General features: G+C 40.3%; 1 protein-coding gene across 2 annotated transcripts; it reads left to right on the top strand.

The window, feature by feature from the left end:
• The first annotated feature begins 30,085 nt into the window (after positions 1–30,085).
• On the top strand, positions 30,086–60,766 carry CBLN4 (cerebellin 4 precursor). Of its 2 annotated transcripts, XM_087720486.1 has the most exons (4): positions 30,086–30,242; positions 30,820–31,026; positions 42,349–42,465; positions 59,157–60,766. In XM_087720486.1, exons 1-4 carry the CDS (start codon positions 30,204–30,206, stop codon positions 59,352–59,354), a joined length of 561 nt encoding a protein of 186 aa, XP_087576612.1. In that variant the 5' UTR covers positions 30,086–30,203; the 3' UTR covers positions 59,355–60,766. The 2 variants fall into 2 exon arrangements, with proteins under 2 accessions (XP_087576612.1, XP_013924976.1); XM_014069501.2 differs by lacking the exon at positions 30,086–30,242 and having other exon boundaries at positions 30,610–31,026.
• Positions 60,767–72,089: the final 11,323 nt, after the last annotated feature.

The raw sequence follows: 72,089 nt of genomic DNA, 5'->3' as shown, positions 1-72,089 counted from the left end.
AATAAACGCAACTCAACTCAACTCAACTCAACTCAACTGTTATGCATCTGGGGCTGATCTTGAAATGTTAGGGACACTGAGACCAAACCCCTTGAAGAAATCCATGGCAAACCACTTCTCTATTCTAGTTAACTCAGTTCATATGTTCACTAGGATCAAGGGAGACTTAACCGAGGAAGAAAGTAGTGTGAACATTGGCAAACCAGCATGGAAAACTGAGATTTGCAACTTTACAAAGACTTGCTTGAGAAGGCTGAGGTCCCCCCAACAAAGAGCCACAAAGGTCCTGCTCTAACCTAGGCTTCCCAAGAGCATGAAACAAACTCCTTGTCCTGACAAAACCCCTTTTACTAATTTACTGTGAAGTCTGCTCATTCACATCCAGCAAAGTCTTTCAAGGGAGGATTAAGAGCCACAGACCTTATCTGGCGTGGAGAGCTGCCAGGCCGATATCTGCAAAACTCAGCAAGGAGTCTTGGAGAGTTATGAACTAATTGCCTCCTGCAAACTCCACTCCACTTTTGTATCTTTTTAATTTCCTATGGGAGTGGCCATTCATTGTCCACCTGTGGCCTTACTCCCAAGTTGACCCCTGTTCTTTAGCTGTTCCCTTTGTCTGACAACTCTGCATATGTGCACACTGGGAACAGGCTCCAGCTGTTCATCTGCCTCACTGATGTCTAACTCTGAAGGCAGCTGATAATTTGCATATGGCTCAGGACCCTCTTTTCCTCCAACACAGAGCCCTCATCAGAGCCTTCCCCAGACTCCAGGACTGGCCCATGTTCCTACCCAACATCATCACTGTTTGAACCACAACAGGTCCTAACTGGAAGCCCCTTGTTCAATTCTGGAGCTGACCAGAAGTCCGGTTACCCCACCATAGAGTTTCCTTCTAGCATGTCATCCTTTTTCCTCTACCTGTCCTAACTGAAAACCCTATCAATTGTGGAGCTGGCCAGGGACAGGGAGCTGCAGCGGAAGGATGAAAGAGCCACATGCGGCTCCAGAGTGATGGGTTGTTGATCCCTGGACTATGGTCTCATTAACTTTCTCAGTAGGAATAGAAGAAGGGGGATAGATGACCACAGAGGTCCAACATTGGAACATTCTTATCTGGAGAACTGAAAATGTCATCCACACATATTTACTTGGTGATTAGGGTTCTTGGGGGCTAAAAAGGTATAAGCTGGAGATAAGTTGTGGATTTCAAAGCATTTTCCTCCCGTCAAAGAATTTCCAACAAGATTAGTGTGGGTGGGGAATAATGCTGGGCCGATCTGGTAACTATTATATATATTTATCAACTTTGCATTCTGTCTCAGTCATAAGACTAACTGTGGGTGGCTTGCAAGTTGATACTACTTTACCAAACTCAGAGAACATCAAGGACTCCACAGTTAAATCCTGAGCTACAGATATTCTCTTCTATCGGAACTTCAAAATGCTTGAAGCTGCTTTAGTCAGCATGAAACAAAGCCCGAACTCTACCTCATTCTCTGCCTACCAAATCCCTAACCACTTCCTAATTTCTAACCTAGCTCCCCTCCTCCTCTCCTCAGCTACCTGAAACATCTTTGGAAAAGACAGGGTTCACTGGAATTCTGTTGGAGGCTGGTAAGGGTGATTGACAGGGTCAGGACCACCACCCAATTAGCAGAAGTTGGCAATAGTCTGTATTAGTTAAGTAAGACCAGAGGGCAGGTGTTGTGGCCCATCAGTGACCAGTGGAGCTGGCAGCAGATTCAGACAGTGTGGAGGTTGGGGAGGAACATGGGCCAGTCCTGGAGTCTGGGGAAGGCTCTGACGAGGGCTCTGCATCAAAGACAAAGATGGGACCAGGGCCATCTGATAGTTATCAATTGCCTTTGGAGTCAGACATCATTGAGGCAGATGGACAGCTGGAGCTTGTTCCCAGTGTGCACATGCACAGAGTTGCCAGATGAAGGGAACAGCTGAGGAACAAGGGTCAACTTAGGAGTAAAGTCACAGGTGGATAATGAATGGTCCCTCCCATAGGGAATAAAAGAGGAGTGAAAGGGGCGGGCTGTTTGCAGGAGACAATTAGTTCAATCCTGCATTCTTGTCAAGTATTACAATGTCTGAAAGTTATCCACCTGGCTGCTCTCCAATCCTGATAAAGGTTGGCAATTGTGAGCTATCTTGAAAGACTGTTGGCTTGGACTTTGCTGGAGAGGAATTCACTGTAAATTAAATAAAAGGGGTTTATTGGGATGAGGACTCAGTTTCTTGCTGCTGGGGAAGCCTAGGTCAGAATAGCAGGCTGGCCTAAGGACACTTTAGAAAGACAGAGCAAGAGAGAAAATGCACTTGCAACTTTGGCACTCTACCCTTATTTTTGCAGTAGTAAAAGTTTTGGCTGGTACGTGTAAGGTTAACGTAGCATCCATTGCCCTCATTGTTAAGTAATGGAAAGCTGCTCCACTTGTGCAGAAGTCTATAGTTAGGTTAACCCTGAACCCATATTTGGAATGTTGAGAGCTGAATTAAATTTTCAGATGTATTGAAAGAAACCAACACGGAGGTGTAATTTTCATTAGTGCAAGAGGGAGTAAAGTGAGTACTCCTGACTGGCTACATTAAAGAAGGTGAGAGCTAGGAAAGTGAATGAAGCCTAAAGTGTTATTAGCCTTGCCACCCCAAAATAGCTCTGATAGACAGAGTTTAATGTGGTGATAAATCTCATTGGCTGGTAGGTCATGTCAAAGTCAGACAGCCGGTTGCACCACACAACCCATCCCATACAGAGAAATGAAGTTGCAACATGTCACATGCTAGAAGTAACACACCCAAAACATGAAGAATAGAATAGAATTGAATTGAATAACAGAATTGGAAGGACCTTGGAGGTCTTCTGGTCCAAACCCCTGCTTAGGCAGGAAACCCAATACCATTTCAGACAAATGGTATGAATCTCTTCTCAAAAATGTCCAGTGCTGGAGCATTTACAACTTATGGAGGCAAGTTGTTCCACTGATTCATTGTGCTAACTGTCAAGAAAAGTCTCCTTAGTTCTAAGTTGCTTCTCTCCTTGATTAGTTTCCACCCATTGCTTCTTGTCCTGCCCTAAAGTACTTTGGGGAATAGCTTGATTCTCTCTTCTTTGTGGCAACTCCCGAGATATTGGAACACTGTTATAGCAATAGCAATAGCAATAGCAGTAGACTTATATACCGCTTCATAGGCCTTTCAGGCCTCTCTAAGCGGTTTACAGAGAGTCAGCATATTGCCCCCAACAATCTGGGTCCTCATTTTACCCACCTCGGAAGGATGGAAGGCTGAGTCAACCCTGAGCCGGTGAGATTTGAACCGCTGACCTGCTGATCTAGCAGTAGCCTGCAGTGCTGCATTTAACCACTGCGCCACCTTGGCTCTATCATGTCACCCCTAGTCTTTCTTTTCATTAAACTAGCCATACCCAATTCCAGCAACCTTTCTTTATATATTTTAGTCTCCAGTCCCCTAATCATCTTTGTTGCTCTTCTCTGAACTCTTTCTAGAGTCTCCACATCTTTTTTACATTGTGGCAACCAAAACGGGATGCAGTATTCCGAGTGTGGCCTTACCAAGGTATTATAAAATGGTATTAACACTTCACGTGATCTTGATTCTATCCCTCTGTTTATGCAGCCTAGAACTGTGTTGGCTTTTTTGGCAGCTGTTGCACACTGCTGGCTCATATTTAAATGGCTGTCCACTAGGACTCCAAGACAGCTCTCACAGTTACTACTATTGAGGGAGGTATCACATATACTGTATGTGTGCATTTTGTTCTCTTGGTTAAATGTAGAACCTTACTTTTTTCATCCTTAAATTTCACTTTGTTAGATAGCGCCCAAAGTCTGCCAAGGTCCTTCTGTATCTTAAGCCTGGAGTGTTGGCTATTTTTGCTTGCTTGGGAAGCCCCTAAATTGATTAAGCACCCCAAAGCCTTTAATGTTAATTCACACCTGATTTGTCCTTTCAAAATGATTCCTGCTTCACTTCATAAATCTGCCTTAAAGGGAAGATATGACAAAAATTCCCTGAACTCAATCACCAGTTTGAATAGTTGCACAGCTCCATTTTGTGTGTGTGTTTGTTTTTCCACATTCTACTTCCCCACCCCCACTAGTGACATCTAATCCTATTGAGGGGCAATGGGGAGCCTACTTGGAGAAGTTAAGTTGAAATATCCAGCCATTTCCTATTGCTTAGAGAATCAGGAGAGCTTTGTAATTTTATTTAGAAAATAAGATGCTCCTTTGTAGTTGTAATCCTTCACAAGTAAGTATACATTTCAATGAAGGGACATGGTGGCTCAGTGGCTAAGACTCTGAGCTTGTCGATCAGAAAGGTTGACAGTTCAACGGTTCAAATCCCTAGTGCCACATAACAGAGTGAGCTCCTGTTACTCGTCCCAGCTTCCGCCAACCTAGCAGTTTGAAAGCATGTAAAAATGCAAGTAGAAAAATAGGAACCATCTTTGGTGGGAAGGTAACAGCGTTCCACGCACCTTTGGTGTTAGTCATGCTGGCCACATGACCACAGAGATGTCTTCAGACAGCGCTGGCTCTTCGGCTTTGAACCAGAGATAAGCACTGTCCCCTAGAGTCAGGAACAACTAGCACATGTGTGCTAGGGGAACCTTTACCTTTTAATACATTTCAATGATTACCTTGCCTACATTTATGTTCCCAAGACTAAGTCTTTTTTTATTTTTCAGCGTCCTTTCTTGGTTTCATTACTCTACTTAGAGCTAGATAGCACCTGTAACCAAAGTTAAGCTGATTTAGATGAAAGCTATTTTTTCTTAGGCCTGTTAAGTTCTACATGGTAAACATCTCTTCATTTTCATCTGAATTGTGTAAAACAACACTGAACCCAACTGGTATTTCTATGATATCATAACCCTCAAATCCTCTAGTGCTACAGGCCAGGGGTGGGGAAGAATGGCTCTTTTATGACTTGGGGATCAACTCCCAGAATTCTTGCGCTAGCACAGCTGGCTCAGGAATTCTGGGAGATGAAGTGCACAAATTGTAAAACGGCCATGGTTCCCCACCCCTAATATGGGGCCTGCCTTCCTTCCTTCCTTCCTTCCTTCCTTCCTTCCTTCCTTCCTTCCTTCCTTCCTTCCTTCCTTCCTTCCTTCCTTCCTTCCTTCCTTCCTTCCCTCCCTCCCTCCCTCCCTCCCTCCCTCCCTCCCCCTCCCTCCCTCCCTCCCTCCTTCCTTCCTTCCCTCCCTCCTTCCCTCCCTCCCAGGGGTGGGTTTCGACCAGTTCGCACCAGTCCCTGCGATCCGGTTGGTCGCCGAACCCAGAAGTAAGTAACTTCCGGGAACGGCGAAGCCCCCCCCCCGCGCCCACGTGTGCCCGCACACCCGCGCCCGCTCCTTACCCGGTTTTTACGAATTCTGCGCTTCTACACATGCGCATAACGCATACAGCGCCTGCGCGATCCTCCAGGAGCAGCTGGAGCATCGCGCAGACGCTAGTATGCATGCGCACAGTGCGTGCGTGCATGCGCGCGCGTGCACACGCGCGCCACATGCATGCGCGAGGACGCCGCCGGCCTCGTTCCAACCGAACCAGTTGGAACGGGGCGAGAAACCCACCTCTGCTCCCTCCCCCTCCCTCCCTCCCTCCCTCCCTCCTTCCTTCCTTCCTTCCTATAAATAAGCAGGGATTAATAGAGAAAAAATAATGATAATGGTTGTTTGCAGAAAATTTCATTACTCAATTAAAAGTCTGTAGTGATTCTCAGTCATCCAGGTTATGGTTGTCCCAAAGGTGCTTTTTTAGGAGGCAATTGAACTTTCTTGATTTTTCTTTGAAAACGTTTCACTTTTAATCCAAGAAGTTTCTTGAGCCCTGACAGGATAGTGGAGAATGGAAGGTCTGCAACAGGGGTGGGTTGTTCCCGGCATTACTGCCAGTTTGGTGCGCGCAAAAAAAAATGTGTGTCTGCACATTTGCACAAAAATAAGTCTGTGCATGCGCAAAATGTTAAAAAAAGAAAAAATACATTTGTGCAATTACAATTGTTCTGTGCATGCGCAAAACTGAAAATCAAGATGGTTGCCTTGTAGGAGAACTGGTTTGGGGGTGTGGCAGGCCTGAGTCACTGCCGGTTCCAGCGACCCAAGCCACCAAATCACTACCGGTTTGCCCGAACCAGTCATAACCAGTAGGAACCCACCTCTGGTCTGCAAGGAATATAAATCCTTCTATTCCCCACTATCCTGTCAGAGCTGAAGTAGCATCTTGGATGAGAAGCAAAACATCTTCAAAGGAAAATCAAAGTCCAGGTGCTTCCTAAAAAAAGCATCTTTGGGACATTATTCAACTAGTGAACATTATTAGTGTTATTTTCCTTCCTTCCCAGCCAGCGGTCATAAAGTATTTCACTCAAAGAAAGAGAATGAGTAAAAATCTATATGCTTGCATAAACATATTGTGCAATAGCAAGAAGAATTTGCAAAAGGACATAAAACCAAACGAAACCAGATAGCACCGCTCAAAATTCCCTTTTTCCTGCCTGCCAAAGAATTCATCTCTCCCTCTCCAAACAGCCAGAGCCATACAACTCATGCAGCATCAGGTCACAAACTCTTCTGAGAATCCCCGAGAAAGCCACATGTCACCAACATCCATGCTGCGTGCAAGGTTTCCTGCAGTTTAAGGTGTGTCATTTCAGCTATGACACGCAAATGTTTCTTCTTCCCAGGAGGCAGTCAAGGGTCAACCAGAAGTTTCCCAATACAGCTCACAGATTAAAAATGGATGCCAACAGCAGAGTGAAAGGAGGAGGGAGAAAAGGAAGGGAGGGGGGAAGCAGGAGGAGGGAAAACAACACATCCAACATCTGGAGAAACCGAAGGTCCACTTTGACAGATATGAGGATTGCTTATTCATTGTTTGCTGCCTTGTCTTCCAGAAAGGATGCCACACAAAGCGAACATTCATTTATCTAGGGAAAAAAAACAAAAACAAAAGGGGAAGGAAAAAAAAGCATTTCATTGGGAATGTAATCAAGACAGTGTTATTATCAGATCTTCAGTCTCCAGTGCAATCTATTATAAACCCTCTTTGTTTTAAAAATGATTTTAAAGAAGCTTTTCCATTAGAATATGTCTGGGTTGTGCCCAGAACATATTAAAGCTGCATCCACTGATTAGGAGAGGAGGAATAGCATCCCCCACACTAGCCCTATCCATGGTAGAGATGATCCATGGGTCATATCTTCTATTGGCTATCCATGAAAGCATTAATGGTAAAACTGGACCTCTTTGAAATATTAAGCTGTAAGCATTTAAGACTATTTGACAAGTAGAGTCGTGTGATAGCCTAGAGGTGCAGCTCTTGCCTCACAACAAGGAGGCTGTGAGTTCGATCCTAGGTAGAGGCAGATTGTTTCTCTCTCTGGACACAATGAGAATATATCTGCTGAACAAAACTCCACATTGGCAATAGGAAGGGCACCTGGATATTGAACCCTCTGCCAGTTCCATTCAGTTGCCCAGACTCTACCCCATAAAGGATTATGGCAGTGATGCAATTCATTTATTTTACTACCGGTTCTGTGGGCGTGGCGTGGTGGGCATGGCTTGGCGAATGTAGCAGGGGAAGGATACTGGAAGATCTCCATTCCTTCCCCACTCCTGGAGGAAGGATATTGCAAAATCTCCGCTCTCATCCCACTCTGGGGCCAGCTGGAACTCAGGAGGCAGAGAATAGATGGGGGCGGGGCCAGCCAGAGGTGGTATTTGCTGGTTCTCCAAACTACTCAAAATTTCCGCTACCAGTTCTCCGGAACCTGTCAGAACCTACTGAATTTCACTCCTGGATTCTGGGGTCATTAAAAGATGATGATGATCCTGATGATGATTTAAGACTATTTGACAGGCTGGGGGATCTTGGTCTATTTTTATTGCAAGAAAGACTGCTTTGTTGACCTATTTGCTGGACTAAGTTTCTTCAGGCTGGTTCCTTCGCAATGTGTTGGAGCTGCAACTCTTAGAATTCCAAAGAAGCATGGAGGGGGTGTGAGATACCTTTTGGATGGTAGAGCAATGTACACCAACTTGGGAAAACACCAGACTTCAACTCCAGATTATTTTAGTGAAAGCAATGTTGATTTGGGAATGATCAGAAATGAAGGCCACAGAGCCGGAGTCAAGTGGCACAATTTGGTATTCAAAGTTTAGGCTCATATCAAGGAAACGTGGTCTGAAAAATGGGATGTACTCAGGGGTGAAATCCAGCAGGTTCTGACAGGTTCTGGAGAACCGGTAGCAGACATTTGGCATAGTTCAGAGAACTGGCAAATGCCACCTCTGGCTGGCCCCAGAGGGGGGTAGGAATGGAGATTTTGCAATATCCTTCCCCCCCATGGAGGGGGAAGGGAGGGTATGGGGATTTTACAGTATCCTTCCCCTGCTACACCCGCCAAGCCATGCCCACCAAGCCACACCCACAGAACCTGTAGTAAAAAAATGAATTTCACCACTGGATGTACTACATTTTGGGTGCCTTTGAATCCTTTGGAATCCTGAACAGAAAGATAAGGAGAAGGAGAGGCGCAGACTCCTCATTGTCAATTAAATAACAAATGACAGAGGCTGAGCTGGCATTTAGGAGCAACAGCTGAAAGCCACACCCTCCAAAGTTCTGTTGACTGGGTACAGGGGCAGAGACTGGGATTGAGACTGCACTGGAACACAAAAGTGGTACAGGACATCAGCCTCACATTCTTTGAGAATAACCCACTTCCTGTCCCCTGGTTTTTAAGAAGATGTTGGATAACCATTTGTCTGAAGTGGTGTAGGGTCTACTGCCTAAGCAAGGGGTTGGACTAGAAGACCTCCAAGGTCCCTTCCAACTCTGTTATTCTATATTCCTCATGGTGAAATCTGTGGGCGTGGCTTGGTGGGCTCATGTGACTGGGTGGGTATGGCTATGTAGTCATGTAACTGGGGGATCAAAAGACAGAAACTCACTTTAACAATATCCTGCTGGAGCAGGATTGGACTAGATGACCTTCAGGTCCCTTCCAGCCCTGGATTATCCTTTGAAGCTGCGTCTAATGCCAGGTTTGTAGTCCTTTATTCCTCTCCTCTTTCCCTCCCTCCCTCCCTTTCTTTTTCTGTATTTCTCTTTCTTTCTCCTTTCTTTCTCTTTCCTGCCTCCCGTGACCCGTCAAAAGCGCAGAGGACAAAATCGCACTTGACGAAGCGCGCATGTGACGTCATCACAGCGCAACGAAAAAAATTAAAAATTGAAATAAAATTAAAATTAAAGCAAGCCGATTCACATAAAGGTAAGGGTTAAGTTTAGGGTTAGGGTTAGGGTTAGGTTAAGGGTTAGGGTTAGGTTTAGAGCGTTAGCGTTAGGTTTAGCGTTAGGTTAAGGGTTAACGTTAGGTTTAGCATTACGTTAACGGTTAGGTTTAAGGTTAGATTTAGGGTTAGGTTAAGGGTTAGGTTTAGAGTTAGGTTTAGGGTTAGGTTTGGGGGGGTTAGGGTAAGGTTTTAGCTTTATTTTTACATTTTTCGATCACAGCGCGATGTTTTCGTCGCGCTGTGATGACGTCAAATGCATGCTTTCGTCGAGCGCGATTTTGTCCTCCGCGATTTTGTGGTGGAACCCCTCCCTCCCCCCTTTCTTTCTTTCTTTCTTTCTTTCTTTCTTTCTTTCTTTTTTCTTTCTTTCTCAGCACTTCCACCCCCCAAGTTTGGCCTAGCAGGCTTCAGGGGAGCATGCTGGGAGCAAAAATGTACCCCTCCACCTCTGCGTTTCCAGATAACCTATAGTAAAAAAAAATGCTTAAAAAGTTTTTTTTAAAAAAAAAATTTCTGAAGATCAGCTGTGCAACATGCGATCGTCAGAACGTTTTTTTAAAAAAAACCTTTTTTTAGTATTTTTTACTACTGGTTTGTGTGAACCAGCCCGAACTGGTAGAATTTCACCCCTGATCCCCATCTCCTCCCACAATCTAAACTCTCCAACTCTTTGGTGATGACCTCCTGCTATTCTCAACATCATCCATCCCAGGGAGTGGAAGCCAGGCACTTTAGCTTCATCAGCTAAAAATTCCCCTGTTTTGGTTAGGTTTTAACAAAGTTTTAAACTTACACATTTTACAAGCTTCCCTGAATACTTTTAGGAGGGGTATAAATGCTGAAAAGCAAACCAGAAAGCAAACCTACTAATGTGAGACAAAGCCTGGAGGACATAGCAAGCTATTGCAGGAACATAACCATGTACCTTTATTACTTTGAGTGTATCCAATTTGCTTCTTGTCCATGGGACCAAAATACTCTGCAGCTAGAAGGGAAATGCAAAGCAACAGGAATTTTAAACCAGGAATTTTATCCTTGAAGTTACCTAAAAGGTTCCTAGAGACATTACAGCTAAGGTCCTGATCATCCTTGCTTTGAAATGAGATTCAGTCTCTTTCAATAGGAATTATTTTCTAAACAAGTTTCAGATTGAAAGCTATAGCTTGGGAATGCAAACAGCGCTGTATTTATTATGTACAATAATATTCAATCATGGAAAAGATAGTGATGGATTAAAGTATCATTGGTAAGGCAATATTTAGGAGATGCCCAGAGACTCAAATCAAAACATGGTTGGTGCCTTCAAAAGGACACTGGGCTTTCATATTTCTGTTTCTAATCATTTTTGGAAACTGCTTGTTTCCAGCTATTAGGAACTTTAGATGGAGAAACTAGAGCCATGGTGGCGCAGTGGTTAGAGTGCAGTACTGCAGGCTACTTCTGCTGCCTGCCGGCTGCCTGCAATTTGGCAGTTTGAAGCTCACTGGCTCAAGGTTGACTCAGCCTTCCATCCTTCTGAGGTAGGTAAAATGAGGACCCAAATTGTTGGGGGCAATTATGCAGGGGGTAAACTGTTTAGAGAGGGCTATAAAGCACTGTAAAGCAGTATATAAATCTAAGTGCTATTGCTTTTGTTAGAGGTAAATTTCCTTTAATTCTTAGTGAAAGAAGTTTTAAATACAAGTTCAAAAACTTATTTTTTTCTTGGAATAAAGAGCAAAATATTGATTTTATAAATTTACAAATAGACCAAGTTTCAGATAAATCTGAAATAAAATTTTGGAATTACTGTAACTGTAAAGAATACTTCCCATGAGAAAAATGCATTTGTTTTGAATAATTTACAAAAAATAAGATTAGACTTTAAATAATTATTACCATTTTAAAGATTACAATTAAAAGAGGAGAACACTCAAACTTGACTTACTAAATTAAGCAAAATATTTTAAAATTGGACATATTGAAATATATTTTTGAACAATGAGCTCAGAAATTAATTTTAAGAGTGTCTGCTTCTAGAGATAGACTGTGTTTAAAAGGTTGCTGTGGAAGAGGTACAAGTATTACCTTATATGGATTGAAATTGATTTAAAAGTGAATTTAAAAATACAAGAATGATATGGAAAAGGATGTTACAATGGACATTCAAAAGACACCAGCTCATGTGTTACTAATTAAAAGGGACCTCCAGATAACAGAAGAAAAGAGTAACCTGGATAATTTTCCTATATTGGATCTGTAAAAGAGACTAAATTTGAAGAATTTTGTGAATGGAAAAAAAACATAAAGTTGATTTATTTGATCAAGCTTAAAATAGATGTGTTGTTATCTCTGTTAAGCCTGGAAGGGCTTTGGCTGACATCGGGACTGAAATGATGATGCCTTCTGGATTTGTTTATAGATAAGACATAGAAAATGGAGATCATTTGCTGCATTTGACAGAATGATAAATTACTAAAATTGTTTATACTTGTTGTGAAGGAGGAAGTCATTCTATTATATATTTATTTTCTTTTTCTTCACTATATTCTTTTTTTTCTTTTTTTCTGCCCATTCTTTTTTCTTTTTACTTTGCATTAGTTTTTATTGTTGCAAATTGTAATCTTTACTGAAATTTCTATGAAGAAGAGAAAAAAAACCTAATATTTGTTTCATGCTGGTGCTTTCTTAAGAGTGGAAACAAAAGATATTAACATGAAGAGAGAGAGAAAAATGCACAAATGCTCCTGCCTACTATAATTGCCTGATTCTTGAATTTTTGAACAGCTCTTTAATGCTATTCATATGGATGAAAAGCGCATATATGCATATATTATTTCCTTGGCACTAAATGCTTTAACCACGAAAAACCCTGGCATTTTATTAATATTCAGCATCAGAAATATACCAATCTTTAATGGCTGTCAGGGATTAGTGCATTTTGGAAAATCTTGCACCATATTTCACCAAAATGAGTCACTTTCTTCCTGATTCATGTCCCTAGCTATTTTCCTATTCCATAAACCTAAAATTATAATACTATTATTAGACAGAAATTATCATTGAAAACAATAAGAGGTAAAGTTTAGCTTAGCAGTTTGTGAATACTAAAAGGCACCTTCCTGATCTTTGTAAACTGCTGAGTACATCTTAGACACCTTAGGGGAAATGGGTTCTCTGCATTTATTGGGCGTAGCCTGCTGATTATGTCAAAAAGAAAGAAAAAAAACCACAGTCTTATTGCTCCTTTAGATTAAACTTTATATTAATTCAGCTGCAGTCACTTGCACGATAACAGCAGGCCCTGATGGGGCTATGGATCTCCATCTGCATCAGAGACTTCAGCAAATTGGTTTAATAATGATAACCTGAGTGTAATAAACTGACTGCAGAGTTGCCTTGCAGATTGACATTTATTGTCATAATGGATGAATAGAGGAAAGTGTCCTGATTGCACGAAATACAACATTAAACACATGCTACAATGCGAGTGTGGCTCAGTGGCTAAGACACTGAGCTGGTCGATCAGAAAAGTCGGCAGTTCGGCAGTCTGAATCCCTAGTGCTGCGTAACGGAGCGAGCTCCTGTTACTTGTCCCAGCTTCTGCCAACCTAGCAGTTTGAAAGCATGTAAAAATGCAAGTAGAAAAATAGGGACCACCTTTGGTAGGAAGGTAACAGCGTTCAGTGTGCCTTCGGTGTTTAGTCATGTTGGCCACATGACCACGGAGTCATCTTCAGACAGCGCTAGCTCTTCAGTTTTGAAACGGAGATGAGCACCGCCCCCTAGAGTTGGGAATGATTAGCACATATGTGAGAGGGGAACCTTTACCTTACAATGCAAGTTGTTTATTGCTTGGTCAAACTCCTAGTGTCTCTGGCCATCTTTACTATCAATTTAGATAGAGAGTCTTTCATGTCCCATGTATTCCTATTGGCACACTGACATTCTGGTAGGGAGGGGACCTGGGTGCATTTTTTAGTTCATAGCCTTTTTCCTGGTACCTATCTATTCTGTACTTTGATTTACCTTCATGGGAATGTAAGTGGGGGAGGGCCATCTGTTTTCTCCCAGCTCCAGAGCCTCCAGCAAGTGACGCCCACTCTACATGGGGCTGCCCTTGAAGAGTGTTCGAAGACTCCAATTAGTCCAGAATGTAGCCGCGTGAGCGATTGTGGGTGCACCCAGGTACACCCATGTTACACCTATCCTCCGCGAGCTGCACTGGCTACCTATTAGTCTCCGAATCCGCTTCAAGGTGCTGGTCGCTACCTATAAAGCCCTACATGGCATCGGACCTGGGTACCTGAGAGACCGCCTCCTGCCGATTACCTCTCTCAGACCAATTAGATCGCACAGGTTAGGTCTCCTCCAGATTCCATCTGCCAGCCAATGTCGGCTGGCGACTCCCTGGGGGAGAGCCTTCTCTGTTGCAGCTCCGGCCCTCTGGAACGAGCTCCCTGTTGAGATCCGGACCCTTACTACCCTCCCGGCCTTCTGCAAAGCCACCAAGTCCTGGCTGTTCCAGCAGGCTGGGGGGAGCTGAGAAGCATCTACCTCCACGGAAATTGTGAATGTTGGTTTTGTTTTTAATATGTTGTCTTTGTCTTGTTCCCCCCTTTCCCTTGTCTTTTTGTGAGCCACCTGGAGTCCTCCGGGAGTGGGCGGCATACAAGACAAATAAATAAATAAATAAATAAATAAATAAATAAATAAATAAATAAATAAATAAATAAATAAATAAATAAATAAATAAATAAATAAATAAATAAATAAATAAACAAACAAACAAACAAACAAACAAACAAACAAACAAACAAACAAACAAACAAACAACTTCTCACCTTCTCAGCCCATGATTCTGAAAACAACTTCGTGCCTGTGGATTGGTCTATTCAACACTGGACTGAGGGGAGGGGTTTCTAATTGCTTTAATCTTAGGGAATTGCGTGGGAATCCTCAGATCCTGCTTTCTTGGACTTGCTTTCTTTCAATAAAAGTTATCTCCTATCCCACTTTTGAAATGCTAAGTGCTTCGAGAATTCTACTTTCCTGAGTGGAGGAGAGAGGCAAGTCCTTACAGATTCTCTACTTTACTTGTTGTCAGCATCCACGGCAAATTGCAGTGATGGCAAAAAAGATAACAATTGCATAATGACATAAAACACATATCAGAGATGGTATTCTGCCAGTTCGGATTGGTTCACCCGAACCGGTAATGGCAATCACAAGAGGCCCCGCTCACCTGCCCCGGCTCTACGGCATCCCATTTAGGCCCTTTTTTTAAAGCCAAAACGAATGCTCAGAAGGCTGAGAGCATCACATTTGCCAATCGGTAGGGAAGGTAAGTGAATACCACCCCTGACACATATGCTACAATTGTCCCAAAGGTGCTTTTTCCAAAGGCAACTGGACTTTCTTGTTTTCTCTTGGTTCATCCAAAAAGCTTCATTGTCAAAGAAAAAAAACAAGAAAGTCCACTTGCTTTTTCAAAAAAGCACCTTTGAGACAACCATGTCCTGGATGGTTGAGAATTTCCATAGACAATGGAGTTTGTCTGTGCCTCAATTACATACTTTGTTAAAATGTTGATAAATGCACACATGTGTATGATTATATGATCATGCACATGTCATAATTTACCTGTTTTAGATCTTCTGAAGGCAAAAGATGAACACTGCAATTGATCTATGTTTTAATTTACAAAAAGATTGATTGATATTACAATAACAAGAGCGATAGCAGTTAGATTTACATATCTCTTCATAACATTTTCAGCCCTCTCTCAGCATATTCCCCCCAACAATCTGGGTCCCCATTTTACTGACCTCGGAAGGATGGAAGCTGAGTCAAGCTTGAGCCAGTCAGGATCAAACTACTGGCTGTGGGCAGAGTTAGGCTGCAATACTACATTCTAACCATGAGGCCACCACAGCTTCATGTTAAATGATATATGGACTATATGTGGATATATGATGGACAGATGGACCAACTTTATTTTAAGGTAGCATTATTTGAAAAAGTTGCTTAAATCATTGCTTATGAAAAATATATTAATAATGTAATGATGTTGACAGTAATGCTAATAACCTAATATTAGCAATTATATAATGCAAATTAATTTAACTTAATAAAATATAATAGAAATAAAGGTAATAGAAATAAAATGGTACTTATGAAAACGTGCCTTAAAGAAGGTGATTCCCTCAGAGAAAGTGTCATGCACTCAAACAAGATGCATAGATGAATAGGCCGACAATGAAAATAAAGGATAAAGAGGAATCAGAGTACTTCAAGACATGGGGAAGATTTTATGATTGGCTAGAGAAAGCAAGCTAGAAAAGAAAGTAGGGAGAAGATAAAGTACCCAGACGACGCACTATTAAATGGAAAAGTGGGGGGGGGAGAAGGGGAAAACAGAAAAGAAAATATTAAATATATAAGTATATATTCAAGAGCAAGATATAAGGGGGGGGCATAACTAGGGTAGACTAGCGAAGGTAAGGGAATAAGAAATGATACTAAATTATATTTGGGTTGGCGGAAGTACCATCCCAAGGAAGCATAAACTGAGTTTTGAAATATACACCAACAATAGAAAAAGAAAGGGAGAGAGGAGGAGAGAATGAAAGGAAGACGGGGAAAAGAAGAAAGAGGTAAGGCGTGGAGGATGGAAGGGAGAGAAAGAGAAGGAAAGAGGGTAGGAAGGGGAAGAGGAAGAGTAGGAGAAAGGTAAGGGAAGAAGGAAGGGGAAGGAGAAGAGGAAGGAAGTAGAGAAGGGAGGGAGGGAAAAAAGAAAGGGAAAACAAGAAGGTGTTACAAAAGAAGGAAGGGATGGTAAATAAAGCAACCCAAAATGTACATTATAACCTATTAAATGAAATAATAATTGTATAAGAATGATAAATGTAAAGAAGAATAACAATCATGTGAATGTATACTTAAAATGGTATGTAAGAGAATAAAATAACGAATTCTTTGAAAAAAAATATGCATTTATTGGATATTGGAAGCTCTTTATTCCTGTACCTTCTCAGTACCTTCTTTCCAATGTCAATTCTTCCTGATCAATTCAGCCTTCTCTTGTAAACTGTATTATTTTGCAGTGTGCTCGTGTGTGCATTTGTCTGTCTTCTCAGCAACTGTGAAATAAAACAGATTAAATACCATAATTTAGCTCTTGAATCTAAAGTTGTCTTAGACATCAATTTGAATAAGTGGCAGGTTTTATAACCCTCGCACAGGATAGATCATTGGAAAACATATTCAGACCTTCTCTTGACAGGAAACTTAAACCTCTAGATGTGAATTCATTAGGTTTCCATATGGTAGCTTGCAAGAGAAGTAATTGACAAGCTTACTGAGTTTCTTACCCTTCCAGAATGGAAATCTTGAAAAGAAACAAAAAATTGGATACCTAAGACATCCAGCAGCTCAATTGTTGCACGTAATTCTGATGATGATGATGATGATGATGATGATGATGAAGATGATGATGATGTGACAAATATCTTCTTCACCATCTCAGTTCACATGAGATCATCATGTGTACAAGATCTTGAAATTTGACGTTCTCGTTCAAGAATTCCAGCACTTTGCTAAGGCCATCTAAAATCTCAAGCACTGTCGACATTTTTACCTAGTTGCAAAAATGCTGAAATCTCACAAGATGAAATGTTGGTCCTCTTTAATTTTGTAAACCATGTTTTTTTTATTGTTAAATGTCTGTAGATGCCATTTTGTAGTTCAGTGTCTGTCCCGTTGGGTTGGGTATGAGCTTCTCCATAATTCCTTAGCATATCGTCTTCCAGGGACCGTTTCTCAAATTTCTCTCTCACACTCGCTTCCTTCAAATTTCTTCTCACATTACTCCTTTCTTTTCTGTCTTTTAAAGCAGAGATTTTCACTTCATTCCAATTCTTCCCTTCAAGCATCACTAGTTAAATATGTGTCACTATGGTATCCTTGAGTGTGGTTTGCTTGCAGACATTTCATTATCCAAGTAGCAACATCATCAGGTAATTTGGGAAATCTTATTATGATGTTAACTAGATGGAGAATGAAAGATCTGCAAAGAAGCAACTATACTTAGAAAGTACCAAGGATCCAGAGGTGGTATTCAGCAGGTTCTGACCAGTTCTGGAGAACCGGTAAATACCGCCTCTGACTGGCCCTGCCCCCATCTATTCTCTGCCTCTTAAGTCCCAGTTGATCGGGAGGAAATGGGGATTTTGCAGTAACCTTCCCCTGGAGTGTGATGGGAATGGAGATTTTACAGTATCCTTCCTCTGCCACACCCACCAAGCCAGGCCCATCAAACCATGCTCACAGAACTCGTAGTAAAAAAGTTTGAATCCCACCACTGCAAGGACCCCACAGTTCAACCCTGAGCAACAAATATTATCTTCTCTTGGAATATGTAACTATCTCTGCTTATAACTAAATGATTATGGAGATTCTCAGTCATCGAGGTCATGGTTGTCCTAAAGGTGCTTTTGGGAAAGGCAACTGGATTTTGTTTTTCCTTGAAGATGTGTTGAAGATGTGTTGCTTCTCATTCAAGAAGCTGAAGAAGCTTCTAGGATTAGAAGCAACGTGTCTTCAAGGAGCAATAAAGTCCAGTTGCCTTTACAAAAAGCACCTTTGGGGTATCTCTCTTTATGTTAATCTCTTACAGTCTTTCTCTCCATTTTTGAGAAAGGTTAAAATATAAATGCCTTGGGCCTGAGACCTAAGGCATTTATATTTTATATTTATACTTTATATTTATATTTAACCCTGTAATCTAACTTACATAATGGATTCTTGCCATGCACATGACAATAGAAGAGTAGGATTGCCCAGGGGTGGGCTTCCAAAATTTTAGCAAGGGGTTCTCTGCCCGGTTGCTGGGTGGGCATGACCATGATGGGCATGGCCTAGTCAGCCTCCTGCATCATGGCAAGGGGCGTTTCAAACTTTCAAACTTTAATGGTATTTGTATGCTGCCCACTCCCTAGGGACTCTGGGCAGCTCACAACAAATAAAAACAACAAATAAAAACATTTATAACATTTAAAATTACAAAATTAAAATCAACACAGCATCCATTTCATCAAATGGGGCTGGAATACTCAACAGCCCCAGGCCTGCCAGAACAGCCAGGTCTTAGTTGCTTTACAGAAGGCCGGGAGAGTGGTGAGGGTCCAGATCTCAGCAGGAAGCTTGTTCCACAAGGCCGGTGCATCTACAGAGAAGGCCCTCCCTTGGGGAGCCGCCAACCGGCATTGTCCGGTCGACGGCACCCGGAGGAGGCCCAACCTGTGTGATCTTATTGGTTGTTGGGAGGTAAATGGCAGGAGGCGGTCTCTCAGGTAGCCAGGTCCAATACCATGTAGGGCTTTAAAAGTAACAACTAGCACCTTGAAGTGGGTCCGGAGACCGATAGGAAGCCAGTGCAGCTTGCGGAGAATGGGTGTAACATGGGTGTACCTCGGTACACCCATTATCGCTCGCGCGGCTGCATTCTGGACCAACTGTAGTCTTCGGACACTCTTCAGGGACAGCCCCATATAGAGCATGTTACAGTAATCCAGTCTTGAGGTGACGAGGGCGTGAGTGACCATTCAAAGTGCCTCCCGGTCCAGATAGGGCCGCAACTGGTGCACCAGGCAAACCTGGGCAAAGGCCCCCCTGGTCACAGCTGACAACTGGTGTTCTAATGGCAGATGTGGGTCCAGGAGGACACCCAGATTGTGAGCCCTCTCCGAGGGGTGGATAATTTCACCCCCCCAAGCTAAGAGGTGGAATATCAGGACCATCCTTGGGAGGCAACATCAATAGCCACTCGGTCTTGTCTTGATTGAGTGCAAGCTTGTTCGCTCCCATCCAGACCCTGACAGCCTCCAGGCACTGGCACATCACTTCAACTGCTTCACTGAGTTGGCACGGGGCGGACAGATACAGTTGTGTATCGTCCACATATTGATGATATTTAATCCCGTGCCGGCGTATGATCTCCCAGCGGCTTCATGTAGATATTGAACAGGAGGGGGGACAGGACCGAACCCTGTGGCACCCCATATTTGAGGGGCCTAGGGGTCGATCTCTGTCCCCCAACCAACACCGACTGCGACCTGTCCGAGAGGTAGGAGGAAAACCACCGTAGGACGGTGCCTCCCACTCCCACCTCCCGTAACCATCGCAGAAGGATACCATGGTCGATGGTATCGAAGACCGCTGAGAGGTCAAGAAGCACTAGGATAGAGGAATGACCTCTATCCCTGGCCCACCAGAGATCATCGGTCAGTGCGACCAAAGCAGTTTCGGTGCCGTAACCAGGCCTGAAACCCGACTGAAAGGGATAGAGCCCTTCCTGGGCTCCGGAGCCTTTCCTCAAGTCTCCAGGAGGTGCCTCCTGCAAAAGTGTCTCCCCATGGTCTGGAGGCCCTCTGGATGCCAGAAATGGGCCCATTTCTGGCCTTCCTGAAGTTCTGGTAGGCCCATTTTTCACCCTCCTCAAGCCTCCATGCGCACTGTGCACTTACCTGCATCCAAAACAGGCCACATGGGGACTCCTGGGTCGGGCGGGGTAGGCAGAGCCATTCAGGAGTGGGATTTGGGGATTCTCCAAACAGCACAGAATCTTAGCTAGAGGTTCTCCCAAACCCCTGCGAACACCCAGCAACCCACCTCTGGTACCTGCAATTTTAAAGGCATTAGCTATTTGTATAGAAATGACAATAAGGATTAAGAATTTGATATGGATTTTTTTGCGCACGGTCAAAACGCCTTCTCTCAGCGAACACACCACTGTTTTATATTCTTAATTAGCCTTCCTTCAGAAATGCAGAAGCAATGGTCTTTATTTCCAAATTAACCACAGAAAAAAATATTTGCTTTATTCAAATATCACTACAGCAAATAGAGTTGGGAAGTGAGTTAGTACCATGAGGCATGCTTTATACATTTGAATCACAATTCTTTGATAATATACAGCCACGATGAGGCTAGATGATCATTTATAGGGTTGATTACTGCTTTAAAAAACACTTTAAAACAACACGGTGAAGATGATGAGCAATTAAGAAAGGTTTAATGTGATTGCCATTTGATTCAGCTTCTCATTGCATCAGCGTGCATATTTCTCTTTTTGGGATATTTATGCATAAAAATACTACAGGGAAAAACTGAACTGGAAAACAGTAACTGTAAAATTTAGTTTCTTAATTGGTTTGCAACTTGCTCCCCAAAAGAAAATATATAATTAGGAATTTAAACACATTAGCACACTTCTATTGATCTTACGGTTTCTGTGTAATGAAAATGGGAAATTCAGAATGGATCACATAAACTGATTAAGTTTGTTGTCTCTTTAATCCAAAATCATTATTCAATTCTTCCAATCGAGCAGTTGATTGGAAGAATTTTTCTTTTCTGGTCTAAAGCTTGTACGTTATTTCTTAAACTTGATAAATGCATTGTCTCAAATAGACATTGGATTTTTCTCATAGCTGATGCATCTGCTTTTGCCTTTGCAATTCTATACATTAGTATGGGTGCATAGATATGCATTTCTTATTTTTTTCTCACTTGCCTTTTAGATACATTCAGCTGTATCTATTTGACTAGAAAGGTGATGTAGAAATTAAATAAATAAAATTTAATTTAAATGCTCTGTCAAATCTTCTCTCATTGGGGTTACTTATAAAGTAATAAAGACAGGATAAAAATCAAATAAAAAAATAAATTAGTTCTGTTTGCCTTCCAGGTCAGTACTTATATATCTTGCAAACAGGCATTCATTATTTTATTCTCTAGAAGTAGAAACTATAAACAAACCCTAAGCTAGAATTGTAGTAAGATTTGAAAAGTTCACTAGGGGCCACATTAAAAACATAATTTGGGTGCAGTTAACATGCTGATATTTTTTTTAATCAACTTTTCTTTTCTCTTCATCCTACAGCAAGGGATAAATTTATTTTATGGAATTACTGACACACAGGACACTTGAGAGGGAATCAATGCACTTTTTGAATGTAATAAAATAATAACATTGCTTTTTCCTTTGAAAAATGGAGCTTGGGGCATGCTAAAATCCACAATCCTGTGAATTTTAAACTGAAAATATTGTTTATGATGATGATCTCATCTCCAAAGTTCAAGAATAAAAGGCTATGCTAGCTAATTGGCCTGCATTCTATATAAGCAGTTAAATTGATAGAGAATTCACACTTTCATGGACATACATCTCAGACAGTTTTAATTATTTGAATTAAGCCAGGGTGGGAGAATAAAGGAAGAGCTGCAGTGACAACTGATGTCATTTCAGAGAAGAGAAGACAAGGGGACAAGGAGGATTGCCAATGACATGATCATAGTATATCAGGGATGCTAAGGTCCTTGGTAATCTGCTAAAGTCACCTCCCATCATGGCATAGAGTAACTGTAATGGACTAATATTCAACTCTGCAAATAAAAAGAGGTATTTCAAGTAACTACCTATAGAAGAAGGATAATTAGAAGGTGGAAGGAGAATGAACTAAAATCAATTTGATCTGTATCCACACAACATATCCCACCTGGTTATTGACTTGGCTTATTTTCTGGTTTTGCCCAATGGGTTGATTGAGTTAACCAAGTGAGATGAATTAACATAGTCCTTCTCACCAAAATAACCAAACAAAGAATTTTAATGTGTAGGGCAAATGCAAATGAGAGATGTTTACCTGGTATGTTGCATGGATATACCTAGCATATAAGAGGAAAAGGAAATCTCGACTTATAACTGGCTGCTTGGTGACTGTTTGACATTATAATGCCCAGGCCCTTCTTGCATAATTGTCTTTTGGGTGCTGAGCAACTGACCTACATTTATGGTCATTCGCAATACCCCGTAGTTACATTAATTTAATCTGTGACGTTTAATCAGAAATAGATATTTACTTCCAGTTTCCAACAAAAGCTCCCTGTAGTAAACAATGGATTTGCTTAAAAACCATGGTGTTCACTTAAAGACCACGGCATTTGCTTTATAACCATTGCAAAAAAGGCTGGTAAAATTGGTCACAGTTGTGTGGTAACCCATTTTACAACTCTTATGGTTTATGACCAAAATTGCAGACTCAGTTATGGTCATCAGTCCAGGGCTACCTGTATTTAAGGTGAGTTAAGTCCGAACTTAATTTTTTAAAATGAGAGTTTCAGTGATCCAGGTTGAAGGAGAAGGAGAAGGAGAAGGAGGAGGAGGAGGAGGAGGAGGAGGAGGAGGAGGAGGAGGAGGAGGAGAAGAAGAAGAAGAAGAAGAAGAACAACAACAACAACAACAACAACAACAACAACAAGAACCAGGTCAGAGAGATTAGACTTCCACCGAGAAAACAGCTGCTTCCAAAACTGAACTGGTTAGATAGTCATCCCAAGAACAGCAAGCCAATGTGCACAGCAGCCAGAAAGCACTGAACATTAAACCAGGCTTAAATGTAGAGTTAAGAGCCAATAAAGCCAGTATCACAATGCCATTTCATGTAAAAAAAGACTGATCCGATCCGACCCATAATTCTGCACTGCAGACATTGAGCGTACCTATATGGAGAGTCACTTTGTTTGTCCTTTACTCCTTCCAAACTACAAGAATCACACTGCATGTTGAATAATGGACAGTTTGAAAATGTTTTATTGCTAGAGATAAAGAGATAACTATGTCACTCCACTGTAATTATAATACACTGGCACCTTTATTGAAGCAGAAGTAGAATACGGGCTACTCTAGCAAACTGGTCTTTTTTTTAAAAAAAAGAAAGCTCCCTATGCCTCCCAATTCCCACTCAAATGATTGGGTCTAGAAGTACTAGGGAGGACAGTCAACATTGCTTTGCTCCTTTTGTATTTGCGTTGTGATGTCATATGCACACAGAAAAGGAGTGGAGCTTGTGTCATGACATTGGGATGTTGCTTTCAGTTTGACGAAAGCTTCAGGTCCTGCGGAGGTCAGGGTTAGGGTTAGGGTTGCTATAATTGTCTGGATAAGGTTATATTTCAAGATGCCCATTTCAGCCCTTTTCCAAATGTGCAAGAATTATATACCATCAATGAGAGTGGTGATTGGTTGGCAAATGTAAATATATACTGAAAGGAAATGTGAAAAAGATTGTTGTTGGAATGAAGGATATTGTGGATGAGAAAAACCGTCTCGAGACCTGGGGGCTGGATTCAGCCCATGGGGTGCTTAAAGCTGCCCTGGAAACCACAAAGATCCAGCCCATGGTGCCTCTGCCAGCAAAAACAGAGCTCAGGGAAGCTCTGTTTTTGCTGGTAGATGGCTGCAGGAAGCCGTCCCAGTCCTCCAGCTCGCAAGGCAGAGGTGGGTTCCTATCGATTTGGCCTGGTTCGGCTGAGTAGGTAATAACTCGGTAGTTGGTAAGCCTATGCTTGACGCCCCAGATTGATTTTCTGGTTTGCACATGAGCAGAACAATCTTCATTGAAAAAATGTAATTTTTCCCTTTTCTAATGTTGTGCGCATGCACAGACCTTTTTAGGTGCAAATGTGCATGTGCGCAGAGTGCATCAAACTGGTAGTAATGCCGGCAGGACCCACCGCATTGCAAGGGCTACTTCTGAGTTCCATTTTCTCTGACAGAGAGTTGCAGGAGGCGGTCCTAGCCCAAAACTGGGTTTGGGAGCCCATTTTTTGCTCACAGAGCTCTCTGGCCACAGGCGCCCCTAACTTGACTGATGTCAAGCTGGCCACACCCACCCTGTCTATGCCCATCCTGGCCCCCTGAGGTCAAACACAACCCTGATGCGACCCTCAATGAAATCAGGTTTGACACCCCTGGTCTAAAGGAATGAAGATAAGAGAAAGATCTTATGTAGAGAGAAAAAAAACCATACAACTAGTCCTCAATTTAAAACCATAACAGGGACCAGAAATATTGTTGTTAAGAAGCATAGTTCTTAAGTGAGTTGTCTCATGATAGCATCCAATTTTATGCCCATTTTTGCCATGCTTCATTAAATGAATCAGTATGGTTGTTAAGTGAGACCTCACTTGACTGCAACGTATGATCTTCCCTGCTGGGTTCCCCATAGACTTTGCTTGTCAGAAGCCAGCTAGGAAAGTCACAAATAGTCATCACATGACCATAGTACTGCAATGCTCTCTACATGGGGCAGCCCTTGAAGAGTGTTCAGAGACTCCAGCTGGTCCAGAATGCAGCCGCGAGAGCGATTGTGGGTGCACCCACATTACACCTATCCTCCGCGAGCTGCACTGGCTACCTATTGGTCTCCGGATACGCTTCAGGGTGCTAGTTATTACTTATAAAGCCCTACATGGTATTGGACCTGGGTACTTGAGAGACCGCCTTCTGCCGATTACCTCCCACAGACCCATTCGATCCCACAGATTAGGCCTCCTCCGTCTTCCATCTGCCGGCCAATGTCGGCTGGCGACTACTCGGAGGAGGGCCTTCTCTGTGGCTGCTCCGGCCCTTTGGAATGAACTCCCCGTGGAGATTCGGACCCTCTCCACCCTTTGGGCCTTCCGGACAGCCGTGAAGACCTGGCTGTCCCAGCAAGCCTGGGGTTGAGTTCCCCCCGCTACTCGAATTTGCTGTGTCTGTTGTGCTTTTAAATTGTTCGTATTGTCTGATTGTTTGTCTTACTTTTTGTAATTTCCCCTCCCTTGGCTTTTGTTCAGCCGCCCTGAGTCCCTTCGAGGAATAGGGCAGCCTACAAATTGAATAAACTCCAACTCCAACTCCATAGGACTCTGCTATGGTTGTAAGTACGAGAAAGGTGTTAAGTCACTTTTTGGTAGTGCCATCATAATTTTGAACAGTTACTAAATGAATGTTGGTAAGTCAAGGACTACCTGTAGTCACTAAAATGTAGTCAAAGAGCAAGAAATGCTTATGGTTTATAGTGGCAGAGAAATATCGTTATTTTGAAAGTTGGTGAAAAGGGCTAAACAAGGAGCCTCCATCTGAATTGATTGAATTAAAAGAGGTAAAGTTATTTGGGATGAAAGTGAAATTTGGGAATGATAGAATGAGCAAATCAAAGGTTTATATGGGAATTATAGAAACACCAAAAACGTAGAATAAAAATGAAACAATAAATATTAGGTCACCTTTAAAGAAAAAGGAAAAGAAAATCATAAATGCTATAAGGACATTGAAAAATAGAAAACTTCAGATGTAGATAGTGTAATTGGAGAAACATGTAGATGTGGGTGTAGTTTCCTCAGAGTGTCTATCATTTATTTAACAGAGAGTGCAGAGCACAGCTGTGACTAATGATGGGAAGAATGCTACTATTTCCTCCTTTACATAAAGGGAAAAGTGAATGTAAAATGTGAATTTAAAAACCATGAAGTGGTTAATTTGTTAAGTTACCCAGAAAGAATTTGGCAGAATTTCATTTGAAAGGATATGTCAGACTTGCAAGATAGTTCGGACAGGAAGCACACTTAAATGAACTAATTCAAAGTTATTATAAGGTTACATTAACAGAACCTTGCAATCTTGTATTTTCCCCATAACCTTCACAGACCAAGAAACTAGAAAGGACCCATTCAAGGGGGGAAATTCAGCAGGTTCTGACAGGTTCTGGAGAACTTATAGCAGAAATGTTGAGTAGTTTGGAGAACCAGCAAATACCATCTTTGGCTGGCCCCAGAGTGGGGTGGAAATGGGGATTTTGCAGTATCCTTTCCCTGCCATGCCCACCAAGCTACACCGACAGAACTGGTAGTAAAAAAAATGAATTTCACCACTGGTCCATTCTCAGACATCTGCTATGCCCACATTCCTTCTGCAGGCTTAGCTACCATTCCCCTGGCTGCAACTCTTTCCCCTATCTCCCAAGGTCATTCTCATATATCATTACAGGATAGGGGAGGGAACAGTGAGCAAAATTTGAAAAAAATAAAATAAAATGGCTTTATGTCAAATCTGTAGAAGCACAAAGATGTCCTTTGAGAAGTTAGGCAGAGGAAGTGATGGCACATAAAGAGGATTAAATTTTAAGCCTAAGCAATAGTGAAAAAGCAAATGATAAAGTGAATGGGATTGAATTATGGGAAGTTTTCAGTTAATAGAAAGATGAGAATTGGTTGTTGCATGCTGTAAAATAGTACATAATGGAAGCAAACCATGCCCCAAATTAAACAGATTCTTTAAAATATGGTTCAATGTGAAATAGCACAGATGTGTGCTACAAGTTGTGGTGACAAATAAATGATGAACTTTGCATCGTCGCAATGGAAACCTTGACACAAGTGCATCATTAAGGGGTTTGTGTTATCATGTCAAGTTGCATGTTTCATCCCTTTCCTACTTGGCCCACTCCTATGGATAACAATGTTGATCAGGGAATAAGGAACAGATGGGTACTGTTGTTTAATGGACTTATGGTAAAACCTATGTATAAAAGAATAACAATTGGCTGTGCTGACAGTTAGTGCACTGGTTTTGGATGTCAATATTTGCATCCTTTTTGCATGCAATGAATTATTTTTAGTGAGTCTTGGATGGTGTTGGAGAAGGAGCAGGACTCCATAATGCAAGCAGAGATGGTTTGCAAGAACAGGAAGGAATGGGGAGAGAGAATTGATGGGGTGATGTAAATGAGATTTAGATATTATTTTTATTTCACGCTTTCAGCAATTTTCATTGACTGTTTACTTATTTTCTGAGCTTTATATAACACAAACAGGAGCAGAATAAGTCGAGTATGTTTATCATGCATGAATGTCCAGAGGTCACAAGCAGGCTAGAAAATTTCCATAAAACATCTTCAGAAACTTAATTGTTATAAGAAACTGATAGTCAATGTTGAATAACAACAATTACCTCACATGGCTTTGTGTACATGATTGATTTAGCCTTATGTGTTGCTTTCCCTAAGGAGGTATTTCCTCCAGTGGACTGTTGGAAAATGACTGGCAATGATCAGGAAGCACATTTTGGCAGGAAGCAGAGTCACTGCAAAATATAGTTGGAAATCTATCACTTACTGCTTTTAAAAATAGGGTGATGGAAATCAGTAGTGGCTCAATCCAGGTGAGAGACATGGTGACAAAATGGGAGGGGGGATACTTATATATCCTCTTTCTGCTCCTAATTCCCATGGGAGGCTACAGTGGGTGGTTGAAGACAACATAGATTACCTATATACAGTATCTTGCTGAATAGTAGTAACTGTGAGAGAGTTTTTGGAGCTCTGGTGGACAATCACTTAAATATGAGCCAGCAGTGTGGTGCAGCTGCCAAAAATACCCAACACAGTTCTAAGCTGCATAAACAGAGAGATAGAGTCAAGATCACATGAAGAGTTAATACCACTTTATAATGCCTTGATAAGGCCACACTTGGAATACTGCATTCAGTTTTGGTCACCACGATGTAAGAAAAGATGTTGAGAGTGCAGAGAAGAACAACAAAGATGATTAGGGGACTCCAGGCTAAAACATATAAAGAATGGTTGCTGGAACTGGGTATGTCTAGTTTGATGAAAAGAAGGACTAGGGGAGACATGATATCAGTGTTCCAATATCTCAGGGGCTGCCAAAAAGAAGAGGGAGTCATGCTATTCTCCAAAGCACTTGAGGGTAGGACAAGAAGCCATGGATGGAAACTAATCTAGGAGAGAAGCAACTTAGAACTAAGGAGAAATTTCCTGACAGTGAGAACAATTAATCAGTCTCCAGAAGTTGTAAATGCTCCTGAAATGGTATATAGGGTTTCCTGTCTAATCAGGGGGTTGGACTAGAAGACCTCCAAGTCCCTTTCAACTCACTTATTCTATATTCTACTTGGGAACACAACAATACAATAATTACTCAGTCTTGCAGGACTCAGTAACTTAGTGTTTCCATGAGAGTGATATGTAAGTAATAAACCAATGCTCTCTCAATATTTAATTAGTAAACATGTTTTTCATACCCAGCCTAAGTCCTTCTGCCTAGATATTATGAATAATAATGCTGACAATGGGAAGAAAGGCAGGAAAGCTGGCAGGTAGGAAGGCTGGCTGGCTGGCAGGCAGGCAGGAAATTTTGTCTCATTTTGGTTTATTAAATAATATTGCACAGTCTAACTTTAATTATTACTGGATGTTGAGCATTACTAGTTTAGAATAGCTTGGAATGAATGTTATAACAGCAACAATATAAAACATTACCCTCACCTTTAAACTTTTTATCAATTTTTTCAATAAACTGAATTAAGAACTTGCCAAAAAGCATGTTGCCATACAAGTGAAAGCTACACGATCTCAACTTGACATTATTACATCATTTGCTTCCAAATGTATACTCAGTCCTGCCATGATCAAAACTGATAGTGGTAGCAATGAGAAGCAAGGATTTCTAATGGCGAAACGTCACCTTTGGAAAATTTGTTTTATGTAAGCTGATTGTCATTAAGCTATTGCATAAAATGTCCTTTCATTTGCTGTTACTGGCTCCCTATGGACTTTTTGTGTAAGAAGGAAAATGATTTTGTAGTTTTGATTATTAGAAAGAGAAGGTTATAGAAAGAAGGAAAATATAATGAAATCTTAGAGTGAAGGGTTTGATTAAAATTGTGTGCATAACTGTTGAGAAGAAAATTGAAGTATTATATTTTTGTTGTATTATTCAAAATATGTTCAGGGACGTATTAGTTATTGATGTTTTAGTAAATAAATACCACTTGCTACCTCATTCAAAGTCTTTAACAAATATGAACTCTATTTGTGTCCCTCATTGGAAGGAAATTGCAAAAAATGAATAACCTAAGTAAGACAGAGAAAACAGTCTTGAAATACTACTGTATAATACTACAATTATATTCCTATTGTTATTTTTCTCCAAGGTATCCTGCCTTCTGCATAAAAAATTAACAGAAACATTTTCAAAAAGAACCACTAGGCAGTGCACTAGAATACAAACCCACTAATCTCAACATGAAAGTGGGACAAACTATCACTTTTGTTTCGGTTTAAACACTGCTGTGTTGCTTCTTCAAGAAACTGAGGCATTTAATACATACAACGACCTTTAGCCACATCATGAATATTAAAAGGGTTTTTAATCAAAGGTTTTATGCACAGGTATTGAAAATATTCTACTCTTAGGTGCAGAGTACCTTATCCCACAATTTTGATTGTTGGTAGGTTTCTCTGACTTTTATACCGAAACCTGCAGGTTGATACTTCCATAAACATTTTAAATGAAACTCAAAACTTCAGATCGGTTAAAAAAAGTTGCCACCCGATTCCTTAAACTTCTGCTCAGAAGCAAACCTCGTCGTTTCACTGGATTTTGCTTCCTCACAATCAGGTTGAGGGTTGTCGTCTAAATACCGCATTGCAATAAGCGTTTTGACTGACGATTGCTCAATAGTTAAACCTGCAAAGCGAGCGGAAGGGCCAACCGCTAATTTTTAACACGGGGGTGTGGGGGGAGGCATTTGCTCTAACACACAAGCCTTAAAACTACTGACAAAGTTATGCTTGGAATGGTAGCCTCGGAGAATGCAATTTGCCTGCAATGCTGCTAGACGCTCCGTTTAAAGACAATTGTAGTGAATGAGCTGGAGAGAGAGAGAGAGAGAGAGAGAGAGAGAGAGAGAGAGAGAGAGAGAGAGAGAGAGAGAGAGAGAGAGAGAGAGAGAGAGAGAGAGAGAGAGAGAGAGAGAGAGAGAGAGAGAGGGCAAGCGAGAGCGAGCGAACGAGGGTTGGGCGTGCTTTTGTATGCCATGACGCTGGGGGGAATCGTGGTAAAGAGCGAGGGAACTTCGCTTTTTTCAAAGCACCCTGGCAAACGAGCTCAACCACACTATCCGAGCCAGTTTGGAAGGAAAGTCTCTGCTATCAATAGTTGAGCGTGTCGGCTCAATCCCTGCAGGACAAGAATGGGGGGCAAGACGAGACGACTCATTGCTACGTCAAATGTTTTTATTTCTTCCTGATCTCGCTCTCGCTTTCTTTCGTCAATAATTCACCTTAGGGCTCCCCCCCCTCTCCCGCTATAGCTTTCTCCTCCTGGATTCTGGGAGCGGGGGGGTTTCAATGACAAAGAAAGGGGCACCGGGAAGTGCTGATTTGGTCCAGGAGGTGTTGGGAAGCACATTTCCAATTGCTTTTTAAAGGATCCTTCCCTCCAAAACCAAACAGACTTTTTTTCCCGCTGGAAATGTTGAACATTTTCAGAAGAAGCTTCTTCTGCTGCTGCTGCTGCTGTGCTGGTAGCAAGCGGTGTGTGTGTGCCCGTGTGCCTCTGTCTGTGTAAGAGTGGTGATTTTTTTCCTTCCCCCTCCGCTGCTGGTAGGGCTGTTAGAGCTGGCTTTGTGGCGTGGTCTGTGTAAGCGTGGAGAGAGGTGGAAGGAGAGGAACGTTGGGGCGCTCCGCGCAAGGCTTCGCTGTCCGCCGCTCTTGGTGCTGAACATGGGCGCTTTAAGCAGGGCGCTGTCCATGGTGCCTACCATCATCCTAACGCTTGCTCTCTCCGCTTTCCCCGTCTGGGCGCAGAATGACACGGAACCCATCGTGCTGGAAGGGAAATGCTTGGTAGTTTGTGATTCCAACCCAGCGACCGATTCTAAGGGATCTTCTTCTTCTCCTCTGGGGATCTCTGTACGGGCTGCTAATTCTAAGGTCGCTTTCTCGGCAGTCAGGAGTACCAACCATGAGCCTTCGGAGATGAGCAACAAAACCAGGATAATCTATTTTGATCAGGTAAAAAGAACAGAAATGGGCATCTTTTGTCGGTAGGAAACAATTGGAATGTCTTTCTACTTATGGCGTTTTTGGAGTGGGGAGTTGGTTTTGCCTGAGTTTTGTTTAAGACAGGAAGGTTTTGGGTTTTTAAAAAAAGTGATTTCACCCCTGGGAAAGGAACTAGGTTAAAACTGGAGGGGGCAGGCGTCTGCTTACAGTACTGAGATGACATAGGATAAGGGCAGTAGGTGGGAATCAACAGGTGGAGTTGATTTGCAAACTCTTTAATCCTCCTTTGAAAGGAGTGGGCTAAAACTTAGGAATTGGAGATAGAAGCTTTTGGATCATTCGGTTGCTCTGTTCAGTTCATAGGTTTCGTTTTTCCTCTTAAGATGGATAGCAATTTTACTCATGCTTTCCTCTGAGAATGTTTTATTTTTTCTATTACGTATTGATTTCAGTTTCTACATTTCCACTTTACATTTAAAGGCACATGGAAGGTTAAATAAGTTCTGTCAGTTAGGACTTCACATACACAAAAAAAATCTGTCTCACATTATGATATAAGTAACAATTTTATTATTCTTGATGTGCTGGAATAAATGAGGTAATACCAGACAATACAGGAATGATTTAATGCTTCAAAGAGGTTCATACTGAGGGAAGACTGTAAAAATCAACTTACTTATATATCCTTGTACTTTATTCTTGAGAATGTTTACTTAGAAAGAGCAATGCATAAGATTTTGGAATTTTAGCTTAACTTTGATAACCTGGAAAAAAACACCTGGAAATTTGTTAAAGACTTCGAAGTGGAGGGAGGAGAGATAAAGTGAAAATATATAAAGAAAACCTCCAAATCTCCAGAAGTTCTTCAGTTGATTAAGCAATCAGATTTACCAGCAGCTTAAATCTTTTGTGAGTTTTCAAAATCATTCAAATCTTTCAATCTTAAATCTTTCAAATCTTCTATGAGGTTTCTGCCCCCTACAGAATCTCCTACACCGGACTTACTCTGTAGTTAAATCAGCATGTATTTGGCATGGATATAGATAATGTAGCAATGAAACTGAGCCAGATCTCACTAGTAAAATATGGAGGCAGTCCTTTGGAAAATTCACTGCACCTTAGTAGCACTACTGCAGAATTTTGCAACCTTGGAAGGACTTTCTGCACTCCTCCCTTCTTCCAAATCCATTCCTGAAATAGATAATGATAATAATTCCTTCACCCATATTTTTTTGAAAAATAAAAAAAATCTATTCCTCTTACTTTCCAAAATAACATATTGCATTTCCAATTTTGATCTAATGTGTCTTAATATAATCAATCTGTTTCAATAGGAAAATTAAACCAATGTGTCAGTTTTCCTGCTGAAAGTGATGCCATTTACAGGATGCAATTTTTGGACTGGCAAAGATCCATGTTTTGAAGGAGAGGACAGAAAGGCATTGGATTTTATATGATATAAAATGCATGTACCATATCTAATATCCTACCATCAGCTGTTTATGCCGTGTGTGCTTATAGAGATGTAGATACAGCAGATTCTTGCAAATATTAGCTGGAGGGTTTAATTAAGCCCACAAGTTATTTTTTTTAGTTTTTTCAAGGTATAGTTTTTTGACAGGCTGAAATATCTGCATTTTTCCCGAGTGTTAAAGAGTCCTAGGAATCTTGTAACCAACTCAGTCACATTGTCATTAACCTTTTCAAGGGATCAGAAGTCAGGTGCATGTGTAGTGTAAGTTACATGGAGATGGTGGAACAATATGACAGCTACCTGTTTCTCAGGGGAAGGAATAGAAGGCAAAAGATCAGTATTTTTCCACTTCTATCTAGACACAAGATGTATAAGAGATGACTTTTAAAAGTATATGCTTCGATTATATTCCTTCTCCCCTCTGCTAGCTGTGTGCCACTTAAAAATGCCCCACTCTTTCTGCAAAGTTTTAACGTCCTGTTTTCCTATGAGATGCCACCCACTTCTTGCCTTCATATGTTTCATTTACATCTTCACATTCATTACTGGACATATTAGCCAGCATATGTTACTCATTATATGCAAACGACATTGCTTCTGGAATTGTCATGACAACTGAAGTATGTCCCTACCCTTACTGATCCCAAAACATGTTGCTAATGTACATTCCAATCCTATACATGTTTACTGAGAAGAAAGTCCCACTGAATGGAGTTCATTCTCCTTTAAGCTCGCATAAATGTATTTAGGTAGGTGGTCAAATAGATGGGGTGAAGTGGATGATCTGCCCCTTTCACTGATGTTGCTGACATCAAGGCACAGGAGAAGGATTACCACTTGCCTTATGAAAATGACCCAAGTAGAACTTTTACAAATATCTTTTTTTCCTGCAGAGTAAAAGAAGATATGAACAGGATATTCTTCCTGTTACTGACAGTGTTGTATTTTTAGATAGTAGAGTCATAGAGTGTGCAATATTACATTTCACTGCTTTTTATCATAATATAACATTATCGTTTAAATAATATACTATATGTAGTTTTTATTATAATAATAATGATTTATCATTTGGCTGTTTTCAGGTTTTGTCTTGTACTGGATCTACAGTTATTCATTTTAATTTCTCAGTCATCTTTATGTAATCAAAAGAAACTGCTTTGGACAGGAGCATTGATAAATTTATGCTGTAATATTTATTCAGGGATAGAAATACACACACACACACACACACACACACCACACACTTGGGCTGTATCAGATCAGTGGATAATCTATTTCACAAGAAGCAATCCTTTCCCATCCTTTGCAAATAAACTAAGAGGGTTTTCTGTTCCTCTGTTTTCCAGATATCTTAGGGTACCTTTTTTATCAACCCCTTGTAGTTTGATTGGTGGTCAGAGTTTAATGGGTCTTATGGTCAGAAACTTTCAAGGGCATCGCATTGAGAAAGGCTGCTGAAGAAAATAGGCCTTACATGCAAAGCACATGTTAGGTGGCTGTTATTCCATCAAAGTTTATTGAGAACTTCAGAGGGTGAGCTGTTTATATATAAGAAAGGGTTCACGACTGTGTGGAATTTAATTGAAAGGCAAACTAAAATGTACAATATGCAAAGCGGATATTTCACAGCACGTTACATTTATTTTGAACAGTGCCCTCTGGTAAAAGATAACAGGGCAGAGTTAGAGGGAGACACACAAAGAGCAGAATAAAATGATAAAGCACTTTTAAAGGCAACAAATTATGAAAAGGCAAATGATTTTTTAAAAGGTCCAAAGCACAGTGTTAATACATCTCTGGTGCTAGGAGAAGCTGGGAAAGGCATATTATATTAGATCCTCTGATAAATTTGTGGCAGAGATGAGAACTGCATGAGTTCAGGTTTTTATAAATTCCTCTGTATTATACAAAAAGCCTTGGGATTCTACACTTTTATTTTAAAAAGTGATTTAATTAAGTGAGGCTCATTCCCCAGTTAATAGATAGAGGATTGCAAAACTGGCCAGGCAGGTAATAACAATAATAATAAACTGTCAACATTAGGCACACTGAAGTCTAGAAGAAGGTTAGTAATGAATAGAAAATTGAAAAAGGCTTTAAGGTCTAAACTCAGTGGTGGAAATACTACCAAGGCAATTAATACCTGGATAATTCCAGTCATGAAATATGTACAGCAGGAATAGTGGATTTGACACAAACTGAATTATAAGTCCCAGATAGGAAAACCCCACAAAATAGAATAGAATAGAATAGAATAACAGAGTTCGAAGGGACCTTGGAGATCTTCTAGTCCACCTCTCTGCTTAGGCAGGAAACCCTATACCACTTCAGGCAAATGATTGTCCAACATCTTCTTTAAAACTTCCCATGTTGGAGAATTCACAACTTCTGGAGACAAGTCGTTCCACTGATTAATTGTTCTCACTGTTCAGGAAATTTCTCCTTAGTTCTAAGTTGCTTCTCTCCTTGATCAGTTTCCACCCATTGCTTCTTGTTACGATAATCACAACAAATTATGTGCTTCATCCATACATTGATGTTGACAGAACCTACTTACCAAGGAACATAGGTAGGCATGGAATGTTGCAAGTACACCAAATGAAGAAGAAAAAGGGCATTGGAAAAATATCTGAAGCACAGTGAAAAAGATGCACTGAAGCTAGGATATCATGAAGGCTTACTGAACACCAAAGAGACCAAACATGAAAGACCAAATGAAGAATAGAAAACAGATATGGCAAAGCAAGTATATGGGCAGTATATATATAAAAAATAACAAGAAAATGTGGTAACAAGATCTGGAAAGTTGGAGAAAGAGACTGAAGGACTGAATCTGGCTTCACAAGACCATACCTTAAGAACAAATGCATATAAAGCCAGAATTGAGAAGCCAGCAACAAACAGCAAATGCCATCTCTGCCAAGAAGCTTAATAAACAGGTGCTGCAAGAAGATTATACAGATTGATTACTAACAATGACATGACAAAGTACCCACAACGATGCCTACTACTTGACTACAAGCAAGAACTGGTAGGGCCAGAGAATAGACAAAGTAGCAGAAAATGAAGAAGCTAAAGCGCTCTAGGATTTCAACAGACAAGCATCTATCACACAACACCCTAGATTTAACAATTATTCAACAAGACAAAAATGTCTGGATAGTGGACATTGTAATATCTGGAGACAGCCGAATAGAAGAAAAAGAACTGGGGGGTGGAGTGGGGAATCGCAAAATATAAAGATCTGCAAATAGAATTAGAATAACCATGGCAAAAGTTAATAGTAATAGGTGCTGTGCATGTAATCTCAATACCTCTGGAGTATAAGGTGAATACCGTTGGCATTAACAAAATAAGCCATAGTCAATCGCAAAAGGCAGATTTACATGGAGCAGCTTGCAGCCTGTAACAATGCTGTTACCACCATCAAACAGCAACATCTGTCTATCCCAGATCCTTGGGAAGGATTCTTTAGGAGGATAAAAAAAATCAAATCCAGTCTAAACATCTATGTGACAAACAATGACAACAATAATAGGCACCTTGGATCCAATTCCAAAACAACTTGAGCACCAGTTGAACACCATTGGCATTGACAAAATCAACGTCAATCAATTGCAAAAGGCAGCTTTAGTTGGAACAGCTTACAGCCTGCAAACAACACCATCTGTCTATATATGGTCCTTAGTAAGGACCTGATAGATGGACAAAAATGCCAAATCCAGTCTGAACATCTGGCTGACTGTGCAATGAATAACAACCACAACTACAATGAAAAGATTTAGGGAGGGGAGATTGGCTCAAGAGTAGCAAAGAACAATAATGCATGTTTCTCTTATGAGCTCAGCTATCCTTTTTGTAAGCAATAAGGATTATGAGATTAAGCACAAGCTTAGTGGGAAAGATGGGCTTTATGTTAAGGTTGTAAGGAATAGACAGAGAAATGATATTGCTCAGGAAATGAAGACAAGAATTCTAAATAGTTATACTACTAAACTACAGATTTTCCTCAAAAATGGATTTAATTCAAGAACTGTAATATTGATAGAAATGTCAGGATAGCAACCCATTGCTTTCTTGCATTAATAGTTACAGAACTGGAAGAAGAAACATTATTCTTTCTATTTAGAAAACACCCCTGTCAATGTGGGCCTTCTAAACAGAATTGTTGCATGTGTACAACTGCAGACTATCTGATGTCCACTCTCAGTTTGTGTGGAATATTGGAGTCTGCATTCCAAAGTGAATAGGATTAATGTGAATGTTTCAGTAAATTGAAGCAGGAGATGGATGGTTTAAACTTATCTGAAAGTTATAAGCTGCCTCCTAGCCTGCCAAATCTTCCAAATGCAAGGAGACTAAATAAATAAATAAATAACCAAATCAGCTGACATGTTAAACTTCTATTTAATATCTACCAATTTTGGAAAAGTACTGGAAATAATCGAACATCTCCTGGGATAACACAGCTGCTAGAATGCCATTTTGTAACACTGAGCTGAAGAAGCTTCTTGAATGAGAAGCAAAATGTCTTCAAAGAAAAAAACAGAAAGTCTAAATCCCGTTTGAAAAAAAAACAAATTTGGTCCAATCCTGATCTGGATGACTGAAAATCTTCATAGACTAAGTTGAAATAGACAAGAGGTAGTGCAATTGAGAGGAGGGGAGAGAGATAGACACAGAAAGAGAGAGAGAACAGAGAGAGAGAACAGAGAGAGAGAGAGATATGAGATAGAGGGAGATTGAGAGAGACAGAGCGACAGAGAGACAGAGACAGACAGAGACAGAGACAGAGACAGACAGACAGGCAGAGACATAGAGAAACAGAAACAGAGAGACACAGAGACTCTTATCCTAAGATTATGAAGAAAGTATTGTTTAGGAATATGCCCGATGATACATCACTTTTCCTGATGTTAGTGCAAGGAACGTTAAACCTATTGATTGCAATTAAACTTAGTTATAATAATAAGTTAATATTTTTTCACAGATAGAGCTGGCATATGGCCACCCAAATCCAGATGAACCAAGTTCAACTTTATATAATTGATCCATGGTCATCATTAATACCTAACAAATTGATTTCTATATTGATTTCTTTTGAAATGACTACTGTTTAAAACTCATAACATGTCAAGATTCCAAATGATAACAGATAATTAGCATTTCATATGAGGTCTCTTTCAGAGGAGCAACAGATATCTGCACTCAGTCTAACAGGACAGGTAGGTGAATATTTTGCTGTGCTAAAATTGCATAGAGAAGATAATGGGGGTGAAGTCCATAACTCTTTGCATTGACTGTTTTAATTTCAGTTTCATAACATTAAACAGGAATGGATTAATGGAAAGATAAGCAAGGCTCTTTCCTTTTGCTTCCTTTTTTCCTGCTATAATTTAACATTAGAGCCGCGGTGGTGCAGTGGTTAGAATGCAGTACTACAGGCTATTTCTGCTGACTGCCGGCTGCCTGCAATTTGGCAGTTTGAATCTCACCAGGCTCAAGGTTGACTCAGCCTTCCAGCCTTTCGAGGTGGGTAAAATGAGGACTCAAATTGTTGGGGGCAACATGCTGACTCTGTAAACTGCACTGTGAAGCGGTATATAAGTCTAATATTGCTGTTAGCATTTTGAGGAAAAATGTCTAAAACCACATTCAAGACTTTAGAGCTAGTCAAGAATTTATTTAGTTTCACTTCTAGATCCTAAAAAATCACTGTACACATCAGTTAATATCCCAGCATCAACTTTCATTTTAATATTATTATGGGCTATAGAGAAAAAGAGCTATTATTCACTTCCCAGAGTCCCTCTCTGAGGGAAGTGGGTAATCAAGAAGTTTGATATATAAATAAATCATCATCACCATTGCAGCAAAAATCAGGATGAAGTAACATACCATTAGGGAAATCACCATATTCAACCAAAGCTAACACGTTCCAATGAAAATGAAGGGGATTGGAAAAGGTGCACGAAGGAAGATGGAAAGGAGAATGGAAGTTGATTGAAGCTCCCCTAAGAAAGAGTATGCAATCCATCTCCAAAAACCTTGCTGTCATCTTCTTTTAATGACCCATAATCCCTTGTAGGGTGTGTTAGGTAAGCTCCCCATTGGGAGAGCGAGTGCGTTCAGACAAGCGTTGTGACAATGATGTTGGAGAACACACAAACCAGCATACAGAGACACTGCAGTTTAAATAGGTTTTTACTTTTGTGGAAATAGAGGTATCAGAGTCCATCAAACAGTCCAGGTCATACACGGTTAAGACAGTCACTCATCAACTCAGTTAAGGGATAATCCAAATAATATAGTCCATAATCATACTAACAATCCAGTACACAAAGTTTGCTAGCAGTTGCAAAACTTACAGTAGCTCACGCTGATCACTATACGGCATTTCTAACAGCCAGCTTCCAAATACCCAGATCAGATCAGCATCTAACAGTGATTCTGGCTCCATCTTATGGCCAATTGAGGAAACAGCAACCAATCACATTTACAGCATGATTTAAAGAAACAGGTATAGCATTGTTACATGATTTATATATTGCTAACCCAACCGTTAGATTATATTCCTAACAGGGTGGAGTCTGGGCAACTCAATGGAGCTAGCAGCATATTTAATGACCGGGTGCCCTTCCTGTCACCAATCCAGAGTTTTGTTCAGCAGATATATTCCTATTGTGCTCAGAGAGAGAAATATTTGCCTCTACCTAGGATCAAACTTACAGCCTCCTGATTGCGAGGTGAGAGCTCCACCTCTAGGCCACTGCATCACTCTTCCAAAAACCTTGCTGTGCTCTTTCTGAAATCTAATCTAAGCCTAAGGAAGACTTCAATTGATAATATAGAAACCTAAGGAGGCACTTATGAAAATTACAACCCAATCTCAGAAAGGCTGAAAGTAGGAAGTTCCTTCAAGAGGCTAGGTACATTTCAGTCCTAAATAACAATAAGAGACTTGACTGTCCTGTTCAAGAATGCAATCCAGATTTGCAAGTACTGTAAACTGCATGTGAAAGCAAAGAGGCTATTTTTTCTCCTATCAAGATCAATATGGCTGAAATATGCCTGAGATTCTGTGGATTGTACCCAAGCCAACGAAGGAAATGCAACTATTGTCAGCAACTGAAAGCCTGGGATGTATATTTGACACACCTCCGTTATCTTCTCTATGCAATTCTAGCACAGCAAAATATGCAAGGCAATTGTTACACTGAATCCATCTGGAACGTACTCAGATCCAAATCCATGGTTTCCAACAAGTACAAATCCCTACAACTGTGGCTGCAGAGCCAACCATTGAGAATATAGCAGTGCCAAGTAACAGCAACATTGGGAAGAATTGAATAATTATACCTGCAGTTGGTCCCCTCCAAAATAATTTCTTGCACTTAAGTTGCTTGAAAGGTTTCTACATATTTATTTATTTATTGCATCTATATTCCACCTTCATTCTGAGACCTTAAAGTGGTGAACCTTCATTTTAAGGGTCCAGCCTGAAAACTACAGACAGCCTTTGAAACTCTCTGTGGATTATCTAGAGTCGTGGTGGCGTGGTGGTTAGAATTCAGTATTGCAGGCTAACTCTGCCCACAGCCAGGAGTTCGATCCTGACCGGCTCAAGGTTGACTCATCCTTTCATCCTTTCAAGATCAATAAAATGAGGACCCAGATTGTTGGGGACAATATGCTGACTCTATAAACATATAGATGTAAAGTACAATGAAGCAATATATAAGTCTAAGTGTTTTGCTATTGCTAGTCGCCTCAGCCTCATTCCCAGCTAATTTGAGATGGAAGCATTCACAATCTGAACTGTAAACTCCAAAAGAGTCTGCACGCAATTTAAAAGAAAAAGAAAACAGCAATAGCAACCATAACATGCAGCCTTGCCTATTTCACATTATAACCTTACCCATTCTGAAGTTAAGTGGGATTTCCCAAGCCACCAAATGTTGGAATTTTCCATGGAACAATCCTTCATAAAGACATAGTCATCCTTCCCACTGAGATGAATGGAGAATCTGTTTCCAGCTGAGGACAACCATAAGAACATTGATGATCATATAGTTCAAGATATGTAATCTGCCCCCTTAGGAATAATTTCATGTCACGAGCATGATGAAAGAAGAGTGCAAAATATTGTGGAAGGAGATGGAAATAAGGCATGAATGCATAGTGCTAACTGTGTCTGTCAGTTTCTCTCTCCTGCTCCATCCCTCCTTCCCTCCTCCCTCTCTCCATCCATATCTATCTATCTATCTATCTATCTATCTATCTATCTATCTATCTATCTATCTATCTATCTATCCATCCATCCTTCCTTCCTTCCTTCCTTCCTTCCATCCATCCATCCATCCATCCATCCATCCTTCCTTCCTTCCTTCCATCCATCCATCCATCCATCCATCCATCCATCCATCCATCCATCCATCCATCCATCCATCCATCCATCCATCCATCCATCCATCTATCTATCTATCTATCTATCTATCTACTATGTTTCCCCAAAAATAAGACAGGAGACCCCCAAAATAAGTGCTTGGCATTATTTTTGAGGATGTCTTATTATTTTTGAGGTGCAGATGGCAGCAAGTGTAGTCACCTCATGGCAATATTTTTGGAGAGGGCTTATTCTCGGGGGAGGGCTTATTTTAGCACATGTGCTCAACAGCCTGATTGGGTTTATTATCTGGGGAGGCCTTATTTTTGGGAAAGTAGGGCATCTATCTATCATCTAAAAATTCCCTTCTTATCCTTATAAATGGTATGTGTCTTTCTCCATCTTGAGTCCTTGAGTCCTCTATCAATGGCTTAGGAGTTCCATTGTGCCTTAGCTGTTTTAACTTTGCACTCTTCTATTCAGAAAGCTCTGAGATTCTTGGGATCTGTTGGTGCCACTCCCCTATTTTAGTCCTTACAGCCTAAAGTGCTTCTATCACCAATGGTACCATTTTGGCTTTTACTTTCCACATGCTCTCTATTTCCTCCTTCAGACCCTGGTACTTCTCCAGCTTCTCATATTCCTTCTTCCTAATGTTGCTGTTACTTGGCACTGCTATATTCTGAATGGTTGGCTCTGCAGCCACAGTTGTAGGGTGCTGTACTTGTTGGGAACCAAGGATTTGGATCTGAGCACGTTCCAGATCGATTCAGTGTAGCAAATGCCTTGCATTGAACCAATGATTAGTGGAGGGAAATTCTGTAGTGTTCTCATTTGTTGGCCAAATAATCTTGAAGGTTCCGAGATGTTATAAAGCTTGACCCACTTGCTTGTGTAAGATAAGTTTGTGGGCAGCTGTTTATTCAACAGTTGGCATTCATTGTCCTTCTGTTTGTATCTGCCTGGATTCTTTGGTGAGGCTTACATAACTAAACAACTTGAAGATTTGTGCTACAAATGTTTTTAGCTATCTAAGTAATTCAATTCCATGTGATGAGATGACTCATCTGCTTGAAACCCAGCAGGAACTGTAGTGGGACTGAGCAGCCTCTCAGCTGGTTGTACAAAAATATGTTACGTGACTCTAAGTATACTCAGAAATAGGTTCCTGTTGCTTTCAGTAATGCTTGCTCTCAACTAAGCATGTGGTGAAGTTAAAGTATGTGAGGAAGGAATTTCTATATCTTTAATTGAAAATAAGTGGGTTTTATTCAAATAATAATAGCACACATTACATCTTATTATGAGGCTGTTGGAAGTAAAATCAGATTATTTGCATACACTGAAGTGTCAGATGAACAATGTACAAACGCTGTAATTAAACTTGGGTTCATTCAAAATAATTATTTCATTGTTTTCCAGGACTTGGAATACTTCCATTAATTACTGGTTTCTTTTCTTTTATTTATAGATCCTAGTAAATGTGGGCAATTTCTTTACATTGGAGTCTGTGTTTGTAGCACCGAGAAAAGGAATATACAGTTTTAATTTTCATGTAATTAAAGTCTACCAGAGCCAAACAATTCAGGTATGTTGAATTAAAAAATAATCTTTGAGGCTAATATTGTTAATGTTTCTTTCTTTCCTCCTTTCCTCCTTTCCTTCCTCCCGCTCTCCCTCCCTCCCTCTCTGTCATACTTATATTGGATATTAGCTTTAATCTAAAAGCATCATGTTGTAGGTTATTAAAAATATATAACATATCAAAAGAAAGCAATATAAACATGAGTGAAACAATAGGGACAGCTACTGGTAAGAAAGACTAATAGATTTTAAAAGATAAATCAAATTACAGTCTTGCATCCCCATTCTAGATATGGCAGCTTCTCCAAAATGACCAAGTTGACTTTCATGTCACAATTTCTTCATAACTCATTCATCAAAGAGCATTAAATACCAGGAATGCAAGGCAGCCAAAATTAAGTTGGCACAGATTCTCTGTGTACTCTTTCTAGAGTCTCAACATCTTTTATATTGTGGCAACCACAGCTGGATGCAATATTCCAAGTGTGGCCTTATCAAAGCATTATAAAGGTGAACTAACACTTTGCATGATCTTGAAAAGCAGTACACACATCTAAGTAATATTTTATGAAACATTATCTAGACAGAATGTCTATATCTAAAACCATCAGACTCAAAAAACTTAAAAAAAAACCTGTTGAAATTCTTGTAAGCAGTTTCCTTTGTTGTTCTTCACCTATAGACAGAATCTTGGCAAAATAAAGCAGGCTACATGGACCTTAAAACATACTCTGGAAAGTATTAGGGAGCAGCTGTCTTCACTCTCTCTCTCCCACACAAACTATCTAAACTGCACTCCTTGGGATTCCGTCACAATACCAGCATGTTATTTCTTTTTGTAGCTCTGTACAGTAACCTGAGCAACTGTAAGATTTGTGGAAACTCCCAGAATTCTTAACAATGGCCACATAGAGTGGGGGAATTTGGGGAGTTGAACTCCATATGGGCTAAATATGTCTTTTTTTTTTCCAAAAAAACCAATTTATAGGAACAGATGTAAAGGCCACTCCAATTTATATAACTTACACAATTTGGAAAATCTCAAAATGGTGCAGATTTTAGAAGTTCCAAATGCAATGTTAAAATCTGAAATGCTACAGAAAAGAGGTAGATCTTTAGCTGGAAGAGCTGTGAATTGCCAAGCAAACTTCCTGGGATGAGTGGTGTTCTAGAAGGGAAATGCCACAGCTTCTGCCTTTGTAGTCATTGGCCTCATTTCACTGACAAGTGTTATTCCAATAGTTTCGCCGACGAATCCTTAAGTGCTTGACTGCACAGATAAGCATGGTTGGGAACATTCCTTTGGCCATACTGGTCCCAAATAATTATAGTCTTTACAGGTCGGCACCAAAACTTTAAACTTGGGACAGAAATGGACAGGAAATAATTGCGGCATAACAATTATGATGGTGATGGTATAACAATTTTGCATGAAATGTCATTGGATATCGATAAATGTTCTCAAGAATGAATTTTTAAGCAAAGATATGTAGGGTTGAGGCCAGGGGTGAGTTCCTACCAGTTCTAACCTCTTCTATAGTCTACAGTGCCGTTTAGAACCGGTTCCAGCTCCCACCCACCCACCCGTCCGCACATCATCAAGATGAAGAGCGAGAGGAGGAATTCTGGGAGTTAAAGTCCACAAGTCTAAGTTTGAACACCCCTGGGGGATTTTTTTTCTAAAGGGTTAAGGGTGCAAGGGTCTTGTAACTTGACAGCTTTAAGACTTGCATGCTTCAAATGCCAGAGTTTCTGAGCCAACATTTTGGTTGCTACGCAACAGCGTTGTTAAATGAGTTTCACCACATTTTACAAGTTGGTCACGCCCATCCAGTCACATGACTGCCAAGCCACTCCCATACAGTCACATGGCTGGCAAGCCACTCCCACAAAGCAGGCCACACCTACAGAAGAGGTTCTAAATTTTTTTGAAACCCACCACTGATTGAGTCATAACAAATCTATAGCAGTGGACCAGAAACTATGATAGAAAATAACATTAGGATTTCAGATCATTTCCCTTGTAATACGAAGCCAGCTTTCTAAGATGACGTCATACTTTTGTATGTTTAGAAGGCACAAAGTGATACCATGTTCATGAAGTTGATTTGTTTTGGCCCCTGGCCAAGATGACATGCCTCCAGAAGTTCCAACACTGGAGGTTTTTAAGAAGTCATTTGTCTGAAATGGTATAGAGCAGTGATGGCTAACCATTTACTCCTCGTGTGCCAAAAACGTGTGTGCAACAGTGCATGGGTGCATGCCCACACCCATAATGCAATGTGCCCCACCCCCAGTCCATGCATGCACAACCCACTGCAATCCCCCCACAACCCTGTGAATGCATGTGACCCCCTCCCAGGGCCCCATTTTTGGCCAAGCAGGCCTCCCTGAAGCCGCCTGAAACCAAAAACAGGGTGCAGGAGTGAGCACTGCACCCCCTGTGCTCCCCACACTCCTGCGCGTGCATGTGTAACCCCCACATCCCCACATGCATGTGTGACCCCCTGCACATATGCATGCATGGCACCCCACCCTCCTGTGCATGTGCATATGTCTCCCACATGCATGGCAGAGATCCGAAAAACAGCCCCCACATGCACAATAGAGTTAAGCTGGGTGACCACTCACGTGTCTGCAGAGAGGGCTCGACAAGGTCACATGTGCCATAGGTTCGCCATCACAGGTATTGGGTTTCCTGCTTAAACAAGGGGTTGGATTAGAAGACCTCCAAGGTCCCTTCCAACTCTGTTGTTCTGTTGGCTACTTACATGTAGTCCATTGTTTTCCAGGAGCCAAGAAGTTTTAGAAAGGCAGTGATTAGACCTTGAGGGATTGCTAGTTTTTTGGTGTGATGGTAGTTTAAAAACCTCTTTCATTTCTATCTCAGAATCGTTGCAGACGATAAACTTCATGGTGAAAGACATACTAAATGCTAGTTGTGGGCTTCACTTTGAAACTCCTTATATTTCTGCAAACAACTGCCTCTTTAAACAAAAAAAAGGGCAAGATGAGCTATGATAAGGAGGTGGAACGGCATCTGGGGAAATGAATGGTCAACAGAGCATGCCTCTCCTAGGCTTATAATGCCTATCTTCATTTTGCTGAATATATTACTGCAATAGCTTGAGAGCAATTTCGTTGTAATCTGCTCCTGCGTTGCCTGAGCTCCTGAGTCTACAGCCTATGCCTCAGAAATGGTGAGAGTTGAAGTTAGCAAGGCATGAAGCCTGGAAATAGAGGATTCCTTGATGAAAGCATTAGGCAGGTGGCCATAACAACCACTTTGGAAAAAAGAGAGGCTTCCCTCTTCTGCAACGGGAGAAAGAAATGCAAGGTGGTTTTTTTTAAATCATGCATATACAGTTAGTCCTTGCCTTACAACAGTTTCTTTAGTGACGGTTACCACGGCGCTGTAAAAATGACGTAAACCCATTTTTCACACATGTGACCATTGCAGCATCCCCATGGTCATGTGACTGACATTCGGATGCTGGACAACTAGGTCATAGGAATGACAGTTGCAATGTCCCGGGCCATGCAATCCACTTTGGTGACTTTCTGATCAGGAATGTCAATTGGCGGGAAGCCAGATTCACTTAACCATCGTACTTACTTAGCTAACAGCTGCAGTGATTCACTTAACAAACGTGTCAAGAAAAGTTGTAGGGTGGGGCAAAACTCAGTTAACACATTTCTCACTTATCAACATACATTTTGGGCTCAATTGTGCTTGTAAGTTGAGGGCTACTTGCATACACCTAATTTGACTCTTAGTTTCATAGAGGATGCTTTTCTATCCTTTAAGTTGGGTGACAACAATAAAGACATTTTATACCTTAACCTTTCTCTGAGGGCATCAGGGTCTGGTAGGAGCTTTTGCAGGAAACTGAGGGCTGCACACATACACACACACACACACACACGGCAACATGCATTGATAAAGTCTGTGGTCTGTGTGTTGGGGAGAAGAATAAACTGACAAGAGATTTAATGTGAATTTGCATAGCTTTCCCCATGCATTCCTTAAAATGCATTATTTAAAAACAAAAGCCAGTTTGGTGTAGTGGTTAAGGTGCTGGCCTAGAAATCAGGAGACCGTGAGTTCTGGTCCTGCTTAGGCAATGGGGGGATTCAAATAATTTAACAACCGGTTCTCTGCCCTAATGACTATCTGGGTAGGTGGGGCTCAGTTGTCATATGACTGGGTGGGCTTGGCCAACTTAAGGTCACTCAGATCGATGGGCGCTTTGCCTTAGCTGTTACAATGTAATAAAGGTTAACTGGAGAGGCAGTTTCTGTAAGCAGATCAATAAAGATGAGGCTAGAAACAACATTAGAATCTTTCCTTCCTGCCTTCCTTACAGGATTAGCCCTGTAAAGTAGAAAAAAACAAAAGGAGATTTCTTCCAATAATCAGTTCTCTGAACTACTTAGAAAGTTACCAACCGGTTCTCCCGAATGGGTGCGAACTGGCTGAATCCCACCATTGTGCTTAGGTATGAAAGTGGGCTGTGTGACTTGGAGCCAATCACTAGGAGACTGTGAGTTCTAGTCTTGCCTTAGGCATGAAAGCCTGTTGGGCGACTTTGAACCAATCACTAGGAGATTGTGATTTCTAGTCCTGCTTTACATATAAATGCCAGCTGAGTGACACTGGGTCAATAACTAGGAGTCTGTGAGTTCTAGTCCCACCTTAGGCATGAATGCCAGGTGGGTGACTTTGGGCCAGCCAATCTCTCAGGTCAATTCAAGGTTGTTATTGTGAGGAAAATAGGAGGAGGAAGTCGTAAGTTTGCCTCCTTAGGTTATTAATAAAGTAATAGGAGTGGAATAAAATATGAATATATGAATATAATAAATAGCACCCCTGGGAAGCCCCTCCCCTCAGGGCATTGTACCCCTCCTGAGACATCTGCCACAAAAATTCAAAGACAGCAGCTGAAACAGCACAATGAAAGCCCAATCTCCTTTTTTTCTTTACAATCCTTGTTTTAAAAAAAGTTGGGACTTTGAATACCCCCTTCCCAAGTCCTTACTATGCTATATTGTATTGAAAGCTAGGAGAATAAATGACAGTCTTAAGAATGTAGAGGTAAAGGTAAAGGTTCCCCTTGCACATATGTGCTAGTCATTCCCGACTCTAGGGGGTGGTGTTCATCGTTTCTAAGTCAAAGAGCCAGCGTCTCCGGGGTCATGTGGCCAGTGTCTCCGGGGTCATGTGGCCAACATGACTAAATGCCAAAGGTACAAAGGTACAAAGAATGCTGTTACCTTCCCACCAAAGGTAGTTCCTATTTTTCTACTTGCATTTTTACATGGTTTCAAACTGCTAGGTTGGCAGAAACTGAGACAAGTAACCAGAACTCACTCCATTATCTGGCATTAGGGATTCGAACCGCTGAACCGCCAATCTTTCTGATTGACAAGCTCAGTGTGTTAGCCACTGAGCCACTGCATCCCTAAGAATGACTTGCATACAATCTGTAAGTCAATCTAATTAATTTTGTCCACTCCCGATGTTTGTGTTTTGGAAACTATTTTTCCACAGAGGAAAAGAAATAGGATCCAAACACATATATATGTTTCCTTGCAGAGAGAACAAATGTTCAGGAAAGGCCTTTCCCAGTGGAAGATCAGCTGGGAGTTTATTTATTCATTTAGCGTATGGCAAAACAATGAACTTATAGTGGTTCAAATGTTAATGTCCAGTCCACCCAGCCATTCAAGGACAGGGTGGTCTATGTTGAAAAAAAATCAGACATTGGGCTGGTGTAAGCTCTTGATGGACATTTGGACACAATGTGATGGATGTTCTGTTGAGGAGCTCCACAGTCAACTGAGGGGTAGAGTCAAGACCCCATTTAAACAACGAGTCTTGGCAGACACCATGCTGGGTACAGATCCTGTTCAGAGTTGACCAATGCTGGCGAGGAAGGTTAAAACCTGGCACCTTTTGTGTAGGGTCATCTACGTAACTGCCTGTATCTGGGCATTCAGCAGCACATTTGGCTTTCCACTGTGTGTTGATGCCAAAGTTGTTAGACAGCTGTTGAACGGGTGCCAGAGAGGGCTTCCTTGATTTAAGCCTTTGGGGGTGAAGGGGTTAAACAGCATTTCCTATCCTTTCTCTAGTTCAAATGGAGAAACTTAATGGAATGTAATATCTAATTTGGGACTCAGCATCGTCAGTATATAAGCCATTTTAACATATGTAGGGTGCAATGGGATTTGTTAATTTTCCAGATGATTATCTGATGATTGAATAAATATGTATTTAAAAGATCACTTAGCATATCATACAGATGCCTCACGTTTCCCCTCAGTCTCAGAAAAATTGCAGTCCAATTCCAACTAGTCTCCCTGGGTCTGAAATTGCGTTGTTATTGGTCACAGCTAAGAGGGGTAAATAGTTCTTTGCACATGAGGATTTCATACATGAAAGCAATAGCAAACAAGCAAATTCCTTACAATTATTAATATTCTCTCACTTTAGCCAGGGAAAGACGACTTTATGCAATCTGCAAATTAGCTCTCATGTAGAAACTCATACGAATCTTTAAATGTTTATACAATACTATTCATGAGAGTTGTACAGTTGCAATCTATGGCTGCAATGTACAGTTGCAATGTATGGCTGTGAAAGTTGGACCATAAGAAAGGCTGAGCACCAAAGAATTGAGGCCTTTGAACTATGGTGCTGGAGAAGACTCCTGCGAGTCCCTTGGACTGCAAGGCGTTCAAACGGTTAGTCCTAGAGGAGATTAACCCTGACTGCTCTTCAGAAGGCCAGATTCTGAAGATGAAACTCAAATGCTTTGGCCATCTAATGAGAAGAGCCAATGCTGGGAACGATTGAGGGCAAAAGAAGAAGGCAACAACAGAGAATGAGGTGGCTGGATGGAAGCAGTAGGCGTGAGCTTAAATGGACTCTAGAGGATGGTAGAGGAGGAACATTGTCCATGGGGTTACAATGGTTTGGACACAACTTCACAACTAACAACAACAATTCACGGGAGTGGTTATGTATGTATGTATGCATGCATGCATGTATGTATGTATGTATGTATGTATGTATATTGTTTTTAAATTTGTGTTAGCTGCCCAGAATCATGTTAGTAAGATGGGCAATCATATCAATCAATCAATCAATCTGAGATCCTAGAGTTGGTCACCACCAATTCTAATTCTGAATGTGACAAAATGATAACATTATTAAAAATGAGAAAAGTCACATGAATAGTATTTAATTTCACTGAATACAATTCAGCATTTTTGCAGCCCCATTCACTTCTTCACACTGGGCTATGTTTTGTTTCCCAGCATAACTATGTATGCCATTGGCTTCATCTTTCTTTCCAGAAATACCTGGAAAATTACTGCAATGAATTTGCCTAGATTTTTAGAAAAGGAAATAGCATGTGGAATATAATGATTTCCAGGTTCTACCCACTTTTTTCATATGCCTATGTAGATACATAGCAATAGCAATAGCACTTAGACTTATATACCACTTTACAGTGCTTTACAGCCCTCTCTAAGCAGTTTACAGAGTCAGTATCTTGCCCCCAAGAATCTGGGTCCTCATTTTACCCACCTTGGAAAGATGGAAGACTGAGTCAACTTTGAGCCTGGTGAGATTCGAACTGTTAAATTGCAGGCAGCCAGCAGGCAGCAGAAGTAGCCTGCAGCAATACAATGCAATACAATAGCAGAGTTGGAAGAGACCTTGGAGGTCTTCTAGTCCAACCCCCTGCCTAGGCAGGAAACCTTATACCTTTTCAGACAAATGGTTATCCAACATCTTCTTAAAGACTTCCAGTGTTGGGGGCATTCACAACTTCTGGAGGCAAGCAGTTCCACTGATTAATTGTTCTAACTGTCAGGAAATTTCTCTTCAGTTCTAAGTTACTTCTCTCCTTGATTAGTTTCCACCTATTGCTTCTTGTTCTACACTCAGGTGCTTTGGAGAATAGTTTGACTCCCTCTTCTTTGTGGCAACCCCTGAGATATTGGAACACTGCTAACATGTCCTTCTTTTCATTAAACTAGACATACTCAGTTCCTGCAACCGTTCTTCATACATTTTAGTCTCCAGTCCCCATATCATCTTTGTTGCTCTTCTCTGCAGTCTTTTTATTGTCTCTATATTGTTTCTACATCGTGGTGACCAAATCTGAATGCAGTATTCCGAGTGTGGCCTTACCAAGGCATTATAAAGTGGTATTAACACTTCACGTAATCTTGATTCTATCCCTCTGTTAATGCAGCCTAGAACTGTGTTGGTTCTACTGCACACTGCTGGCTCATATTTAAATGGTTGTCCACTAGAACTCCAATATCCCTCTCACAGTTACTACTATTGAGCAAGGTACCACTTATACTGTACCTGTACATTTCATTTTTGTTGCCTAAATGTAGAACCTTACTCTTTTCACCATTGAATTTCATTTTATTAGATAGTGCCCAATGTTCAAGTTTGTCAAGCAACGTACTATCTAATTCAGTTAATGCTTTGGTTGTGTTTTAATTTTTTGAATCATGTTACATTTTTCTTACAAAAATAATTAATAATTTGACTTAGTAATAATATAATTGTAGCAGACAAATATGCCACAGGCAGTGGCCATCAGAGATATGGTCCGTTAGCCAAATTTGGCTAAATGAAAATCTGTAAATATTGCCTTCCCTGCTCTACTCCACATCCAAATCATGGAATGATTATATGAAGCTACTTATTTAAGAGATGGATTGCAACTTCATTAGCTATAGAAGGATCTGCTAAAGTATGCATAATTAAGAGCAACTAGCATTAGTCAAGGATTGGTAATTCCTTGAGATCCTACTGGGTGATTCAATCTACAGGTAGTCCTTGGTTTATGAACACAATTGGGACCAAAACCTCTGTTGCTAAATGATATGATTGTTATCTATCTGATCTTAAGACCTCTTTTTCTGCAGTTTTAAGTGAATCACACAGTCATTAAATGAATGTCTTCTCCAATGGACTTTGCTTAGCAGATGCCCTGTGAGATGGTTGCAAAAGTTTGATGGCTGATTGGATATAGCAACAGTTATCCAGGTCCTGATTATATTCTATCTTGTCTAATGCAGGGTATTTTCTGGGAATTTATCAATGTCTGGAAATTGCAATTGGTGCAAAAGTGCAACAGGCAAGCTGCTGGTTGTTGATCGATGCAAGACACAGGAATCCTATGATACCTTATACTAAAATGTCTCCTGACTACCATTTACTTACCATGCTCAGTTTAAATACTGGTCTTGACCTTTCAAGTTCTAAATGACTTTTGACACATTTATTTATGGGGATACTTCTCCCTGATATTACAGTAGGAGAGGCTTTTTTGAGTATGCCATCCTTCCCAGAAGTGTGGCTACTTAGTTTACAGACAAGGGGTTTCTTCTGTGTGACTCTCAGCTTTAAGCAAATGCAATTGCCTCTCACTTTCTCTCAATGTTTAAGAAAATGGTAACACCTTTTGTTTAGCTTTGATCTACTGTTTCTTCTAACAATTATTTCTCACTGTGGTTTGGCTTTAAATTTTGTTGTGTTTTGTAGTCTGCTTCGTTTATGGTAGCGAATTGCCCTGAGAGTTGGAATAAACAGAAAGGTGGGATACACATCCAGGAAGAAAGGAAACAAAGCTTTCTTGGATTAGGTACATGCTTGTATGCAATTGGTTTTCAGTTGGTGAACCGCTTCCATGAGTGAAATGGGAAAGGACCAATTGGCTCTTTTGTATTACTGCTCCCTCTTCTTAAAATGTGCTTGGAAGTTTACCCTTCCTCTGTAGATTCCAGATCTAATACAAGGTTGGGTACTACTACTTCTATAATCTATCATATCACTTTTTTTAACCAAAAAAACAAAACAAAACAGATCTTGCATTTGTTAATTAGTGCTTTGCTTTCAAGAATCAGGTATTCACTGTTTAGTTTCTGTGTCATCTTTCATCCTTTACCCTGATGAATTTAGATTCTGTTATTATTAGTTTGCATGTCATGGATATTAGCTCTTCTGATTCCTTTTTTAATTTATCCCACCCATGCTGCATATTGTGTTAGTTTGTTTAATGGTTTATTTCCCCATTTTTCCACTTTGTAAAATAAAGCTTTTTATATATTTTTTTTTAACTGGCATCATTTCAAAATTGTTTATGCCTTTTCTAGTCTGTATTGTGTATTTCATTTGAACTCCTGTTATGTTTAAAATAATTTCTAAGCTCCCTGAAGCAGTCTTACATTTCTGTCTGTTCCTTTTATATTCCATCTAGTTAAACCTCTCCTTTTAAAGGAAAATAAAAAGCTTCCATTTGAAATTAAATATGATTCTTCTGAACTTTCTGGGCTATTTTCCAATTCCCTAGGATGTCATGTTTTCCACTATTTCACTATTCCATGGAAATTCAGTGATGCTTACAACCTGTCTCCAATTTGGGAATAATTTAAGATTATATCAAGAGTCATCTCCACTGCTGCGCTTGCTGCTGACTTATTTGGCAGTTTGTCCACTGAACCAAGTGAGACTTATTTCTGGGAAATAAATACAGAAGCTTGCAAAATTAGTATTGCAAGGCACAATAATTCATCAAATCTACAACAATTGGGAAGAGCCCAGTTCAATGTTAAGCATGTGTATGCCTGCTGCTCTACCTTCTAGGAATGATATAAATTTGTACTTGGCTTAAGAGCCACTAAAGTAATTGATTCTTAAAATGTTTTTGGTTTATCTTCCTTTGGCAATTCAGAACAGAGGAAACTGATTTACATCAAGTCTATCAGTTCAACGAATTGCTGGCAGACTGCAGTACTTAATTGGCCTGCACTGAACTTTAAAAAACTAAGCAGGTTTCTCTCTCCCCATCATCTATCATCTATAATCTTCCTTTCCTTTCCTTTTTTGTCTTTCCTTCCCTTCCCTTCCTCCTTCCCTATCTCTTTCTCCCTTCCCTTCCTCCTTCCCTTCCTCCTTCCCTATCTCTTCCTCCCTTCCCTTCCTCCTTCCCTTCCTCCTTCCCTATCTCTTTCTCCGTTCCCTTCCTCCTTCCCTTCCTCCTTCTCTATCTCTTCCTCCCTTCCTCCTTCCCTTCCTCCTTCCCTATCTCTTCCTCCCTTCCCTTCCTCCTTCCCTTCCTCCTTCCCTATCTCTTTCTCCGTTCCCTTCCTCCTTCCCTTCCTCCTTCTCTATCTCTTCCTCCCTTCCTCCTTCCCTTCCTCCTTCCCTATCTCTTCCTCCCTTCCTCCTTCCCTTCCTCCTTCCCTATCTCTTTCTCCCTTCCCTTCCTCCTTCCCTTCCTCCTTCCCTATCTCTTCCTCCCTTCCTCCTTCCCTTCCTCCTTCCCTATCTCTTCCTCCCTTCCTCCTTCCCTTCCTCCTTCCCTATCTCTTCCTCCCTTCCTCCTTCCCTTCCTCCTTCCCTATCTCTTCCTCCCTTCCTCCTGCCCTTCCTCCTTCCCTATCTCTTTCTCCCTTCCCTTCCTCCTTCCCTTCCTCCTTCCCTATCTCTTCCTCCCTTCCTCCTTCCCTTCCTCCTTCCCTATCTCTTTCTCCCTTCCCTTCCTCCTTCCCTTCCTCCTTCCCTTCCTCCTTCCCTATCTCTTCCTCCCTTCCTCCTTCCCTTCCTCCTTCCCTATCTCTTCCTCCCTTCCTCCTTCCCTTCCTCCTTCCCTATCTCTTCCTCCCTTCCATCTTCCCTTCTCTCCCCTTTTGTTTCCTCCAATTTATATAGCCACCCATCTTGGAAGCAAGCAACTCTGACCATTGCAACTCTGGGTAGTGTACAACATCTAAAAACAGTTAATAAACACATGAAAATATAAAATCCAAATTAAAGCAAAGAATAATAGACAAAGGGCTATTAAAAATAAAGGAGCCACCTGCATAATTCTTTCACTTCATCTTTTTTTAAGGTATGGTTTGTTTGACTATAATTTGTGAAATGAAACTCAGTCAGCTATGCTTACACAACACCATAAAGCTAAGCTTTAGAAATTATTTTGGCTAAATTTCCAGAGGATGCTAAACCAATTTATGGCTCACTGACACAGATTAGTAAGGGTGTTTTTTCCTTCCAAAACTATGGGACTTTGTGTCTTTCTATTACCAGAATTTGTGGCTTCCTATTACCTGAATAATGTACTACAGTACGCTTTATCTATGAATTGTCTTCTATTGATTTTTACTGCACGACTAGTTTGTGATTAAATAAAGGTACCTACAGTATAGACTCTTTAGTATTTAGTGTTCTGCTTCATGTAGTCATAAGGTTTCAAAAATTAAAATATATCTGTTTTATTTGTCATTTATTTGTTTGGCTGTGCAAGTTTAAATATAATATTATAATATAATATAATATAATATAATATAATATAATATAATATAATATAATATAATATAATATAATATAATATAATATAATATAATATAATATAATATAATATAATATAATATAATATAATATAATATAATATAATATAATATAATATAATATAATATAATATAATATAATATAATATAATATAATACAATACAATACAATACAATACAATACAATACAATACAATACAATACAATACAATACAATACAATACAATACAATACAATACAATACAATATAATTAATATAATATAATATAATATAATATAATATAATATAATATAATATAATATAATATAATATAATATAATATAATATAATATAATATAATATAATATAATATAATATAATATAATATAATATAATATAATATAATATAATATAATATAATATTTGAGTTTGAGTTTGAGTTTGAGTTTGAGTTTGAGTTTCATTTTATTTATATGCCGCCCTATTCCCTGCGGGACTCAGGGCGGCGCACAAACCCAAGGAGGGAAAGGGGAACACAAAAACTACAAATACAAGGCATTTAAAAACAACCAACAGCCACACGATTCGAGAGGGGAAGGGAACTCATCAACCCCAGGCCTGCCGACACAGCCAGGTTTTAACGGCTTTTTGGAAGGCCTGGAGAGAGGTGAGGGTCCGAATCTCTGCGGGGAGTTCGTTCCAAAGGGCTGGACCTGCCACAGAGAAGGGTAGTAGCCAGATGACATTGGCTGGTAGACAGAACCCGGAGGAGGCCTGCCCTGTGTGATCTAATGGGTCTTTGGGAGGTAATTGGCAGCAGGTGGTCTCTCAAGTACCCAGGTCCAATACCATGAAGGGCTTTATAAGTGACGACTAGCATTATATATAATAATTAATATAATATAATATAATATAATATAATATAATATAATATAATATAATATAATATAATATAATATAATATAATATAATATAATATAATATAATATAATATAATATAATATAATATAATATAATATAATATAATATAATATAATATAATATAATATAATATAATATAATATAATATAATTAATATAATAATAATAATATAATATAATACAATATAATATAACACAATACAATATAATACAACACAATGCAATACAACACAACACAACACAATATAATAAATATAATATGTTTTGTGTGTGTGTGTGTGTTTGTGTGTGTATTACATTTTTACTGAGGAACATTTTCCCTCCATTATCTTTATATGCTGTTGATGGCAGATGCGGCAAAGTGTATGTGTGTAAATTTGTCTATGCATTTGATGAACATATTAATAAGAGGGTTATTTTGCAATTTTTCAAAAATCAAGCCCCCATGAAAGAATGATTTTTTGGGGAAAATGTTGATGCAGCAAGAATTGAAACTGATAAAGGAGAATTGAAACTGATAAAGGGTTGAAATGAGGGGTCCTTGGTGCTCTCTGAAGATTTATTCAGAGCTGCTGAGATTGCAGTTACAAAATTTCTTGCTAGGATGATGGTTGCAGAATTATGGTAACTGAGTTCCAGCACATTCCCTTTCTAATCTACTAGATATTTTTATTTTATTTATTTCTATCCCGCTTTTATTACTTTAACAAATAATTCAAGATAGTGAACATATACAAATATTTTCCTCCTTCTACTTGTCCCACAACAAGCCTACGAGGTAAGTTGGGCTGAGAGAAAATGACACGCCCAAAATCAGCCAGCTGGCTTTCATAGATAAGAAAGCATTTGAACTGATGGTTTCCCACTTTCTAGCCTAATGCCCGTACTACAAGGTCAAACTGGCTCTCCTGAGAGATTCTAGAATATGGCTACTCTGAACCTCTTCCCCTCTCCCCCATCCTGCTCAGGTCTACCCAGTTTCTAAATTTGGGCTTTTATCTGACGGAATTTACTGTTTCCTCTCTGGAAAACGCTATACTGCCAAAATATTTACCAACTGTTTAAAAGAATAAAAAGATAAAGGTTTTCCCTGTCCAGTTGTTTCCAACTATAGGGGGAAGTGCTCATCTCTGTTTCCTAGTTGAGGCACTCAACCTTGTCCAAAGACATATGACCAACATGATTATATGCCACGTCACACAGTATGCTGTTACTTTCCCGCCAAAGTGGTACCTATTAATCTACTTGCATTTGCCTGCTTTCAAACAGTTAGTTGGCAGGAGCTGGAACAAGAATGGGTGTTCACCCCATCATGCAGTACTTGGGTTTCGATCTGCCAACCTTCTGGTCAAAAAGTCCAGTATCTTAACCCAGAGGTCCCCAAGCCCCAGGTTGCGGCCCACTACTGGGCTGTGAGCTGTTCAGAACTGGTCCACAGAAGCTATGGGCATGTGAGTGCATGTGTGCTCCATTTGTGTGGCAGGCGCACATGCCCACCACTACCACAAATGAAGCTTTGTGCATGTACTTGCTGGCCACTTACCCAGAACCATCACGTCTCCATCCTCTGCTGGTTCACAAGTCAGAAAGGTTGGGGAACTCCGTCTTAACCTCTAGGCCATCATACCTTCCTTTGAAAGGATAGCATACCATTTTTCTTTTCAATGTGTGGTTCAAATGACAGCAAAGCAAATTCCAGTTGACCATCAGGAAAAAAAAATCTATAAAGGGTCAACAATCAAAACAACATGGTGGGTTCCCTTTATCATGATATGTTCAAAGAGGTAGATAACTATTTGTCACAGAATCTTAATTTAGATGTTTGCATGGAATGTGGGATGATTTAGATTTGGTATGCCTTCTAATTCTATAATGATATATCATCTGGGAAGCTTTCAACAGTGAGCATAAGAATCTAAGAAAAACCTTGCTGGATCTCATGTCCACACATCTCTATTAGATTTCCACTTACCCATCAGTTTATGCACATGTAGAGACAGATGAATTTAATTATCTTGATAGGAAGATAAATGAATCATAATTTAATCATTGCACATGTACAGTTGCAGGTCTAAGTCAGTGTTAAGAAGTTATTGAAAAAGTAGAGGAAGGCAAGCAAAGTATAGCATACCAATTTTTAGATTAATTTTATAATTTTCTTAAATAACATTGAGATCATAGCTAAGCCACAATATAATAGCAAGACGGAAGGAGGAATATACTGGGGAGGACCAAGAGGTGTGCCTTCTCTGTTCTAGGTCTTGCCCTTTTGGAATATTCTCTCTTCAGTGATTAAGTTGACTTTAATCTTCTTGGCCTTTCATCACGCCATGAAAACCTGGTTATGAGACCAGGTTAGGGGCTTGAGGATGCTAATGGTTCTGTTTCACGGCTGTATTAAAACCTATGGCAATAATTTATGGTCATACATATTTTCTAATTTTTTTTATGATATACTCAGTGACAGGATTCAAATAATTTAACAACTGGTTCTCTGCTCTAATGACCAGCTGGGTAGGCGTGGCTCAGTGGTCATGTGACTGGGTGGACATGGCCAACTTAACATCACTCAAGTCGATGGGTGCTTCACCTTAGTGGTTACAATGCAGGGGTGGGTTTCAACCAGTTCGCCGCGGTCCCTGCGAACCGGTTGGTCGCCGAACCCGGAAGTAAGTAACTTCCGGGAACGGCGAAGGGCGTGCCCGCCCGCGGTCCTTACCCGGTTTTAATGAGTTCTGCGCTTCCACGCATGCGCAGGACGCATACAGCACCTGCGCGATCATCCAGGAGCAGCTGGAGCATCGCACAGACGCTAGTACGCATGCGTGCACCGCGCGCGTGCACGAGGACGAACCGGTTGGAATGGGGCGAGAAACCCACCCCTGTTACAATGTAATAAGGGTTAACTGGAGAGGCAGTTTCTGTAAGCAGGGCAATAAAGATTAGGCTGAAAACAACACCAGAATGTTTCCTTCCTGCCTTTCTTATAGGATTAGCCCTGTAAAGTGGAAAAAAACCCAAAATGAGATTTCTTCCAACAACTGGTTCTCCAAACTGCTTAGAAAGTTAGCAACCAGTTCTCCCGAATAGGTGCAAACTAACTGAATCCCACCACTGGATATATTCCATCCAGAGTCACTTCTTGAGAAGAGTGACTATAGAAATCAAATAAATATTCTTTCATTCCTACAACCAGTTTGCTGTCTGTCTTTCGACTTCCGTCCCTCCCACATTCAATTTACCTAATTGTTTATTCCTGCTACTTCTGAAAAGATGTTGAAATTGGCAAACCGTGTCTAGGTGGCACTGGCCTTCTAAGGACCTTTCCCATTAACCTTAGTAGTATTGGATGGCTATGTCTTAACTTGAGTCTTTTCAGGATTTTTAAATTATCATTATTTTTGGCAGGTGAACTTGATGCTTAACGGGAAGCCAGTCATTTCAGCTTTTGCTGGGGACAAAGATGTCACTCGTGAAGCTGCCACAAACGGAGTCCTACTCTACCTAGACAAGGAAGATAAGGTCTACCTTAAACTGGAGAAAGGTAACCTGGTTGGCGGATGGCAGTATTCCACGTTTTCTGGCTTCTTGGTCTTTCCCCTGTAAAATCAATCGCCTTGTGACTTTCACCTAGGTGTGGACCAATCATTGCTTCTGTTCTCTGAAGACCATCTTCTCATCCTCTGGATTGATTTTTCTTTCTTGGTTTCTCATGGGTGAAATCTGGATTCTATCGTATGGCATTTTGACCCTCTTTGAATTCATCCTGAGATTTCAACCAATTTTGTGTGTCTAAAAACGGGACATTGGAAGCAAGACTTAAAAGCAGACAATACGTATCTATGCTTGATGTTACAGAATGAAGCTGCCTGCAAGATTCATTCCAAGTTCCTTAACTGGACATATTGGATTTGTGGGAGAAGTCAATAATTATAATTGCCTCTTCCCTCCCATCCCCCAGTTCCATTTTTAAAAGACTGGCAACCAGGTCTATAATTTAAGAATTTCTGGATCAAAACTTCAATCAAGATTAACACATAGCTGCCAAAGAACTGTTCATTAATATATGAATTATATCTTTGTTCCCCCTTGTGCTAAAAATTAACATAAATTCATGCTTCTCGGTTGCAAAGGAAGAGTTACTGATAAGCATTTGACTGCATTAATTTTCATGTATTCTGTTTCTGGAAGAGTCACAAATATGTTTTCCTTCAAATAGTTAAACTCAAAGAGGACTGCCCTGTGAAAATCTGTAGATTCAGAGTCGGATGTTCTCTGAACACTAAAGGAATTTGTATACTATAGAAAGGATTTTTTTAGTTCCATGAAGAGTTTATTATGCTAAATAAAATGCTTACCAGAGTTAGAGATAATCATTTTGGCAAATCTCTGCAAAACAGCCATGTCCCCTTTAAAAAAAAATACATTTAGACTTTACTTTTAGTTCAATGATTGAGAGTAGCTACTTCTTAAAAAAAATCAGCTGAATGCATTCCTTAGATATAGCTAAATTTATCAGGTGGAGATGGAAATCCTTCCCTCTTATTTTTAAATGATATCTATTTCTCAAGCCTTCTGTCCTTTTCAAAGTGTTATCTGGTTTTGCCTTAACTCTATAAATGTATATAATGAGGATAACTCTCAGGGGCATTGCCTAGGCAAAGTTAAGCCCTGCCCAACGCAATCCTAGGCATATATACTCAGAAGTATGTTGCTGAATTCAGTGGGAGACACTCCCAGGTATATGTGTAAAGGATTGCAGCCTTAATGTCCCATTGATTTCAAGGAGAAAGATTCTAACACCAAGTTATTTTTCCCCCCACTGAAATTAGAGGGACTTAAATTTGCTTAACTTTGGGTGCAGTGCCCCAGTTTTTCTTTAGCAAATATTCAGTCCAAATAGCCAGTACCTAAACTTGGTGCAATATCTTTTCTGTCTTTTTGTAAAGGCCATATGACTTCATAAATTTATTTATTATGTTGCTGTTACATAATAAAAGTCAATCTATGTTACTGTATCTTGTTTTACCTCTGGGCCTCCTGTTTAAAAATTAGGTATTAATGATCATTATTTTATGCAAATCTTTTTTAAAAAAAGGAAACAGCAACAACTGTAAAAGATTCTCAATTACCGAAAAAGATCCAGAAGGCAATCAGCATGAAGACAAGTAAATGACCAATTTCAATTCACAAAGCAACTTTAGACTGTGAAGTGTTTTACATCCTTCTAATTATATCTGCATGCACAGCAATCCTGTAAATTAAGTTACTCTGATTTCCTTTATACAGACTAGGGAATGAAACTGAATGGCTGTGATTTAGCCAAAGCTGAACAATAACTCTAAACGAAAAAGTGGAACTTATATGTGTACATTCTAGACTATTGGTGTCCAGGTCTCTTTTTCTTATCTACAAATGGGCATGACTTTTTTCCCCACAGGTTGACCATGCTGAAGATAACATCCAGCCATTAGAGCTTCTTTGGAGGAGATAAAAAACCCTTACAGAAAGTCTGGTTTAAGTGCTTTCTCCCTGCTCCCTTAAGTGCTGGTGGTTGTGAAGTTGTCTTTGCGTTAATCATAGAAACGTCCCCTAGTATTTTAATGTTTCAAGTGATGGATGCAGAGGGTTTGAAAACTTATGAGAAATGAAAAACTTTTGGAGGCTATCTTTTGCTCATGTGGCAAGTCTGAAGTCAAAGAAATAGTAATTGTTTTATCCTTCCTGAAGTGTATGATAGCTACTTTTTTTCGGGGGGGACGGACCCTGGGGAACAATTGAGAGGTGAAAATATACTATGTGCCTCAAGAAAAGCAGACAGTATTTTAATTTTAAAAGATAAGAAAACCCTATCCTTTTATGGGTAATTTGTTATATCTTTTATATCAAGGGTGGATGATTAATTTAATTTAAGCGGCCACATGAGAAACGGGGACTGTTGTGGAGGGCTTCTGCTGCCCCCACTGCCTCCCTGTTACCTCATCACTTGGCACTTTCTGGTGCACAGTTGGGGGGTCTTTTCCAATTTACAACTCCTGATCAATGAGTAGGAGGTAGCTGTGGCCTGGAAGTACCAGCTTCAACTGGCACCTCAGTTGTATCCTTTCCTAAATTGGGGTTCCCTTCAGATATCATTCACACCCTGGCCATCAGACTTCAACTAGTCCATAATCAGAGGTGGTATTCAGCAGGTTCTGACCAGTTCTGGAGAACTGGTAGTAGAAATTTTGAGTAGTTTGGAGAACTGGTAAATACCACCTCTGACTGGACCTGCCCCCATCTATTCTCTAACTCCCGAGTCCCAGCTGATCAAGAGGAAATGGGGAATTTGCAGTAACCTTCCCCTGGAGTGGGGAGGGAATGGAGATTTTACAGTATCCTTTCCCTGCCACACCCACCAAGCCAGGCCCACCAAGCCACGCCATGCCCACAAAACCAGTAGTAAAAAATTTAAAACCTATCACTGTCCATAATGCAGCAATGTGAGCAGCAATGAATGTGCCTCAGTATGCCCATGAAACACTTCTGCTTTGAGAGTTGCACTGGTGCCAGTTTGCTTGCAGGTAAGATTTAAGGTGCTGGCCACCATTATTAAAACCCTACTTGGCATAAGCCCCGGTTGCTTGACAGACCACCAGTTTCCCTGTCTAGGTTGATCTGGCAAGGTGGGCATCAATTAAGCAATGCAACCTATTGGGAGCCCAGCCATGTGCCATCTGGAATGAACCTATTGTTTTGTAGGGTTTTGAAGATATAGCTCTTTGCCCAGGTCTTTGGTAAGGATGAGTGACATCCCCTTTCTTTCTTTCTTTCTTTCTTTCTTTCTTTCTTTCTTTCTTTCTTTCTTTCTTTCTTTCTTTCTTCCAACCAGGTTTGGGTTTTTTTGGGGGGTGGGGTGTCATCTCTGTAACTTTGTTTTGGATGGATTTTGTGTATTTTGTACTGTTCATTTTTTAATGCTTTAAACTATCTAAAGCAGAGTCATTGAAAGTTGACCAGCATACAGATTTAACACAGGCAGCTTATACATTTAATAAAGGGACGCTGTGGCTCAGTGGCTAAAATGCTGAGCTTGTCAATCAGAAAGGTCGGCAGTTCGGCGGTTCGAATCCCTAGGACCTCATAACGGAATGAGCTCCCGTTACTTGTCCCAGCTTCTTCCAACGTAGCAGTTTGAAAGCATGTAAAAATGCAAGTAGAAACATGGGGACCACCTTTGGTGGGAAGGTAACAGCATTCTGTGTGCCTTCAGCATTTAGTCATGCCAGCCACATGACCACAAAGACATCTTCGAACAGCACTGGCTCTTCAGCTTTGAAACGAAAATGAACAGCACCCTCTAGAGTCAGGAACAACTAGCACATATGTGTGAGGGGAACCTTTACCTTATACATTTAACATATTAATGTTAATAATAACTAAAGGACCAGAACACAGACAATAAGAAGGTTTTTTTTTAATTGATCTGCTCAACCTTGCCTGTTTCGAGTTTATAAAAACTCTGCTACTATAAATTGCATCTTTGGTGAATTGGATAGCTACAGCAATCTCTAAAGTTACCTTGAAAAGTGTGACTACTGCTGTTCTGTCTTTTATCACAGGCAGATAGTTACAAAAGGTCACAAAAACTCTGGAACGGCTTCTGATGTTTCTTCCAAATTTCTGCCAAATATGGTAAGTCTAGAAGTAGGAAGGAAAGTCCTAATTAAATGTTCCCTGGTTTGAAATCAGTGCTGACAATTGGTATACTGCAGTTGCCTCTCATTTTCTCTCTTTCTGTTTATCCTGGGCTTTCCCCCTTATACTGCAGGAGAAAGCAAGTGATAATTTCACAAAGCCTACTCCAAACCAGGGGTGTCAAACTCAGGGCCCACAGGCTGGATCCGGCTCACGAGGTACTTAGATCTGCCCCGTGAGGCTGCCCTGGAAACAGTGAAGGACTGGCCCATGGTGTGTGCCAGTGAAAATGAAGCACGCAAGGGCCACACATGGCCTTCCTAAGCTCCATTTCTGCTGGCAGAGGGTTGCAAGAGGCTGTTGATGCAGAAATGGAGGTCAGGAGTCCGTTTTCGCTGGCAGAGTGCTTTGGCCACCACAGGTACCGCCGACACGAGTGACATCAAGCTGGTGATGCACACCCTGCCCCCCCCACCTCCGAGATCAAACACAACCCTGTTGCAGCACTCAATGAAATCGAGTTTGACACCCCTGCTCCAAACATAGGTATTAAACAGCACCACTCAATATTATGGGAAGATTATTAAATGGCACAAGGAGCAATTGACTCTATTTAATTCACATTAAGCATTTAGACTGACTTTCTGATTACTTTATTGATTTATTACATTCTAGCTTGTTTTTCTATTATAGGTTATCCTTGACTGAGAATGATTCATTTAGTGCCCATTAAAATTTACAACAGCACTGGAAAAAGTGACTTTACCATTTTTCAAACGACCATTTCAGCATCCCCATGCTCCAGTGGTGGGTTTCAAATTTTTTTAGAACCTCTTCTGTAGGCGTGGCCTGCTTTGTGGGAGTGGCTTGGCAGCCATGTGACTGGGTGGGCGTGGCCAACTTGTAAAATGTGGTGAAACTCACTTAACAACTCTCTTGCTTAGCAACTAAAATGTTGGCTCAGAAACTCTGGCATTTGAAGCACGCAAGTCTTAAAGCTGTCAAGTTACAACACCCTTGCACCCCTAACCCTTTAGAAAAAAAAACCCAGGGGTGTTCAAACTTGACAGCTTTAAGACTTTGGAGTTCAACTCCCAGAATTCCTCCTCTCGCTCTTCATCTTGATGATGTGCGGACGGGCGGAGGGAGGGAACTGGAACTGGTTCTAAACGGCACTATAGATTTGTGGAACCTCTTCTATAGAAGAGGTTAGAACTGGCAGGAACCCACCCCTGCCATGATCAAATTTCAGATGCTTGGCAACTGACAGGTAGTTATGACAGTTGCAATGTCCCGGGGTCACCGTTTACGACCTTCTAACAAGCAAGTCAATGGGGAAGCCAGATTCACTTAACAACCATGTTACTAACTTAACAACTGTGGCTAGAAAGATCATAAAATAGGGAAAAACTCACTTATTAGGTCTTGCTTAACAACAGAAATTTTGGGCTGAATTGTGGTCCTAAGTCAAGGACTACATACATAGAGAATTCAGGAAAGCCACAATTCAATAGAATAGTGCTATTCACCAGATGAGCCAGCCATGAATGAAAACGACAATATTACCTCTTCTTACCATTTTAAATGGTTTGTTGTCAGTTAAACATGTCAGGGCTGTCATTTCTTCCAGTAGCTGTTGTAACTTTGAATGGTTACGAAAGAAATGGTTGTAAGTTGAGGGCTACCTGTAAATGGTGTTAGGCATGAAGATAGTTGACATCTATGTCGTGATAAAGGATAGCATTTCCAAAATAAGATGATTATGCAAATACCGGTTATATCCCTAAATCACCAGTAGGGAGGCATTTGGGTGATAGTACCTTTCAGGAACAGACTTAAGAGCCATGGTAGCACAGTGGTTAGAATGCAGTATTGCAGGCTAACTCTGCTCACTGCCAGGAGTTCAATCCTGATGGGCTCAAGGTTGACTCAGCCTTCCATCCTTCCAAGGTGGGTAAAATGAGGACCCAGATTGTTGGGGGCAATATGCTGACTCTGTAAACTGCTTAGAGAGGACTGTAAAGCACTTTGAAGCTGTATACAGGTCTAATTGTTATTGCTATTTCTGGAAAAAAACACAGATAGCATTTCTGAAGAAATGACAAGATAGTAGTGATTTCATATGATTTCGTCTAGTACCGTAATAATTTAGAGGGATATTCTGTCTGGCAACTACAGAACCTTATTAGATTTCAGCCATGCACATATTTTTTTCTTTCCCAGCATCGACCTTATTCTACAGCTTGGCTGATATACGGGATATCGCCTCCCTCTAACCACAGAATTTTACATCTCTTTTGAAACCATCTGCACGTTGCTATTCTTTTCACGAAAGACAAATCTGTTGCACTTGGGGGGGGGGAAATGGAATTGATTGGCAGAAATATGAATCCAGGAAGAAGTTTAATCTGCCATTCAAATTACTGAATGTATGTTTATATTGCAATTTTTATGTAATATACATTAATAAGATGACTCTAGTAGTCAAATTTGGGTTCTATCAACAACCCAACAATCCTTTTGGAAGGATTTCTTCTAAATTTATGTGTTTTTACTGATGATAGCACATAGGAATATTGGTCACAGGGCAGCTGGGAACCATCATTTTACCTTTACCCCCTGATTTATTTGCTCTTTGTATTTGTTCTTGAACACTGACAAAAAAATAAAGGCCAAATTAGAAAGCAGTAGAGATGATACTAGAACCTTGGCAGACAACAATAGCCATAGCACTTAGACTTATATACTGCTTCATTGTGCTTTATAGCCCTCTCTAAGTGGTTTAAAGAGTCAGTATGTTGCCTTCAATAATCTAGATCCTCATTTTACTGACCTCGGAAGGCTGAGTCAACTCTGAGCCAGTAAGAATCAGCCGGCAGTCAGCAGAAGTAGCCTGCAGTTCTGCATTTTAACCACTGTGCCACCACAGCTCCTTGATACTTGTTGGTAGTGCATATACCCATGTTGGACATGATCATGACAAGAAAAGAAGATGCCATAACAATTAACATGTCAACATTAGGCTACTTTTTTTCTTACACTTTAGTCTACTAACATTTGTTTAACTGTTGGATCTTAGGCTGAGTGTTGTCTGTCACATAAAACCTCTAGTACAGCAGTCCCCCAACCTTTCTGGCACAAAGGACCAGTTTTGTGGAAGACAATTTTTTCATGGAGCGGAGGTGGAGGCATAGTTTCTCATGCTTCCTAAATTCCGTATGTCTGCGGATGAAGTTTTGCTCACTTTTGTGGCCCAGTTCCTAGCAGGTCTGGACTGGTACTAGCCCATGGCCTGTGGGGTAGGGACCCATGATCTGGTATTTAAAGACTGCACATAATGTCAGGATTCCAAATAGCATCCAAAAGTAAATCAAAGTAAGTCCAAAGCAAAGTATTGCTCAAAGTTCCAATTTATTAAGAGAGCCATGTTGGCACATCTGGGAAAACCTGAATCTGAAAGCTTCCCGGTTTTCCTCATCCAGTTGAAGGTTCAAGATCTTGCCCCCACACCCACAAGTCCATCACAAGGTACAATTTCCCACTGCCCTGCTGGCAGTTCCACCCATCCAATTCCAGTCAGGTGCAGAGACAAAGGATGACCTTGGCTTTCTAGAAAGAATTTTGTTATGGCTACATAGTATGCAACGCCTTACAATCCCCCATCCCATTTTCCCACAATAGAAAATGCATAGTAGAATAATAGAAAGTGTGGCAGGCCAAAGATCCAAAAGAAAATATGGCTGCAGGCCTGACACATAATTCATTCAAAATGTTCTATGAGCCAGCCAAAAAAATTGCAAGGTGATTTTTTGTGAAATTTGAAGTCTGAATAGGAATAATCTCAGATATAAATTTGGGGAAATCTATCATTTTTCCCTAGAAATTTTAGTGCATAGATAGGTAATAGTAATTGAATTTAAAGTGATTGACATATTTCTGAAAATCATAATACTGTGTTTCCCTGAAAATAAGACAGAGTCTCGTTTTCTTTTGACTCCCAAAATAACTGCTTGGCCTTATTTTCTGGGAGGTCTTATTATTTTTGAGGTGCAGGAGGTGGCGGGTGGGGTCACCTAATGGCTGCTGCTGTGTTGCAATATTTCTGGGAAGGGCTTATTTTTTGGGGAAGGCTTATTTTAGTAGAGCATGCACTCAAAAGCCTGATTGGACTTATTATCCAGGAGGTCTTATTTTCAGGAAAACACGATAGCACCAATAATAATATAATAATGAAACACTTGCAATTATTCCTAATAAAATTCTATTACCACGCTCTGAAAGGATGCATATTAATTAAAGCAGGATAAATAAGTGAAATATAACATGTGTCATTTTTTTTATTGGTATAAGAATAGGTTTATAGAATATCAGATTCCAAACAAAAAGGGGAAAAAATGAATGGGCTTTATTACACAGGTGAAAGGAATTGGTGGAAAACCATATCTTGTGCAAAGTTTAAATCTACAAATGAGAAATTAATTTTACATGCCACACATTTCAATGATTTATAAAGAAGCACATCTAAATATCTATTCCCTTCCTTTGATTCTAAAGGATTTAGATTCTGAGATATGGCATTAATTCCAAATAGGTTTGTAAATAAAGCAAGTCAAGCTGAAACATTTCCTGCCTGTTGCAGAATAATGTGACAAAATAAATATATTGACTATTTGGAATTGAGGTGCAGGCTAATTCTTGCATTTTCTTTAAGCTGTACAAAATATTCTTCTGTTTTGACATCCAAGCTGTAAATAAATACTGTACCTATTTAGTGGATAGAGATATTTTCCCCAAACTCTTTTTAATAAGTGTCACCATTTATTGATTTTTTAAAAATAGTATTGCTTTCCTTGTTTGTATCACTTTTTTCCCCTAGTGCTTCATAGCTTTTTGGGTCACTCACAAGGAATCAGGGAACCTCCAGTGAGTTAAAACATGGCAAGACTAATTTCACGAATGTGGCCACTTTTCTTTCAATTGAATGCAATGCTTTCTACTTCAAATGCTTGGGATCACATAGCTGAAAAGTCAAAACAGAGGCCACTGAATGAGAATATGAATTTAGAGACAAAGTATGCTATTTTATAGAGAGCAGGGTTGTTATTATTTTTTGTAAAGTAAGCAGAATCCAGTCCTTTATTTCAAGACATTTTGGTTTTGAAAGACTCCACGTTTGCACTGAAAATATAGAACCAAAAGAAGAGATAAAATCTTGAAGTCAGTACTTAGGAGGTGAATTCTTTGGCAAATAGACATGTAAGTTTCCATTCTGGGGAGAGGCATTGCATTTTGATACACTTTCTGATTATTTTTATTTATATATTATATATATATATATATATTCACATTGTATGCAAATCTTTTGTCTTTATTCTCTTTTATTCGCTCTCTCCCTCCCTCCCCAGTCCAATGGAAGGGTTATCTTGACAAGCAACAGCCAACCAGAATGGAAAAAGAACATGGGCAGAAAAATATTTTTTTCCAACACCATAAATATATATTTATAAAATACCCTGCAGGATTTCTTCTCAGAACTAGTTTTAGAGGGAAGTTCACACTGACTCCCAAAAGGTTTAGCTGGCCTAACACCTGACTTTTTGTTATTTAAATTTTTATTAAATGTATCAAGATATAAAATACAAAACAAAATAGCAGGAAAATGGGAAGGGAAAGAAGTGTAAAGGGGAAAAAGGAAAGAAAAGCATTAACTTTCAATTATTTTTAGCGCAGCAATATAAGATAGTAACATTGCAGTCTCAACTTTTTTACTTTTACATACTGATATATATTAGCCATTTCCATAATAACAAACCTACCTAATCCGCAAACCCAAAGTCAAAGTTTCATTTTTCTTCCATCTCAAACAGAAAATCCAGAAGTGGTTTCCAAGCAGAAATGTAGACCAAAACACAAGTTTCTTTGATTGAGGTGACCAATTTAGCCATCTCCACTAGTCTCAACAGTTTTTCCATCTGATCAGCCATTGTGGAAATTAAAATATATTTCCATTGGCCTAAAGCCTGACTTGAAACATCTCTACAAATGAAAATCCAGCCTCTTGCAACCAGTCCTATCCTGCATATGCTCATTGGCAATCCATTATGGATTACTGTCTTTCAGCTGCCATTGTTTATCCCTCTCAAATATTTGGTCTGGAAGATACATTTTCTCATCCAAAGCACAGTGCATGGAAATATGATTCATGCTAGGAAGGAGCCTGAATGAGTCCTTCAGCGGATGCTGCAGCAGTATATTTATACAACGTTATCCAAGCACAAAGAGTTCCTTGGAGAAAAAGATATTGTCTCAGCTACAGAGCTAAGATGTAATTTCTCTATTATCCCTTAAGCATTAAGGGGAAAGGATTACAAAGCAGAATGATAAAAATCAGATCCTGTTACATAAGCGATGATGAAGACAATAAAAGGACAACTGGATTGATCATTCCCTTTGAATGAAAAGTTGTGATCTTTGACATTTGAGAAAAGAATCTTTGTTGCATCCCTTTGGAAAGAGGAAAAAAGTGGGCCATCTCCCCCCCTTTTTTTCCTCCTTTAGATTCTTTTTTAATCTCCCTCTTGTGGTTCGGCTGACGTTTTTTTAAAAAAAAACTGACCCAGGAATCAAACTAATCTTCAGAAAGACACATTATTTAAATTTACTAGAAATGAATATTTCTCTCTTTTTATCTGATGAGTTAAAAAGTGACTTTTAGTGAGTGGGGAAAAATAGAATCCTCAGTTATCCTGAGAAATGTATTAACTGCAGGCTTATTAGTTATTGGTTGTAAGTAGGGCAGATGGGTTCTACTTTCCTGCTTCTAAATTGCTTTTATAATTTGCATCTGAATCAGAGGTGCTATTCAGCCAGTTCTGACCAGTTCTGGTGAACCAGTAGCAGAAATTTTAAGTAGTTTGGAGAACCAGCAAATACCACCTCTGACTGGCCCCAACCCCATCTATTTTCTGTCTCCTGAGTCCCAGTTGATCGGAGTCCCAGTTGATTGGCTGGGTCTTCTTCTGTTGCCCTGCACAGGAGAACGGAGCTGGAAAGCAGGTTAGTGGGGTGTGGAGAGAATGAAGATTTTACAATAGCCTTGCCCTGGAGTGGGGTGGAAATGGAGATTTACAGTATCCTTGCCTTGGAGTGGGGTGGAAATGGAGATTTACAGTATCCTTGCCTTGGAGTGGGGTGGAAATTGAGATTTTTTTTCAGTAACCTTCCCCAGGAGTGGGGAGGGAATGGGGATTTTGCAGTATCCTTCCCTTGCCATGCCCACCGAGCCACACCCACCAAGCCACAGAACCGGTAATAAAAAAAAAATTAATCCCAACCAGAGGTGGGTTCCTACCAGTTTGCACCTATTCGGTAGAACCAGTTTGTCAAATCTACCGAACCAGTTAGAAGAGGTTCCACCAGTGGACCCAGAAAGTAGGCAACACCTACAGAAGAGGTTCCAAATTTTTTTGAAACCCATCACTGGTCCTTGGATATGATTATTCTACACTATCATGCTCATATTTATAAAACTCAGTGCCTCTGTGAAAGGTAAGGATGACTACTGCGTTTGTGGTGCAATCAGAACATTGCGTGTGTTGAAGTTGTTTTAACGCAAACCAAAGATGCCTTTTAAAAAACAAGTTTACATCATATTCTTATGCATGCCAGTGCTGTGTGTGAGGTAATTTAAGGTGGTTCTGACAAGTGTCGTCGGCATCTTCATATCCGGTCACATGGGTGGCAAGCCACTCCCATCCAGTCACACGGGTGGCAAGCCACTCCCACAAAGGAGGCAACACCCACAGAGTAGGTTCGAACAATTTTTGAAACCCACCACTGATTCTAACACTGATACTTAAACCCTCATCATTGCATCCATGCTCTGGATAGGACAATTAGTCTAGAAACTGCAAACTAACACAGTGCTCTTTTGTTTCATTTTCATTTTCATTTTATACAATCACTTATATACTGTGCGTAACAAAAAAACAAAGAGAAAAAAAAAATCCAGCATAAAAAAAAAGACCCCCCAACATGACACTTCAATCCCCATACACCCTCTCATCTCCCCCTCCAACTTTCATTTCACCCCTCCAGCATTCCCCTCTTCTACTTCCCTTCCCCCTCAGACATCTCCCCCTCCCTCCATCTCACCCTCCTTACATTCCCTCTCACTCCCTCTTTACTTCTCCCTCCTCTTTCCCTCTTCTCCTCGCTTTGGTGTATCCCTGCAATTCAGTTTGTTTTAAAAAAAAAAAAATAAATAAAAGAGAAAAAGAAAAAAAAAAGGAAAACGAGCCACAGTGTACAAGTGAATTCTTATTGTTCTAAGAATTGAAACTGTAATTCCCCCCTCCCCCCTCCCCCCTATGATCCCCCCTCCCTAACCCCCTTACGGCTTCGCAGGTCCCATACCCGGCATAATTCTTTAACAAGCATTGAGTATAATAAAGCCAGCTAACTTTAAAATTAAAAAAATAAAAGAAAAGAAAAGCCAAAAAGAAAGAGAATAGTAAAAAATAGAAAAGAAAAAAAAGCACACACACACACAAAAAGAAAAGAAAAACAAGAAGGGTCAATAAACCCGCTACGTTAACACAGCTTCCCATCATCTGTAAATCTTAAACAATGTAGCTCATTCCAAATTTCGGTTATTTTACTACT

Source organism: Thamnophis sirtalis, unplaced genomic scaffold (genome assembly GCF_051295495.1).
Source record: "Thamnophis sirtalis isolate CommonGarterSnake01/CBP01778 unplaced genomic scaffold, rThaSir2_p1.2 scaffold_7, whole genome shotgun sequence".
NCBI lineage: Eukaryota > Metazoa > Chordata > Lepidosauria > Squamata > Natricidae > Thamnophis > Thamnophis sirtalis.
Note: the sequence above shows the minus strand (reverse complement) of the source record. Positions and strands in the feature narration are given on the sequence as shown.

Excerpts from the sequence above, each read along its gene's own strand:
- CBLN4 (XM_014069501.2), top strand. The coding sequence starts at position 30,736 with ATGGGCGCTTTAAGCAGGGCGCTGTCCATGGTGCCTACCATCATCCTA. Across the intron at positions 31,027-42,348 it reads GGATAATCTATTTTGATCAG|ATCCTAGTAAATGTGGGCAA; the intron begins GTAAAAAGAACA and ends TTTTATTTATAG. Across the intron at positions 42,466-59,156 it reads ACCAGAGCCAAACAATTCAG|GTGAACTTGATGCTTAACGG; the intron begins GTATGTTGAATT and ends TATTTTTGGCAG.